The sequence below is a fragment of the Petaurus breviceps genome, unplaced genomic scaffold (genome assembly GCF_028583685.1).
Source record: "Petaurus breviceps papuanus isolate PSGF00001 unplaced genomic scaffold, PetGlider_PUasm1.0 138, whole genome shotgun sequence".
NCBI lineage: Eukaryota > Metazoa > Chordata > Mammalia > Diprotodontia > Petauridae > Petaurus > Petaurus breviceps.
Window position 1 is genome coordinate 19,754,337 of NW_027185694.1, and position 71,768 is coordinate 19,826,104.

Below are 71,768 nucleotides of genomic sequence, written 5' to 3' on the forward strand. Positions count from 1 at the left end.
CCTGCCACCATGGGAGGAAGGGGGGAGGAGAAGAAGGGGGAAGTTTGTGGAACTGAATGTTGTAAAATAAAAGTAAATAAATAAAAGACTAAACCAGTAGAAATACAAATACGTAATATGCCAATTTACTCTGATTCACTTCTAGACAGTTTCGAAAGGGATCCTTCCCAGAATCTAGATTCATTTACTGTTTCTCCCTTTTCCTCTTTCTTCCCTCCTCCCTCCCTCCAAAGGTACTTCCTCTTCTTTTAGGACTGGTCTCTCAAGAGCAGACTGGGAATGGGAGGGCATTTCCCGGGTTAACCCACTGTAACCAGCATTTCTCCTAATGGGCTATATGGAGAATACTCCCTGGTACCTTTTCCTTAGAACTCTTATTCCCCATCTTAGGAATTTCCTCCTAGGGTCCTTCTTTCAAAGGACTGGCCACCTAAAATGCAATCCCAGACCAACAAGGAAGTATTTAGATCCTGAATTTTCCCAATATATTGATTTTCATAATCTCAGCTGTTACTGGTCCCTTTTTCCCATGATCATTCACTCACTTTTCTCAGCCAAACCAAGGTTTTGGGATCATTCAGGAAATCAGGGGACAGTCAGAGGAGAAGGCAGAGACTGCTCAATTTGAGCAGGAGCTCTCTTCTCTGAGTTCCTCTCTGTTCAACCACCTTGGGATCTTCTGATACCCTACCCATGCACCAAATTGTTAGAAACGGAATTCAGTCACTCCTTGGTGGAGTCCCATCCTCCCTTATGAAATGAAACTTAAACTTAAGTGAGTGAAAGATGCATTTATTTAGGCTCTGGAGCAGATCCATGGTACCCTGTAGGGACTCATGCATACATATAGAAGACAGAATGAGCTTTTTATGGGTTAGTACTGCTTGGTCCCTCCTTTCAGTTCTGGGATTGGTCCCAGCTCTTCCAGGTTACATTCTTTGTAACTTACCCACTACACATTACTCCTTAACATGTTTTACCTCCTAAACACAGATCCCATGTTCAAAAAATAGAGATATAATCTGTGCACAGGTGTGTAAGTTAATATGCATGAAGGTTATTAGGCGTGTGCAGATGCAAGAGAACTTAGCCCCTTGTTTGAACTCTCAGGTTTTGAGGACTTGTCTCATCCCAGTCTCTAGTTCCTATTTCAGACAGAATGTGCTCTAACTATAAATTGAGTAAGGGAAAGCACAAGGTGCCAGTGTTCTCCCACCCCCAGGCCTCCCATAGTGCAAGCAGAACAATGAAATTCCTTTCTCACAATTGACTAATACCATCTTTTGTCCCCATTGTCAATTTGTGGGGTATATGGTAAAACTGCATTTATTTTCATTTCCATTTATCTTATTAATGATTTAAAGTGATCTTTCATAAAGTTATTGATTATAGTTCTCTTTAAAATTATTTGTTTGTATCTTTAGAGCACTTATCTATTTGGATAATCTGACATGGAGAAATACGGCATAAAAATTGAACATTTGCAAGAATTGCTTGGAAGAATCACAGCCATTCAGTCAATAATCCTTCGAGAAGCCTGGGCTTCAGGATTCAGTGGACAACCCTGACCTTGCAAAAGAAGCAGGGCTGAAGGCTCTGGCTGATGCCCAGATCTCTTTTTTGGAGGTGGAGCAGGCATGTGTCAGCTACATGTACGGGAATCCACCTCTGGCCAGAGGGCCATTTGCCATAGCTTGGGATTGACTGGAATTCCAGTCTTCAATGTAAATAACAATTGTTCCACTGGCTCCACGGCTTTGTATATGGTGAGACAGCTGATCCAGGGCAGCTTGGCAAACTGTGTCTTGGCACTTGGCTTTGAGAAGATGGAAAAGGGCTTCCTTGGATCAAAATACTTAGATTGGACCACTCCAATGGACAAGCACATAGAGGTGTTGGTGAACAAGTATGGCCTGTCTTCAGCTCCCCCAAAAGCTCAGCTTTTTGGATGTGCCAGCAAAGAACACAAGAACACATGGAAAATCTGAAATTCATTATCTTAAAAAAAGTAGAGCAAGATACAGAAGACTTTAAGCACAGAATTTAAGAACTAGAAGGAACATCAGAGGCCATCTAACTCTATTTATATATGACCAAACATCCCTTGTGTTGTATTCTCAATGAGCTGACATTTATTTAAAGACTTCCATAGGAACAGCCTTTCTCATATCAACTCAGCTGGGGTCATGCTGGGTTAGAGTTACGTTTGGCTTGACTACGCCATCAGTTTTAGTATAACTCAAAGGTTAATGGGCTTATGACAGCTAGTCTGGAAGCCCAATTCTGGAAACGCTTCCTGAGAATATAATCAGAGATGGGGACATCACCTTTGGGGCTTTCAGGATCTCAAAGAAGGTGGATGGTGCATGTGGACTACATAGGGAGAAGGAAAAAGCAGTAGCCTTCTAGTCAAAGGATTTCTGTTTTAGTCACAGCTCTGCCTTTAACTCTCAATGTTGGCTTTGGTCGATCTCTATAGAGCACTGCCATTAACCCTCTTCCATGAGCACCAGAGGAGTGTCTGGAGTGAATCATAATAAGGAGAATTCATTGCAGGTAGTTGGGCAGGTATTTACAGTACAACCTTGCTAACCTTCCTCCCTTGTCTACATGTCCCCAACACCATTAACCCTTTTTTTGTTTAAACAGGACAGTTTCATAGTCACTCAGATGGAATCAGTAGCCTCAGAAATGAAAATGATTTCTCTACACTGTCTTCCCTATCCCAACAGGGGCTTTGTTTGGTTCCTTCCACTTTGTCCCCAACTCTGTCATTTCTCTTCCATCATGACCTGCTCTCTCTTTCCAGAAGACCCAACTTGATCCTGGTTGGGGGTACCTAGCTATGAGATTGTGAGGTCAGAAGTTCTGAGGCAGAACTGTGTATGAGGGTGGGGGAGGGGGTAGCAAAGAAGGTTCCAAAGCAGTTAAGAAAGTTTCCCGGGTGTGTAACATAATGTCTGCTTCTCAGGGACCCCAAAAGTCCACGAACTTTGTGACAGAAAGACCAAAGTTGCAACAGTACTATCGGTAAAGGAATACATGGATCAGGGTCTGAACAAAGTGATGTACTAGCAAATGGGCATCCAGAAATTTGGAGGGACTGGGGAATTGGGATTTCTAAAAGAAGAGATTCAAGAGCTGGGTGATTATACATCTGAGTACAGGGGACATGTTCTGTTATTTCAGACTCCATGTTCCTGAGGGGGGTTGTTCTAATAGTGGGCTCAATAACAAGGTAGGGGTATCCCCCAAGTGTGTCTTTTTGGATGGATCAAACTTGTATAGTTCTGAATTAGTGACTTCAGGGCACTTAAGATAGAGGGAAGGATTTGAGATATTCTGGGTTGAGGCTGACAGGATGGCCTAGATTAGGCAATTCTTGTTTTTAGGTTTACGGATAAATTGAAAGGGATGGAAAATGTCTTGACCTGAGTTTGGGACTAGCAATTGGATTTGAACTGGATTGGGAAGGTTCCTTTATAATCCCTTATCTCCTCAAGGCCTCCGCCTGTGGTGTTGAAAAACTGGTCCATATACTCCCGATGGATCTGTCATAATGCCCCTCAGTGTTTAGTCATGCCTATTTGTACTGCATTCAGCACTTTTGCCTTCCTGGCATTGGTCATATGTACTTCTGCTACACAAAGATGGGCAGTGTTGAAATCAGCCAACCATGAATGGGAGGAGAATATTGGCATTTGGCACAATTGCTTAAGCAGAAACTGCTGGACAGATATTACTTATTGGCGTGAGTACCCCTTGTTTATTTTGAATCAACAACCCCACTAACCAAACCTATGATGGCTCTCTCCCCTATAGCCCCAACACCTTTACTAAACATATCTAACATCACCTTGCCCCCACCTTCCAATCCCATTCCTTCTGGCCCTTGCTCTCCCTGCCATTCCCACTGCTTCTCCAGCCATGGCCCATTTTGTAGCTTTGTTAAGTATCTTCTTGCTTGACCACAGCTGTGGCTTTCATAGAAATGAAATCTCCTTGTTCCCTGTTATAGAGCTGGCTTCAAAAGGCTTGTACTTCTTTTAACTAGCCTCTTTTTCTCTCTACAGCTATGTTCCAGGCTGCTCAAGGTTTCATGATCACAGCTGTCCTGTGTAGCTTCCTGCTTACCACATGGTTGTTTGGTTTTTTCTGTACTTCTCCTTCACTGAAGATGCACTGCCATCTTATCTTTATTATCCTTTCCTCCTTGACAGGTTAGAACCCCTGCCATGCAGCTACCACCTGCCCTTGAGCCAGGGAGTTAAAACTACAGAATGGGAACAACCTAGCCATGGATGGGTGGAGAAAACAATACCTTGAGTAGGTCACCTACTTATTCTGGAGCTTTTGGTTTCTTCACCTGTAAAATAAGGAGTTGGCTTAGAGGAACTTTAAGGTCCCTAAGTGTCCTAATATATGATCTTTTGACCTTCTGGTAATTCTGTCCCATTCCTGTTACTGAGTTGGGTTTTCCTTAGGGCTACTATTTCTATTTCTGGCCATAGGCACGAGTCTCTGCATTGCCCTAATGCTGGTTGTGTACATTTTGGAAAAAGTAAATGCAGCACAAAATACCTACTACATAGTCCTATGGCCTTTTTATATGCTGTGGATAGCTTTTATTCTGCTCCTGATTTCCTGTAAGTAAGCCCTGGGTTTTAGGGGAAAGAATACCTCCCTCAACCTACTGAACTTTGAAAACTAAAGTTCTCTATGTCTCCCATTCTTTAGTCCTTCTGGGCCAGATACACTACCAGAGCTTTATAGGGGAAATTAAGAAGTTTCTCTTGTCTAGCAAGAAACCATGCCTGATGGGGCAGCTAGATGGCATTGTGAATAGAGTACCAGCCCTGGAGTCAGGAGGACCTGAGTTCAAATCCAGCTTCAGACACTTAACACTTACTAGCCCTTGTGAATTTGGGCAAGTCACTTAACCCGGATTGCCCTGCCTTCCCCCCCCCCCAAAAGAAAAAACAAACAAACAAAAAAACCAAGCCTCAGCAATATGAAAAGGGCACAGAGAGTATACCTTGGCTCTCTTCCAGGCAATCATTTTCTTTTCATGTGACCTTTTCCCTCCCAGTTCTCATTTGCCTCCTTGTGACTTTTTTTTTTCAAGATTAAGGGCATAAATTGCTCTGGGATTATTGGGACAGTGGAGGTGGTGGTGGTGGTGGTGGTGGTGGTGGTAGTGGTGATGGTGATGAAAATATGAGAAAATGAGGCACCTAGGAGGATTAGTTGGGAGGGGGAGAATAATTTCCTTAGCCCAATGAATACTTCCAGATCTTCTTGTCCCTCAGGTATCCTGGGAATCATTTCTTATAAGGGACTACACCAGAAAAGTGGGAAAATTGTAACTTTAATGAATGCAAAACCTAAACCAAGAATGAACCGAGGAGCAAGTCCTATGGAACAATCAGGTATCTTGACATCTTTACTTGAAAAAGGATACCCTAGCATGTTACACCTGAGCAGATCTTCCTTCGGAGATAATTGGACAGCTGATAGGGAAGTTTATGATGCATTTAGAGATTTGTAAATATGTGAGATCAAGACCACTGGTGAGCATTCCACTCTACCTATAAAAATGTGTGCAAACATGTCTGAGTTTAATTCTATTGTGTGTGAACATACCTGTCAATTAACAACCTTGACTAAGTGAGAGTTCAGGACCAAATTGTGGGTCCTATGGAACAAACAAGCCTCTTCCCCAAAATGTGTCTTGAAATAAAACCAATGGACCACTCCATCCTGGCATCTATTTTTTACTTACTGATTCACTGTTAATAAGTTTTGTAGTTGTTGTTCAAATAGTTTTCTTTTGTTCAAATCAGTGGGACTTCAACAGAATTCCAGGCACCCACAGAACCCAAATGAAAAAGAACAGAATAACACTGTGAATGCTTTTAAAAAAAATTTTTTTAATTAAGAATTTATTTTTTTGTGAATGCTTATTCAAAACAGCAAGTATTCCACCTCTGCCACCATGTGACCATGGGTAAACTCTTCTAGCTTCAGCTTCCTCATCTGCCATCCTGATCTGTATCTTGCCACCGGACCTAGATGTCTCCAAAGGAGAACATGAGGCCGGTGACCTTGCACGGCCCTCCGGTTCACTTGCAAGTCATGGCATAACCTTCCTGATGCCACAGTCCTGTTTGAGAAGAAAGCACAAACAGCAACAACCAACTCTTCTGTAAAATGGGGACACTAGCTGATATCTCCATAGCACTTTAAAGTTTTGTAAAGAGCCTTATCTTTACATTCCTTCTTTGGCCCTCATAACAAATCAGGGAGAAAAAGTTTATTGGTATCATCTCCATTTCACAAATATGGAAAGTATGAGTTGGGAATCAACCCAGGCCTCTGGATTCTAGGTACAGCTCTGCATCCACTATCCCATGCTATTTGTAGTGTCCTCCTCATTGGGTTGTTTTAAAGTTTAAATGGGATGTGTATTCTGGCAGAATAGCTTGCTAGGCACTACTTGGCTGAGGTTACATGGGTTGGAACCAATCCTTGTCCATTATGTCACCTTAGTTTACCCAGGATTCAGCTCTGGGGAAAGCTTGGCTTCTCAATAGGGGATATAAGATTCTCAGTTCAAACATTCATTGACTCATCACCCTCATCCAGACTACTCTGGGGACAATTCTATTTTGGACTCTAGGGTTTCCCCAAAATGGGGTATTAAAAGATACAAGATAGGTAATTTTATTTCTGCCCAGAAAGCAATGATAAGTACAAGAGAATCAAAGCATGCACTAGCAATGATTTAAGCAGGATTCAGAAACTTCTAGACAGGGTACCTTCTGGTAGGAGGCTGATAGCCTCATAAAAATATAATATGGTTTGGCAATTCTATTAATTTGCTATTTTCCATTGCATGTCTACTGAGCACAATTTGATCAGCAGCCAAAAGTTTTTCCCCATGGTACCCTTTCTCTGATGTAGATCCTTCCTTTGGTGCTAGCTCACTTTTGCTGATTGTAGCAACCACAATCAATAGATTTGGTGAACACTGTAGCATCTGCCTTGATGGCCTCTCAGGATCTCATAACATTTTTGAAATTTGTAAGGTCACTTGAACACTTCCATCCCTAGGTTGCTGCTCTGTCACCTAATTAGGGAAGTAAACACAAGAAAAAAGCTGTCCCAAGGCTTGCCTAGATAGGATATCTACTCAAAGCTATGTAAAGCAGGGTAGAGATAAGGCTTCCTCCACCATTTCCCCAAATCTCCCAACTCCTTCTAGATAGACTTCTAGATAGAGTTCCACACAGCTCTGATGGGAATATTATAAAGTTGGTGCTTCCCTTTAGTATATTCACAGTTCCAGCCCAGAAATCAAAAGACTTTTCATCAAGATTGTATAGTACACTGGCTAAGACATAGAGTGGTGGATCAGTGCAATAGATTAGTTATACAAGATACAGTAGTCAATGAGTATAGTAATGTACTATTTGATAATCCTAAAATTCCAGCTTCTGGGATAAGAACTGCTGGGGAAACTGGAAAACAGCATGGCAGAAACTAGGCATAGACCAACATCTTATATCATATACGAAGATAAGGTCAAAATGGGTACACAATTTAGACATAAAGGGTGAAACTATAAGTAAATTAGGAGAACAAGAAATAGTTTACCTGTCAGATCTATGGAGAATGGAAGATTTTATGACCAAACAAGAGATAGAGAACATTGTGAAATGCAAAATGGATAATTCTGATTACATTAAATTGAAAAGTTTTTTGCACAGAGTCAATGTAACCAAGATAAAGAGGGAAGCAGAAAACTGGGAAAGAAATTTTTACAACTATTGTCTCTGATAAAAGCCCCATTTCTTTTTTTTTATTTTATGTTTCTTTTTCGTTTACAACATTCATTTCCACAAGATTTTGAGTTACAAATTTTCTCCCCGTCTTTCCCCTACCCAACACCCCAAACAGTGATCCCACTCCCCCAATTTGCTCTCTCCTAATCTTCCCCTACCCCCCCTCCGACCTTCCAGTAGGGCAAGATGGATCTCCATACCTAGTGCCTGTATATCTTATTTCCCAGTTGCATGTAAAATAATAATAATAATATTTTAAACATTTGATTTTAAAATTTTGAATTCCATATTCTTTCCCTTCTTCCCTTGTTCACCCTTACTGGGAAGATAAGCAATTCAATATAGGTTGTACATGTGTAGTTACACAAGACAATTCCATAGTGGATATATTATGAAAGACTGACTATATTTCCCTCCATTCTATCCTGCCCCCTACTTCTATTTTCTACTTTGACCCTGTCCCTTTTCAAAAGTGTGTGCTTCTAACTACCCTCCCCACCCCAATCTGCCCTCCCTTCTATCATCCCCTCTTTTATCCCCTTCCCCACTACTTTCCTGTAGGGTAAGATACCCAATTTAGTGTGTATGTTATTCCCTCCTTAAGCCAAATTCAATGAGAGTAAGGTTGACCCATTCCCTTTTGTAAAGGCCCCATTTCTAAAATATGTAGAGAACATTCCCCAATTGATAAATGGTCAAGGGATATGAACAGGCAATTTTCAGAGGAAGAAATTAAAGCTATCTATAGTCATATGAAAAAATGCTCTCACTATTGATTAGAGATGCAAATCAAAACAATTCTGAGGTACCACATCACACCAGTCAGATTGGCTAACATGGCAAAACAGGAAAATGATAAATGTTGAAGAAGATGTGGGAAAGTTGGAACATTCATTCATTGTTGGAGCTGTGAGCTGATCCAACCATTTTGGAGAACAATTTGGAACTATGGCCTTTGACACAGAAATACTGCCTCTAGGGCTAGATCCCAAAGAGATCATAAAAATGGGAAAAGGATCCACATGTACAAAAATATTTATAGCAGCTCTTTTTGTGGTGGCAAAGAATTGGAAATTGAAGAGATGTTCATCAACTAGGGAATGGCTGAACAAGTTGTGGTATATGAATGTAATGGAATACTATTGTTCCATAAGAAATGGTGAGCAGGCAATTTCAAAAAAACCTGGAAAGACTTGCATGAACTGATGCTGAGTGAAATGAACAAGCCAGAACAACACAGTGCACAGTAACAGCAACATTGTATGATGACTTTGTTAGACTTGGCTCTTCTCAGAAATTCAATGATCTAAGGCAATTCCGAGAGATTCATGATAGAAAATACTATCTACATACAAAGAATGAACTATGGATGAATAGTTCGACATGAATATGAATACAGATCAAAGCATACTATTTTCTCTTTATTTTTGTTTTGTTTTTTCTTTCTCGTGGATTGTCCCTCTAATCTATTCTTCTTTCACAACATGACATGAAGGACCCTCTCTCTCTGAGGCAGCTAGGTGGAAATGTGGATAAAGCATTGTATTTGGGAATTTGGAAGAACGGAGTTCTTTCTAATCCTGCCTCAGACACATCTTTGTGTGAACCTGGGGTAAATCACGGAATCCCTCTCATCCTTATTTTCCTCACCTGTTGAATGGGATTGGACTCCACCTCTAAAGTTCCAGCTCTAAATCCATGATCCTCTGACATTTTCCCACCTGTCCCACCTGACACTCAGGAGGAGAATTTTCACCAGAATATCATGAGTGCTGTAGGAAGTCAGAGGCCACAATCTTGAAGGCTTCCTAGAGGGTCTGGGGAAGTGAAAACTTCTCAGGCAGTTTTGGATTGTTAACTGCCCTCCTCCTCCCCACCCTTACTGCTGTCAATCAGCAGCAAGCCCTTTCAGGAGTCTTTCTGATTTCCCGCCTCTATGGGCCCCTCCTCCCGGCCGGTGGGAATCCGAGCTCACTCCCCCTCCCTTGCTTTGGGACCCTTCCCCCTTTCCCTTGCTGTCAATAAGCATCCTTGTTCTTTGTAAGACAGTTTCCCAGCCACAGAGAGATAGTGGGGGGAGGGCTTCCCTGTGACTTGCCATTGGGGAAGATTTTCCCAGGGAGACTTGAGTCGCATCTCCGCCCATGGGACAGTGGGGGAGGGGGCTTGACTGCCTTAGGGTTTAAAACCCTGTCCATTCCACATAACCTCACCTCTTCCTCACAATCAGTCATGGCGAAGACCCCCCTCTTCTGGGGAAGAGAATAAATTCCTATTCTTATCCTAAGAGATCTCCCTGTTCTTGATTAAATTTTGGTTGTTTTTCATCCCAAACATAGAGAAAGTGGGACTTGAGGAGAGTGACCTTGAAGTCAGAGAAAGATTTCAAGTACAGTTCGTTCCAGGGGTGATGGAGAATTCTCTGAAACTATAGTGGTTTTCAGATAGGTGGAGGGGTGATAGCCAACATGGAAGACCAGCTGGAATTGGGGAATGGGGGAGGGGAGGCGTGGTGTTTGGCAGATGGATCCTGGAGCAGACACCATAAAAAAAGGGGGGGGGGGGCAATTTTCTTTATAGAGGTTCTCGGTAAGCAAGGGGTGTAAAGTCTAGGGCATAGGGCAGGTAGGAGTGGAAAACAGTAAAGCCAGATGAAAACTGGTGAGAACAGATACCCTAAACAAGGTCAAAGGGCGAGCAAGTCAGAAACTTTTTTTTAAAGAGACGGAGAGACTAAATGCGCAGTCTGGACAAAGTAAACCGCGGCATCCAAGGAGACCAGCGGTTTAACCGTACCCGCTGCCCGCAGCTAGCCCCAGCCCAGTTGGGCTTCAACTGAGGATAAGGGTGGGAAGAGAAAAGGCCAGAGCCGGCTCCCCCAAGAGCTAGTTAGCCTTAGACGATCCCAACAGGAAGACCTGTCAGAACGCCTCAGCGGTTCGGGAACTACAACTCCCAGGGGGCAGTGCGATTAGGTCTCAGCCCCCGTGCCCACGGGACCAAGAGGCCCCGCCCCCAGGAGGAGGTTCCAGACATGAGTGGACCTACTGCGAGCTTCTCTCCAGTTCATCACTCACTCCTCCCAGCAGTCCTCGCGCGTTTACTCTTCTGGGCTTCAGTTCAGTCTCCACACCGCCCCCTCCCCCTCCGGCCCCGCCCCTCAGTCCCTGCAAGCCCGGAGGGAAAAGGCTCTTTTCCTCCAAGAGTGGCCCCGCTGGGCGCAGGGGTCCGGATTTGACTCGCTCTGGCCTTTCCCCGTGCCTCGGCCATAACTTCCTCCCAGTGCAGCGGCAGAGAGGAACCTGGCGTGACACCTCCCCGGCGGGAGGACCCCCAGAGGTGGATGCCTCGGGCCAGGAGGAGGTGGGCCCGGGAGGGCTTCGCTGACCCTGGGTGCTGCTTCCTCAGGGGCCGAGGCCAGAGACCCGAACGAAGGCACAGGCGGTGAAGCTGCTGGTGCTGGAGCCAAAGCGGTACCTGCCCATCCTCCCCGGGGACAGATGACGCGACCCGGCTGCAGGAGCATCCCTCGGAGCGGAGAGGGGACTTGCAGAGGGAACCCTGGCGACGGTGGCCGTGGGTGAGAGGTGAACAGACCCTGCGCTTGGGAGGAAAGACGTGCATCGGAAGCCCCCACGTCTGCTGACACCTCTATACGTTTTGCAGATACAGGCAAAGGATAATTGAAACCGATTTGTCAGTCAGTCATGGATAAGATACTCCTCTGATTCAGACTAAGCCAATTCAGTTTGTACTTAATCGGTACATACTATGGGGAAATAACGAACTGGGTTTGGAGTCAGAAAGACCTTGGTTCAAATTCTACCTCTGACACTTACTGGCCGTGTGGCCCTGGAGATGTTACTTGACCACCAGATGCTTCCAGCTGTGCTTTAGGATTTCCCTCTTAAGTTATAGATGGGTGGAGGGTGTTCTTGCACAGAGACAAAAGTCACATATCCTGAGAGTATGAGCTCAGCTTTGTTTTAAGCTTTGCAGAGATCACTGGAGAAGTGTAAAAGATAGTGCCCGACTTCCTAGGCAGAGAATGTAATGTGAGACAGCAATTGAAAGAACACTGGCTTGAGGCAAGGAGACTTGAGTTCCAGTTCATCAGCTCTGTGCCCTTAGCAAATCACTTACCTTCTGTGGATCTGTTTCCTCTACTAAAATGGAGTGGGTTGGGGGTGGCTAGGTAGGGCAGTGAATAGAGCACCAGCCCTGGAGTCAGGAGGACCTGAGTTCAAATCTGGCCTCAGGCACTTAACACAAACTTTGTTTTGTGTGTGTGTGTGTGTGTGACCTTGGGCAAGTCACTTAACCCCAATTGCCCTCCAAAAATCAAAATAAAATAAAACGAAATGGAGTGGGTTGGACTGGATGATCTGTAAAGAATCACCCCCACCTGTGAGATCATGAAACCTGTAACTTATGAGGTGTACAAACAGTGACTATAAAAACTCAGAGAAGGATAGCTGGGCCTAAATGGTGGAAGTGGGCCTTTGAGCTGGGCCTGGAAGAATGGATTCAGGTAATCAAAGAAGAGATGAGAGATTATTCTAGGTTGTGGGAATAGCTTTAGAAAAGGTAAGGGGCCCTATTCAGCTAGTTGCAGGAAAGATAAGGTTATATTACAGGGAGATTGAGCAGCAAGGAAGTGTAGTGGATAGAGTACAAAGCCTGGAGTCAGCAAGACTTATCCATCATCCTGAGTTCAAATCCTTCCTCAGACACTTACCTGGGTGACCTTAGACAAGTCACTTAACCTTGTTTGCCTCACTTTCCTCATCTGTAAAATAAGCTGGAAAAGGAAATGGCAGACCACTTCAGTATCTTAGCCAAAAAATGGGGTCATGAGTTGCACACAACTGAAACAACTCCACAAGAATGGGTGGGCCCTGAATATAGAGAGCCATGAAAGCCTGGCAGAGGACTCTGAACTATGAGCTCTTGTTTCTGAACGGAGTGCCAGTAAGAGTTCTGTTTTAAGAGTAGTCATTAGTTCACTCGCTGGGTTACTAGAAGTGATTTATAGATTTATAGCTGCTGATGTAAATTGGTAAGACTGACTGAGGAGAGGTCTTCACTGGAAGGAGTACCTTAAGCCAATGAAATCATCTGGATGAAAAAAAAAAGAAGCCAGAATATCATGGTAGCCATGCATAAAGCCTTGTATAATGCGGAGAGAATGAAGGAATGGTGCTCAGTTGCTACTGCTAAAATGGACAGAAAGAGTGAGGTACACAGAGGAGCTTCTTCTCTCAAGGTGATTTTTCCTGCATCCAGTTTTATCTTTGACTGAGCATTCCCAACTTCATTTGGACTTCATAGGGCTTGTTTTCAGGTCACAGACAGTGTACAAGGCCAGTAACTGCTTTCAGAGGAGATGACATCACTGAAAACAGGACAGGAGGCCCATTCTCCCAGTGAAGCTAAAAGTGCCTACAGAGCCCCACTCAAGATTACAAAAGCAATGCTTTCTTAGTCCTAAAGAAGAGACAAAGTCTCTGCAGATGACAGCTGAGGAGAGAGGGGAGGCAGCTAGGTAGTGCAGTGAATACAGCATCAGCTCTGGAGTCAGGAGGACCTCAGTTCAAATCTGGCTTCAAACACTTAACACTTACTAGCTGTGTGACCTTGGACAAGTCACTTAACCCCAATTGTCCTGCCTTTCCCCCTCCAAAAAGCAAAAAAAAGAGAGAGAGTAAATGGTCCCTATGTCAGTATGTCAACTGAATGGAACAAAGATGCCCGGAACAGAGTTGTGGAATTCCATGGTAAAATTAGAAATGATTCCTAGAAATTTTCTAAAGGTTAATGATGAAAAAATTTGATCTCTAATAGATAAGTGATCAAAGGGTATAAACAATTCTCAGAAGAATTGCAAGTTAATAAAAACCAACCATATGAAAGATTGCTCCAAATCATTAATAAGAGAAATGTAAATCAAAATAACTGAGGTTTCATTTCATCCCCAGCAATTCAGCAAAGTTGGGGATAGTCAGTATTAGAGGGGTTGTGGGCAGCTATCTATACTAAACATGTTGGTGGACCTGTGAATTAGTCTAACCATTCCTCTATTTTGCCAATTAAATAATTGTTCAGTTTTTCTTCTACCTCTCTAATTTGGCTTTTAAAATCCTTCTTGAGCTCTTCCAAGAATGCTTTTGGGTTTGAGACCAGTTTATATTCCCTTTTGAGATTTCAGATGTGGGTATAGTGCCAGTGCTGTTCTCTTCTGAGTGCGTATTTTTTCTTCCCTGTCTCTATAATAGGATTCTATGATCTTTGTTTTCCTGGTTTGTTTTTTGCCCATTGTGATTGCCTACTTCCTGGCTTTTAAAGTGGATCTCTGCTTCTGGGGCATAGGGGGCTCTCACCCATGTTTTCTTGTGCTGGGAGCTAGGGCTTGGTTAGTGGCTTTGTGTGCTGTTGCCTCTGGTTCTGTCAGTTAGAGGCTATATAGTGCTGAAGCTTACCTGATTCTGAGTTGGAGCTGGCTGGTGTGCCAAGGCCAGGTCTTTCTGCGTTTTCCTAGGGTTACACTGAAGCTCACAGCATGAGGTGTGGGGGAGTGGTGGTCTGACCTCTTCAGGTCTCCTCTTCCTCAGCTCTGGGCTGGAGCTCAGCTGCTGGTGGATGGTGCCGCACTGGTGTCTGCCAATTCCCCTGGCTGTGTGAAGGCAACCCTGGGGTCATCTTGTTGGCGTTTGCTTGCTCCCCCCACCCCTTCCCCCCACTGGCCTCAGGCTCTCCAGCTGGTCTGCTGAGGTGGGGCTTCCTGGGACGTCTCTCGTCCTGCATTGGTCCCCTTCAGCCACAGCAAGGAGAACCCTTCTGGTAGATCTAGCCTCCTGCTGGATTTTTCCTGGGGCAATAAATATTCTCTGGGTCTTTCAAGGTCAACAAGCTGGGGAAGATAGCACCTATGGTTTACTCTGCCATCTTGGCTGCTGGTAGTTCAAGTAGATGCCTTGGGAACATCTCGTCTATAGGCTGATGGCCCCAGGAGTAACTGCTACTGTGCTGCTGTGGGCCCTGCTCTTGTCTCTCACCCAGCTCTGACGACCCCTGTCCTGCACTGGAGGTTTGGGAATCGCCACTCTGGGGGTCATTCAGTTCACCAGGGCTTGTTCCACCTCTGCTACGTTCGGGTCTGTGCTGGTGCAGCCCACAGCACTGCACTCTGTACTCCCTCTGCCCAATGCAACAAATCCTACCCTTTGACTTTTTCTGTTGTCCTGGGCTGGAAATCTGCCATATTCTGTCTCCTAGTGGATTCTTCCACTCTGAAATTTGTTCAGATTCATTTTTTAGAGGTACAGTCACTGTCCTTCACCCAGGTCAGGGGCTCCCCAACCATTCTTCAGAGTAATTTGAAATTGTGCTCAGAGGATGATAAAACAGTTATATTCTTTGACCTGGAAAACCCATTGATGGGATCAAGGTCAGAGACAGAAGTAAAGGTCTATTACAGAACAAAATATTCATAGCAGCACTTTTTGGAGTAGAGGCGAACTGGAAACAAAGTAGATACGTATCAACTGAGGAAGACTTAAATTGTAGTATGTGAATATAATGGAATATTATTGTGTGTGAGAAATGATTATGAAGAAAACAGAGAAGCAAGGAAGGCTTTCACAACCTTCAATTTTTTTAAAAACCTAACTAAAAGTACAGCTAGATGGTGCAGTGAATGAAGCACTGGCCCTAGAGTCAGGAGGACCTGAGTTCAAATCTAGCCTCAGACACTTAACACAAAAACTAGCCGTGTGACCTTAGGCAAGTCACTTCACCCTGATTGCCCTATCTTCCCCCTCCAAAAAGCAAAAAAAATCAAATAAAAACAAAACCCCTAACTAAAGGAGACAATTACTACTCCCTTTCAGTGACCAAATATCTCTTTTAGAGAATGTAAAAGTACAGCAGATTCTAGTTTCTGGAAATTTGGGTTAGTAACTAAGCATGCCAATAAATCATTGATTTGGTTTAAATGAAAAACTTTGTGGTAGAAAGCACAGTACTGCTTATCTTTTCTAAGGACTTGGTCTTAGTGAACTTTTCTAGATGGAAAATTGTTTTTTTGTGCTTTCATGGTAAGGAAGTTATTAAATTTTAAATCAATCCCATGTATATATTGATTTAAAAGTTACAAAGCACTTAACATATATTATTTCATTTAAGCCAAACTATATCTTTGTGGAATAAGTACAGTAGGTTTTGTCATTTTCATAGATGAAAAAACTAAGTTAAATGGCCTGCCCTCAAGCTGTGATTCTGTTGCTCTTCTTTTCACAGGCAAATTCCTAGAATCATTTAAACCAGGTCAAAGCCACAGGTGGCCCTCTAGGTCTTTAAGTGCTGTCCTTTGACTGCATCCAAACTTCAAGAAATAAATTCCCTTAATACAAGGATTTGTTCTATAAAACTTGGGCTGAGCCAAAAGGCCCCACCCAAGGACCTAGAAGGCCCCATGTGCCCTTAAGGCTGCAGGTTCCCCACCCCTGAAACCATAGGTAACCAAAGTGGCCAATACTGCCCCCTGGGGGACACTGGAATGATTGAGGGGGGTGGAGGTGGCAGTAGCATCAGGTGCAACTGGGAAGGTTGAATAAAAATAAGGGGAGTGTGGAAACATAAGGAAAGAAGACATGAAAATTTTGAAGAACCATTTATACATATTTCATAGTGATTACATTATTTTCCAAATAAACACAAAAAATCCAAGTTTTAGACAATCAATGGTCAAGTCTGCAGATAGATTTTAACAAGAAAGTGTTGACAAAGGTGAATGCGTTACTCATTATTGGCAAGGCCAGTATGCGTTGGCAGGAATAGGTGCTTGTAATGACTTGTTTACAATATATTATACTGTTACATGATGCAGTATTGCATTATCAAAATTTTGTACAGGAAAAACCACAAATTTATAACAAATTATTAAATTTAAGGTGTATCATTTTTTAAAAAATTGTATAACTAAAAAAAAGTTAAAGGGTTAAAGAAAGTAGATTTCCAGGAGGGTACTCATTTCTTTTGTTTTTTGGGGGGGGACAGGGAGGTGGTAGGCCAAATAAGCTTGGGAACCCCTGGGTCTCTACTTCATTTCCCATTCATTTCTTAAAGCCTGATAATCCTGACTTCCTATACAAATACTGGTCTGAAACTGAATTTTCCAAAGTTACCCGCAGTCTAATTGCTAAATTCAGTAGCTTTTTTCTGTTCTTATCCTGTGTGTCTTCTTTACACTTTTTGATACTCTGGAAAAGCCCTTTCTCTTGGGTATTCTTTATTCCTTGGTTTTCATGACATTAATTTTTCCTGGTTTTTTCTCCTACCTTCCTGACCACTGCTCAGTGACCCTTGCTGGATCATCATATATGTTCTGCCAGTAGCTCTGTCCTGGGCCTTCTTACCTTTTCTCATTTTACTTTGATGATCTCCAGTAAGTTCAGTTAGTATTTCTATGTAGATGACTTTCAGCTCCACTAAATATCCACATGTTAAGATCCCTCTTGAATTCCAATCCAACTTGCTTCCTGGGTATCTCAGTCTTAATGTCCTATTATCTCAGATTTATCACGTTCAAAATGTAATTGATTTTCTTCCACTTGGACCCAAACCCGGCCCTGCTCCAAACCCCCTGACTTCTGTGGAGCATACCACTATCCTTTTGTCCTTCAGAGACACAATTTCAGACTCTTTCTTCTCTCCATCCCCCATATCCAATCAGTTGCCAACTGCCCTAGGTCAGGTCTCCGTTACCACTTCCTTGGCCCACTAACATTAGCTTTCTGATTGCTCTTTTGCTTTAGTCTCTCTCCCCAATCCTTACTCCAATATAGCTGACAAAAACAATCTTCCTAAAACACAGTTCAGATACTGCCATTCTTCTGGTCAAAGTATTTAATCAATTCCTTATTCCCTCTAGGATAAAATGCAAATGCACCAGCCTAACTTTTAAAGCCTTTCACAGATTGGCTCCAGACTCTTTCCACACTCACTGTTCCTCTCAGACATGCTATGTTCCAGCTGCGCTGAACTGTAGCAGTTTTCCAAACTTAACATTCACTGTCCATGCTGTGTCTTTGCCCAACCTCCCCCTTATGCCTAGAAGGTGCTCCTTCCTCACCTTTGCTTAGGTTCCTTCATGGATCAGTCCATGCCATGAACGCCTACAAAAATTCTTTCTGGGTCCTCCTAGTGGCTGTCACTGCTCTCTTCCTTCCTTACATTGCCTTTACTCATGTGTGTACATCCTGTGCCTAGTAAAACAAAAGGTAGCATAGTGTATTTTGCAAATAGTTGGTACTTACTCTTTATAGAATTGTTGAATGTTGAATGTTGTGTTACACCCTCTGGCCTCTGATAGAATATGAATTACTGGCAGTGCTGTAACCAGTGTTTGTCCTAGGCAGGTGCTTAATGTTCCCTGAATCAAATTAGAACTGCCTTCCAGACACTGCCAAAGTTCCCCCACCTTTACAGGGCCTCATTGTTTGCTTTTCTTTATTTTTATTTTTTGCAGACTCCTTGAAGCTCTAGTGGATAGTCCCTTACTTAGGATCAATCACTTCTGAGCCAGAATTCTTTTTTCTAGCAGACTTTTCCTCTACTTTCCCTTTAAGTATCCACCTGGCTGTGTCACAATGAATGAGAATGCCAAAGGGTGACAGTTAATAAGAAAAAGGTTACATTGCAGCTAGAGCAAGTGCTTTAATGTTGGCCGAGTAGTATATAAACACCAAATGGGGGGAAGCACTAACCACATGCCAGCAAGTGGTTTCATTTGGAGTACTTGGCTTAGATCTTTATCTTCATCCCCTGGGTTGTTTCAGAGGAGCCTAAATCACCTTCAAGAATCTCATTTTTGTCTTCATGCCTAACTGTTCATCAAGACAGAGGCTGAAACCTGAAAGCAACAAAGCTAAGAAAACAGAAATGTTCTGATTCACCCAGGGAGATGAGGAAGGAGAGTGAAGGGAGCAATATAGGATTGGGGAGAAGTAAATCTTAAACACAGCTTTCAGAAGGTGATATTGTGGGACAGAAAAACTCCTAGGAGGTCACAGCATCACATGACAGGTTATCCATCTTGGATAACTTTGTCCCTTTCGGATCTTGAAATGAGATTGAGTGCTAGAGGCAGGGAGGAAGGGGCATGGACCTAAGAATGCAGAAAAGGCTAAAAGTACCATGGAGAAATCATGGTTCAGAAAAGACTTTTCTACAGCCCTGGAACAGACTGATGGGAATTGGAATTAGTTCTTTCTACAAGTAGCTGTGTAGCCATGTGCTAGTTATAACCTCTAGGTTTTCTCATCTAAAATGAAGAGATTAAGCTAGCTCCTTTTGAAGGTCCTTTCAAATTCTTCAGTTCTGATTATGTGATTGTTATGCAAGGCTATGCCTAACTCAGCTCAGTCAGGAATGTACTCTGAATCGAGAATTCCCAAGAATTCTTTATTTGTATCCCCAGGACTCAGCATAGTCCCAGGGACAAAACAAGCACTTTAAAAATGCTTGTGGATTGACTCATTGATCTGCAGGTAGGTTCCTCACAACTTTACAAAACCATAAAAACTAACCAACCTACTGAACTTACTATCAGGAAACTTTTATTATGTGTACACTTGCGCGTCATGTAGAAAAAAATCAGACAGTTCCTGTCCATTAAGAGCTGATAAATGTAAGACAGTTAATACCAACATGTTGTTTTTCTGATCTTGCCACCATTTTGAACAATACCAGTTGCCAGACTATCCCCTTTGTTCACAGACGTTTCAAGTGCTCTCCACATCAGGAAGCTAAGTGATGACAAGATCCTGTCTGTAATAAATAAGTTTCCAGTTTCCCATGGAATCTTCATTAAAAGGTAACAGACTTGGAGCTGATGCTTTTTCTTTTGGGCCCTCGGCAAGTGCTCTTTTGCAAGGCTACTCTAGCCTCTTGTTCACTTTTCCAGGTAAGGACATTCCATACCTTCCCTTGTGAACTACTTCCAAAACCTGGCTCTATATTTACTGGAAAATTACTCCTGACATCTAATTGCAGTTCTTCCTGAGGTAAATTCCATCATTTTGTTTCATTTGAGATGGGGAATAGGTTGCTATCCATCATCCTCCATAAATTATCAGTTAAGAGACATAAGAGTTGACTTTTTTTGGTTACTTATCAACTTTTTCAGCAGGCTAAATAAGCAAAAAATGAATTGACAAGATTAGACTACTAAAGGTTAACAGGCTAAGGTAAGAAGTTAGAGTAGTCAGTCTTGTGAATGGTGTTTATAAGTAAGAAGCCCAGGAGAAAATCTTGTTGAAATGCTTGGAAAAATCATAATTTAGGATATTCCTGCTGCACAGAATTTAGAATAGGAATATTGAAATGAGAACTTCTTGTACTTGCAACAGTGAAGATGATTGCAAGTTTGTGCGTGCACGTGTGTGTGTGTGTGTGTGTGTGTACATGCACACCCTTTATTTTAGGAAATGCTATTTCTGAAAGTAATTATAACTTTTGTTTTTGAAAGTGGCAGGAAAGATTAAGACGCCATCAGCCTTCCTTTCCCCACTGTATGTGTACGAAGATTATTCTTTGGTTTCAGATAGCTTCTGCTATTTGAAGAGTTGGTTTTTGTATTTGGTATACTTATTTTGTCAGATACAATCCTAGTATAGCTGTCCTATAAAGAATTTTCTTGTCATAAAGAAGTCATTATGTACTAGAGAAATATTGCCATTCCCTCTTGCATAGTCTGTTTAAATTCTTTTTAGAGAAAAATGGGGTTTAAACTTTAACATTTTAAAAATATTGATAAATTCATATAAATCTAGGTTCTTTTAAGGTTTCAACTCCACTTGGAACTATCCTTCAGAACAAGGACACTGACTGTTTCCTTTTCTCTGTGGAGTTTCTGGTGTCTTAGAAGGCTTGAACGCCTACTGAAATTCCTCCCACACATGCTACACTTATAGGGCTGCTCACCTGTATGGGTTCTTTGGTGCTTAATGAGATGGGAGTTCTGACTGAATCTTTTTCCACATTCATGACACTTAAAGGGTTTCTCTCCTGTGTGTGTTCTTTGGTGAGTAAGAAGGTTTGTGTTTTGACTGAAGCTTTTCCCACACCAAGAGCATCTATGTGGCTTAATTCCTCTATGTGTCATCAAGTGTTTATTAAGATCTGAGCTCCATCGGAATCTTTTATCACATTCTTGACATTTATAGGGTCTTTCTTCAGTGTGGACTCTCTGGTGCTTAATTAGGTCAGAGCTAACTTTGAAGCTTTTCCCACATATATTACATTTGAAAGGTTTTTCTCCTGTACAAGCTTTCTTGTGGACATCCATGAGTTTTCGTAGACTTTTTTTCCAGGAAGCAAATTTCTTCCATCTTCCTACAGGTAAATTTTGCTGTGGCTTTCCTTCCCCATGCAGCTTTTCATGAACTTCTTTCAATTCTGCCCTCTGGAGAACTTTCTCATCAGTCTTTTTAGATATAGATAAAGTACTATCTGGTACTTGTACTTCTAAGGGAATATGATGTACTGCCTTGGGTTTTTCATTCTCATTGGCAGCCTTAACCTCATTAGGATAAATAGAAGAATCAGTCATTTCTATTTTGGGGAAAAAGGAAATCACAGAAAGAAAATAAATTACTGATAGGTGGTAAAAATAAATTAAAAAATAGAATTTCTTAAACTACTAAGACCCTGAAAACACTGAATAACAGAATATTTATTTCTGGGTTACTTTGATCCATTCTCATTCATTGCTCACCTGCATTAGAATCTTTTGGGATCTCTGTGGATTCCTTAGAATTTGTGATACATGGCTCTTCCTCTTGCTCCAAACAGGATATCAGTTCAGGTTTGGGAATCAGAAACAGAGCTGAGGAGAAGAAACAAGTAACAGTCACCTTGACAATGATCTGTTACAAACTTAGGAGCATATTTCAGGTGTGACTCAGTAATTCTTAGAAAATGTTATATGTTTCTAAGGAAGTGTGATAAACTAGCTGAGTTTCTTCAGCCTCACAACAGACCGCAATTTTGAATGTGCAAGATCTCAACTGCAATATCTCTTATAGGTTGCATGTGAAATAAAGGGACTGAGAAACAAATTATGTGGTAATAATAACTCACAATTCTATGGAACTTAACAATTCACAAACCACTTTCGTCACAATAATCCTGTGAAGTAGTTAGTTTTTATCTCCGTCTTACAAACAAAAAAAAGGAACGTATATTTTTAGATATCACATAGCTACTGAGTGTCAGAGACAGCATTTGATCCCTGTCTTCTGACCAAGGCAGGCACTATTTAACATTGCCTTTGAAGGATGGGCTATAGCATACTTTCCCCCGAATGCTCTATGTGACTCAGTGTATTTGTGGAGGAGGAAGAGGAGTAGCGACTAACCCCTAGAGAGTATCAGACGTCCCTATCTCTCAGATCAACTGGTTTGTAATAATATGCTTCAGCCTCTCAACTATGAAGGTAGATTGGATTCCATAAAAACGGGGACATTAAGAGGAAAGTTTAGAGGTCTATGACTTCCGTACTTGAGCTGGCTTAGGTAGAAGTATAGAAAGAACATATCCAGAGATATCAGTGTGGAAATAAAGTAAATGCTCAAAAAGAATTATTGTCCAATTTGTTCCATCCTCAAAATCGGTTTCATGAAATGGCGACCTGAAACTTAAATGTTTGGGGGATCAGAAATTGCCCAGCGCTGGCCCCACATGAAAAGGCTTACATGAATCAGCTTTTTTTATTTTTCTCTTTGTCATCAGGATCACTAGCATAAGGGAATGATGTAGAGATGAGGACTTTTATTTTTTGAGGAAGTGCTCTCTTGGAAAACATGTGATCCAGAAGAGACAATGCAAAATTCTAAATGTAAGACAGGTGAAATGCCCCAAATCCTCTATTTCAAGTTTGAAAAAGGGAATAATTAGAATTTGAAGCTTTGTGTATTAGAAGAAGAGTTCTGTGGTAGGCAAGTTTTTCCAAAAGGTGTGTGTATACATTTTTTTGTTTACAAATTTATTTAAATTTATTTCAAAATTATTTCTCTTCCACTTACCTCCCCCTGACATTAAAAAACAAAAGCAAACTTCTTGTAAAAATATGCAAAGTCAAGTGAAACATTATTGCATTGGCCATGTTCAAAAGATATGTTCCAGTTCTTCACATTTATTCTAAGAAAGGTGAGCATGGAAGCATAGCCAAGATGGCTGAGTGATGGGAAGCAGTGCAGTCAGCTTCCCTACATAAATTCTAATACACAGATCTGGAAAAGGCACACCACCAATGAGGAAATCCAGAAAATGGCAAAGTAAATCTTTGTCTGGCCGGGGTCAGCATAGGAAGACAGATAGAGAGGTGTGTTAACACTGGGGATGAGGTGAGACTAGGACTAGGAACCTGCCAGAGAATTTGACATTCTCAGGTAAAGAGGCCCTGGGCTATGTATGGAGAAATTTCAGAAGCCAGTAGCAGCAGCCATATATCTCAGGGCCAGGTCTCACTTTCAGCCTCTTGTCAAGCATGCAGAAGAATACACTCAGGAGGAATCCCAGACCAAAGGAGAGCCTATATTTAAACCAAAAAAAAAAAAAAAAACAACTTTCCAGCTGGCTGATGAGAGGCAGAGTCCAGAAGTGGTCTACTTCTCCACTGACCCAAAGTTAGGGTGGCAACTTGCAAACCTCAGACCAGGAAGGTCAGCAATCAGACATTGCCCTGGATCAGACCACTTTGGAAGCAGTGAAAGCCTACAGGTCCCCAGACTTTTCCTGAGATTCTAGAATAACATAACACTACATACCCTAAGAAATAAGCAACAAAACCAGCCAAGATAGACTTTCCCTCCAGAACTGTGGCAAAACTCAGCCCTAATATCTAGTATGAAGTCTGAATTCTAGAAGTAGGCTGGAAGAATTGGTGGGGAGGAGGGCAGAAAAACTACACCATAATGAACTATTATGATGGCAGGGTCTCTCAAGACACAAACACAAAAGAAGAGAATTATTCCAAAATATCTGTAACCTATGCCTCAGAGAAAAACACAATTTAGTTTAAACTCAAGAATCATTGAACTATCTAAACACCAGAACCAAAACAAAACAAAGAAAAGATCCTGTCGTACTATTTCAAGAAAACTGCCCAAATGTCTTAGAACCAGAGAGTAAAGTGGAAATCAAAAAATCCACTAGTCACTCACCTCCTGAGAGAAACCCCCCAGATTAAAACTCCCAGGAACATTATACCTAAAAATCTAGAACTTCTATGTCAAAGAAAAAAATACTATTAGCAACTAGAAAGAAGGAATTCAAGTACAAAAGAGTCAAGATCACATATGACTTAGCAGCTGGAAAACTTGGAATATAATATTCCTGAAAGCAAAGGATCTAGAATAACTTACCAAGCAAAACTGAGTATAATGCTGTGCAGGGGAAGGGGAAAGGAAGAAATTTTTATTAAAATAGAGTAATTCCAAGGATTCCTGTTGAAAAATCCTGAGCTGCAGAAAATCTCTGGTCAAACATAGGAATGAAGAGAAATGTAAAAAGGTAAACATTAATGAACAATGAGAAAGAACTAAGAAAAGATAAACTTTGTACATTGAAAAATGGGAACATAATACAAGTGGATCATCTGGTCTCTATTGTTATCAGTGTTCATAGAGGGAGCAATTAGACAAGGCCTGAAAGTGATTCTGTTATGTTTTGATGATCTTTAAACTATCTGACATAAATAGGCTGTACAAGTAGACATCTATATGAATAACAAGGGGTTGGGGTGAGCAGATGACACCTGAATCTCACTCTCATCTGAACTGGTCAGAAGAAGGAAGAATACATACACAGAGTTGGGTACAGAAATACATTTCACTCAACAGGGAAACAGGAGATAGAAAGAAGGAATGAGGAAAAATTAAAGGAGGGCAGATTAAGGGAGAGATTAGTTCCAAATAAAACAGATTCTAAGGATGTACAAAAATATTAATAACTTTTTGAGGTAGGAAAGAATAGGAATCTGAGAGGGTAGGGTACACATAAACTGGGGAATGGGTGAACAAGTTCTGGTATATAAATGAGATGGAAACTATTCTGTGGGACTCTGATCAGTATGATTTACAAACCAAGATCCCAGAGGACTAATGATGAAACATCCTACCCATCTCCTAATAATGAGAAAAGTGAAGGATTCAGAAGGCAGAATGAGACAAATATTTTTTAGGCCATAGCCAATGTAGAAATTTGATTTGACTGGCTATACATGTTTGTAATGGGTTTTTTGTTGTGTACTCAGATGGGGGGTGAGAGGTAGAGGAGGTGAGGCTTTGCTGATTAAAACAAATAAAATACATTCTATTAAAAGGTGAGCATATCAGAGAACCTCCCACACTTCAGCTTTAATATGAAGGAGTTCTTACCTACTGAAATCATATTGTTGTAAGTCTCTTGCATGACATCCTTATAGAGGTCCTTCTGAATGGAGCCCAATAACTGCCATTCTTCCTGAGAGAAATACATGGCCACATCCTCAAATGTCACAGGACCCTGAAATGAGAACAGGCCCCTGCTCACAACCTGTCACCAACCTGACCATTTAGTCCTTGGATAATGAATAAGACCCAAGGACATTAAATGTGTAAAAGAAATTCTGGAAGATGATGATGACGATATTGGTGCCTTATATGTAACCTCTGGGTAAATGGCAGGGAGAGGGCAGAAAGGAAGAAGTATGGAGGAGGCAGCCTAAATAAGCAACCTATGAGTTTCCCAGCTGCTCTGCATGACAAGGCCATTTATCCAGAAGATAAAATGAAATTTCCTAGAGGAACTATTCATGGGAAGTAAAGAAAGATGCTGACAAGGTCATGTTCAGTTAGGAAAAATGTGACTTGAGAAGGGACCTTGAGAACTGCAGCTCACCTGAGACTCAGGTATGAAGAATATAGATGCGACCTCCCAGTCTCTGGTAGATCTCTCTTCAGGAAGAACAGGAACCTTGTGAGCAGGCAGAACTGAAGAGGGAGAGAAAAGTCAGGGAGTAATGGTTCTATCTTTTGTGTTAGGGGACACCTTAGGTGTATTTCTGAAATATAAGAGATCCCTTGATTACTTCAGTAGGGCATGGGAAGAGGTGGCCTTCACACTGAAAATGAGAACAAATATTCCATCAGTCCAAAAGGAAAATGAAAAATAAAGTAGAAAATTTACAAATGGAGGCAATACTCCTTACCCCAATTCTGGCATACACTGTCATTTTCCCTCAATAAATGGCCATTTGCAAAACAATTAAATGGGTTTTTAATTGAAATTCACAGATTGATAGAATATTTCAGTTAGCTAGATACCCCTGTTATTTGACATGAAATTTAGGAGTTTGGCTTCTGTGTTTTTTTCTGGCAGTTCTAATACACATTGCCTTATGACTGTCTCGCTCCCCTAGAAAACTAAGACTTACCTACCAGGACCATGCAGTATCCTTCTTCCTTGCTCAACTTCCTCCCCTTTTTGATCTTTTCTGAAAGCAGAATCTGCAACACTGATCATTTCTACTTCCTACCCTGCCCTTAAGCACTTTGCTTCTCCTTCTTCACCCCAACAAACAGCCTTCCACTGTGGCTATGGGTGAGACCTGCACATCCTTCACTGCAGACTCCCTCTTCCCTGATGAACTGTGGTCTCCTCCAGGGTAAAGTTTTTGTTTTCTGCTTTTGTATCCACTCCAGTGTCTAGCACAGCTCTGGGCACCAAGGAAGTGTTCAATAAATGCTTGTTGACTGAATCTCACCACCCCTAAGAGGAGGAAATTATTGATGAAGCTCCTCACCCCTCTCCTGCACAGGCTGGAGCTCTTTTTCAGGGTCACAGCTCAGTGGTTCCTGCAGTTGTGGGTGGGCACTCCACAATTCCTCTTCCTGGAACACCCCCATACGCTGGGGCTTTGCTGGCTCCAGATGGAAGCTTAGTGCTTCCGATGCTCTTCCCAAGGGTGCTGCCTTCTCCGAGAGTGCCTCCTGTCCCTGCTCATGGACTGTAACCTGGAAATTAATCCCCATCCTCTATTACCACAGGGCTTGGGCTAGAGCAACACTTACTTTGGGGAGAGAGTAGTAGTTAGAGTTCAGTCCTTCAAAAAGAGATTCTGGGAAAAGTTAGGAGACAATTGCCTCAACATGATGTAGGGCCCTCCAAAAGAATTACCAGCGGAGTGCAACTTCTGACAGGTCCTACCAAAATAGAAAAGTTTGGGTATTAGCCTGGTGACAGGCATATAATCCAGTGTCTCAAGAGGAGCCTAGCCAAGTTTGGAGAACCTTGTCACCAGGACACTATTAACATTTATCACTAGGCGACAACATTTTTTTATGCAGTAACATATAGTTCCTTTACTGAGACTGAGTGTTTGTGACATACTGGCAAAAGTTACAGTAGCACCTATACATGATGAAGTCACAGATCTTTTGAAATGCTAGTCAGTTTTCTTACTATTCTTTTTTTTTCTCTTGGTTTCCCCATGAAGCCAGATCCTTCATTCTGGCTCCTGCTCCCTACATATACAACCATCAAATTTCCATTTGGGAGTGGGGGTGAGGGTGTTGGAAGGAGTGAGGGAACTGGTTCCTTTCCCATGTGGTCCTGTTGAAGCATTCATGGTGCAAAGCATGGATCTAGACCTGAGCACACAAGACCCAAAGATTGTGCCCGATGTGTTCCAGGATGGGGCCCAGAGGGAATGGGGGGGATTCTGCTGTCTGCCATTATCTTCCTAAGGGCAATGGCTCATTTTTCTATGCAGGCTACTAGAGGAAGAAAATTACTTTTTATGCTCCCAGGAAATGAGTTGCCTGGTGTAGAGTAGAGATGAACTTAGTATATATATTTTCTTTCCCTTCATTGGATTTTTCCGGTTTTCTTATCTTTCCAGTACCCTTTTTTTTCTTTCTCCTTTTGTCTGATGCTTTTCTGAAGTTGTTTGCTTTTTCCTTTCCTTTTTTTTTTCTTTAACATTGTTTCTTCTCCCCTTATTTTTATTCCTTCCTTGGTTATTTTTATTTTCTCTACTGGACCTAAGGGAATTCAAGTCTTGCCTTCTTGATCGACCTAGATTGTGCATTAGCTCATCCTCAATCTACCTAGGTCCAATCAACTCCTATATATCATCAGAATTCCCTCAGTGTCACTACTATCCACATTACTAGTTCATACCACCAATTTTTTATTTTTGTATTCCACCTGGCCATACAAACTCCTATGGAAACAATCCCAGTGTCTTATCTTCTTGTGATACTACAAACATAGATGAATTGAATAAAATGAAATACTACTTTTTTAAACAGAAAATAAGTAACCCTAAGTATCAGAGGGCCTAAGTTGGAAGACCAAGTATGTGACAGACAGGTCACTGGACAACAGCCCTTACAAACATCCCTCTGTTCCACCACCTCCTAGTAAACTTGCTAGTCCCATATTGGGCTGATCTCGGTTAAAGACTCCAATAATCCAGGACTTGGAATTTCTGATAGGAAATAAAGTGAAAAGACACTGCAAAAAATAAAACACTTGATATTAGGACCAACATATAGTTAAGGCCATGGCTGTGGCCCTAAAATAGGATAGATGAAGTTCCCTTTACTTCTCTAGAGGAAAAGGAAACTTCTGAGATTTCAGTAGCATGGACAGATGTCCTGAGCACTGACTCTCACTAATGAGAAAGTCTTTTGCCATAAGAACATGAATTTGGAAAGTTTGGGGGAATAAGAGTGATATTTTCTATCTCACCCTCCATTTTTCAACTTTTCTCATACCTCATTGTCCAATTCAGGAATGTTCTTTCTGTCTCCTTTGCTCTGTTTTATAAGTGTACTCTGCAAATCTTCTACCAATGTCACTGCCTCCTTGATGTTCCTTGGGGAATGCTTTTGAACCCTGGTCTTTGTCTCCTCAGGCAGAATATTCATAAACTGTTCCAGCAGCAACAGCTCTAAGATTTGCTCCTTTGTGTGGATCTCTGGCTGCAGCCACTGGTGGCAGAGCTCCCTAAGTTGGCTAAGGGTCTCCTGGGGGCCAGCTGACTCCTGGTACTGGAAGCTCCTAAAGCGCTGTCGGCAGCTCTCAGAAGCAGCTTTATCATTCTGTAGGGCAGATTCCTGATTCTGGATTGAATTCTCTTCTAGGTTTTTTTCTTTCTCCCATAAAGCCTGGATCTGAGGGTTCAGATCTGCAGCCACCATTAGCTCTATGGCCATCATCCTGTTCAAAAAGTTTTACTCTTGCTTTCAGTGGCCCTGCTGTGGTGCTCACACTTCCAGTGCTAGGTGAGTATCTCTTTTCTGGTATAAGACTAGGACAATCTTCTTCCTAGGGGCAGATTGAAAAATATGAGAGTCAGCAAGGAAGCCTCAAGAAGCATTATTCATTTGGAGCTCTCTGGGAGCCCTAAGCAGTCTCCACTCTGACATTCTATAAGAATGGTGATAGTTTGTACCTTGTTTTCTGTTGTTTTCTTCCTGCCTGACTTCCAAACATCACCCTTCTCATTATATTTCTATTCACCTAAACTTCCAACATCTAGAAAGTCAGAAGATCATTTACCTTACAGTATTCAACAGATTACTACAAGAAAAATAGCTTTGGGATTAGCCAAAGAGTTCATTTATCCTTTTGCCTACTAGCAATGATCCCAGAAAGACAGAAATATCAAACGTTGATGCTTGTAAATATGAAGTTTTCACAAAAAATCGTTCACAAAAAAATAATCCCAGGGGGGAACCTTGATGCTCTCACCTTGATCTTCTCACTGTTGTAAAGATGAGATTCAGCTTACTCATTGCTATCTGGAGAGGCTATCAGCTACAGCAATAGACTGTGGATTTAAAATTAGGAAACTTGGGTTTGAGTCCCAGGTTCAAGACATACTAGGTATAAGAGTATAATCTTTCTGGGTCTCTGGTCCTTTATCTGTAAAATTGGGGATAATGATACTTATACTTGGTATTTCAAAGAATTGTTGTGGAGAAAGTTTCATAAAATCTAAAGTATCATGTAAATATGGATTATTTTGCTATTAATATTTTCACTAGATTGAGGATATCTCATGTGAAAAAATAAAGCCAAGAGCAGAATATGAAGAACTAGGGAAGAAAATTGGCCTTGAAAGCAGACATTCCCCTGCTAGTCATTCTGGCTGGATACAGTGCCTGGAAAGTACCCCACAGCCTGTTCCACATGGGGCCCAGCTCTACTAAGCTCTCAAAGAGCTGGTATCTGTGATCACAAAACTTTTGTCAAATTGGCTGTATGTACACCCCTTTAGTCACAGCCTGCATACATACAAGCAGCAGCAGCATTCAATGAGATACCACCTTTCAAGGTCTGTGGGCTACCTGCCACCAAAAGTTTATCCAACAACCTAGGCCACACCACTGTGTCCCCAGTTCCCAAAACCAGTAGAGAAGACACCTGTGGTGCAGAAGAATTTGCTGCTACTGGAGAGCTAATGACCCTGCTCTGTCTACCTGTGTGCCCCTGGAAGTGACTGTCTGGAAGGGGAATGAGAATGTGTGAGTGGCCTCTCACAGAAGCTTCTCGTCAGTTTCTGGTCACTCGCATGCTCCGCACAGGAATCTCTGCTGTACCACTTGCTGTGGGACACTTTACCGCCCTGAAATTGCAGGCTTATTCAATTCCACATATTTATTAAAGATCGGTTCCATCCTTGGTAGGCACTGAGCTAGAGGAATATGAGGGATCAAATAAGGTTTTGTGTGTACGTGTCTGTGTGTAGACACACGTATAGAGAATACGGCCAAGTCCCTGAGCCTGTTTTCTCATCTGTAAAAGAGAGAGTGCGGGGACCACACATCGCTAGGGAAAAGTGGGCAGCTATTATTCCCAGTGAGCTAGCCCCGGCCCCCACGGGTCCGCGGGCAGACAAATCCCTCCGTGGGCAGCCTGGACCTTCCGGTTCTCAGTCCAGAGACAGTTCAAAGGGCGGCGTGTGAAGTACGCCAGGGCCCAGCAGGGAATCAGCAGCTCAGCCCCTAGATCCCCTCCCTCCATAGCCAGCCCCCCGGACCCCGCGAGACGTCACCGCAGGTGGTCACGTCAGTTTGCGTCACGTCCCTTCGGGGGAGGGTCGTATGAAACCAGGGCCGCATGCAGCCAGAGGCGAAAGAGAAACTCCGCGGTAACCTCCGTCCTGCCTGGCCACCCCAAGCCCCGCCCGGCGCCGGGGCTGTAAGGAGGGGCTGCTGACTCTCCAAATTCATTACTCCCGCCCACCCTGGCCGGCGCCGCTCCCGCGGGTCTCCCCGCCGCCGTCTCTTACCCCTTCCTAAGGCAGCGTCCTGTTGACTAGGCCCTGACCGGACCCGGAAGTGACGCTCTGCCGACGCCTGCCCGCTTAACCCGGCCGGTCCCCTGGTTCCCTTCCGTACCTGTGTGCGGGGCCTCCAGGGTGTTAAGATTCAGAGGTCGGAGGGTGGGGGAAGGTGTAAATGTCACTGATTACCGGGTCCCGCCCGGATCCTAGAGAGGTCCCGGAAGTGTCTCGTCATGTGGTGCCGTGTGTAGAGGACTGCTTCCGGGTTTTAGGGCTCTCTGTGTCCCGTTTTGACGGCGCTCCGCACTCGGCTTCCCCGATTCCTCTGCTTTGGGAGGGAGGTTGAGGGGGCCTGGCAGCCGATCGGAAGGATTTCTGCGGCGGCCGCGGAGCCTCTCCTGGTAAGGGCCCGTGTCTCGTCCTCAAGGTCTACCATCCTTATCCTCTCAGGCCCCGCCACGGCCTTGTTCTTCTTGGGGCCCAGGCTTGCCGGCGGTTAGTGAGTTAGTGAGACTCCGACGCCCCAGGGTCAGCAGGGCCCGCCCTTGATTTAAGCAGACAAACCTCTCGTTTCTGTGATGCCATATGGCGAAAAGCTGCTGCTTTTCACCTTCGCTCGATCTCCACGTAAAAGCCCCGACTTGGGGGGTGCAGAGCGTGTTCCTTTTACGGAGGAGAACGCGGGTCCAGGGAGGTTGAGGAACTTCCACAACCTCGGAGGAAGTGAAAAAGGGTAGAGCCGCGGCGCGGGGGTGGGGGGTGGCTTGTCCCGCCCTCCTCCCTGCTCTGTAGCCACCTGTTTGGGAGGTGGAATTGACGTAAGGCAGCCGAGAAACGCCTGTGGGGAAATTGATGCTCGGCCAGTTTGCTGCAGGCTGGAGAACACCGTGGGGCGTGACTTAAGCCCTTAGGTTTTTTGCCTGCCTTGGGGAGACTGGAGGTGTTGTTTGGCACTAAGAGGCCTTCAAAGGGAGCACTTTACTGCACCCTCCTGAACAACAGCCTGCGAAGCTCTGACTTCTTTAGCTCAAGGAAGATAAAAAAAACAAAACTGGGCACTGTTAGTAAGTGTTGAATTAAGGGTATTGGGAGAGGCCCTTTAAATGATGATTGAGGCTGTCTCTTGGCAAACAAGTTTTAGCTAAAGGAGAGAGAGAGAAGGGAGGGAAAGAATGTGGAAAAGAGAGAAATACGCTCTCACTTTCTCAGAGTTCTTTGTTATTTTTGCCTCCTTGTGCTCTCAACTTCCAAAGTTTGCCATTGAAGTTTCTCCTGTTGGGAATCTGGGGGTCATCCCAGTTCATGCCGTGTCTTTGGGTCTCAATTCTCTATAAAATGAGAGAATTGGCTTGTCATGGATCCCTTTGGCAATATACTGAAATCTGTGGGCCTCTTGTCACAATATTGCTTTTAAATGCTTAAACAAAATACATGGGATTACCAGGGAAACCAATTATATTGAAACACAGTTGTCAAAATACTAAACAAGTTCACAGACCTCAGGTTAAACACTTCTGTGGGAGAATAACTATTTTAGCATCCCTTCTGCCCTGAAGTCAGGACCCGAGTTCAAATTCTGCCTCAGATACCTGACACTTAACTAGCTTTGTGACCTTGGGCACAGATCCCTTCTAGCTCTGAAGTCCTATGAATTTTTGAATTGCTGTGATGTAATCAAGACAAGTGCATTCAATGTGTAGTTTCACTGCTGTGCTTTTATCTTTATGTTTTATAGCATTCATGTGGTAGTTTGCTAAGTAGAGTGAATGAATTGAGTGAATATAGAAAATATGGAATATATATAGAAAAAATATAGAATATATAAAAAAAATAGAAAAATAGAGTGAATCCTTGACTGAGGAGCAGAATTATTTTTACTTCTTTCTATTCAATGCTAAATTATGCTTGATTGTCAAACCTATGTGATTGGCTTTGCAAAAACTCCTGTATGTTGGTCAGTGAGTTAAGCTATTATCAGAGACTTTCATGTCCTATGTGATCTTCTCCATTCATTAGAACCTAAGGTAATCTCTTAAGGCTAAAGTGAGGAATCAATCATAAATCTTTAGTATAGATTTCCTACATGAGAGACTTAAGAGAAATCTACACAGCTGGAAAATGAATTTGAATCAGTTATCCTTAAGGGAAATAAAATAACTGAATTGTCAATCTTTAAGTCATTTCCTGACACACTTTTCTTTCTTCCCAGTCCATCAAATAGAAGACAGCTACAATTTCTGTACCCTCTTATGTCTTTGTGGATCAGGAGTGAGAACAAGCAGAAGATTTATGAAAACTGAAATTACAGTTACCAAAAAGACCTGAAGAGATTGTGCTAAAATGGAGGAAAGACAGTGAGAATGAAAGAGTTGTGGAAAAATCCCCTAGTTGAGAGACTGTATGAACTCACTCCCAAAGAGAAGGATTTACAAAAAAGAATAGACCAAAAATTTCAAATTAAATCCTTAAAAGTGCCTTCTATCTGATAAAAATTGTTATGATCTTTACTCCAACTCACCAGAGTCTACACTGAAGAGAAATAATAAGTGTCCCAAATATGAGAAGAGTTTTTCTTAGAACTCTACAGAGATTCACCTCAAGGAAATCAAGTCAGAGAAGAAATCTTTCAAATGTTCTAAGTTTGGGGAAGCCTTTTAAAGCTTTCAGACTTGGGCACCCCAATACTACCATACTCTGAAACATTATAAACATCCAAAGTCTGGGGAAGATCCTTACTGAAAGCTATACTTCGGAGTAATTCATTAGAGACCCCACATTAAGATAAGAAAAAAGAAGCCCAGACCATGGTATAATGGAAAGAGCACTGTACTTAGGTCAGGTCATTCTGACCATTACTATTTATGTGATTTTAGGCAAGTAAATATCTGTGGAACTCATTTTCCTCATTTGTAAAGTGGGAGGTTGGACTAGGTGATCTCTAAAATCTTTTCAACCTCTAAATCCAGTGACCCGAGTGTGGGAAAAGCTTCACTCAGAGCAGAAATGTCATTACCAACAATGAAATTAATAATCAAGAAATACAATAAACATAAGAGATTTATCAAGACATGTTACTGAATATGGTAAAGTTGTATTTACTTTGATACCAGGCTGCTTTATTGACTGCACTCTTCAGCAAAATGTCCTCTATCTCAAGTTCTGAGAACAACAAAATAGCACATATGGCAGGTCATGGAAGACTAAAGACCTGTTTCAGGTTATTAAACAGTTGCCTCATTAGCTGTATTTATTGAATTGTACTAATTTTTTTTTTTCTTTTAGCAGTGAGGTGAAGCCATAGCATCAGGAAAGAAAGAGAAAGATTTGATCTTAGTCTACCAACTGGTGCCCTCTCTTACCCTCCTTTCAACTCCCTTTTAGAGACTCTTGTCATCCTTCGGTTTTTCTTTGCTTATACCTCCTTCCTCTTCTATGCTCTCTCTTGTCCTATACAACTTCTTCCATGTGGGGTTAGATAGAGGGTTCCAGGGTGAATTAGGAGCTTCTTTTCTTCCTGGTTGTCTATACTTGAGAAGGACAAGAAGTGAGAGCATACTGAAATGGTCCTGAAAGTTCACTAGTATAATACTATAATAATAGTAGGGAGGAGGAGGATCCCCAATAGTGGCAGTTTTTAAAAGCCATGACAGGGGGCACTTCTGATGCTCATTGTTAGGTCATTATCTTTCCACATATCTTTACCACCTGAAGTTGCCATTCTGTCAGTATTTGAGTACCAGTATCTGTGTCTTTTTTTTTTCAACTTTTTACATTTTGTCATCCAATATTGCTGTTTCTCTCCCAGCTTCTCTTGTTTCTCTATATTAAAGTAATATTCATTATGAATAAGAGAGGAAAATATACAACATTGAATTTAGAGGAAAAAATGAAGGTCTTGAGTAGAATTGAATCTGGGCACTCTCTTAAAAGCGTAATGGATGAATTTGGAATCAGTAAATCAACATTTTATGACATTAAAAAAAATAAAAAATTAATTTTGGACTTTGTGTTAAAGCAAGATATGCCATTAGTCGGAGCAGAGAAAAGAAAAAGAACAACGGGTGCGAAATATGGTGATGTTGATGATGCAGTGTACATGTGGTACCAACAAAAGCGTTCTGCTGGTGTTCCTGTTAGAGGGGTGGAACTCCAGGCTGCTGCTGAGAGATTTGCACAGTGTTTTGGTCGAACAGATTTCAAAGCCAGCACTGGTTGGCTTTTCAGATTTCGAAATAGGCATGCAATAGGGAACCGAAAAGCGTGTGGGGAACAGATTCTGAGTTCAGTTTCAGAAAATGTTGAACCATTCAGACAAAAGATAGCCATGTTTATCAAAGAGGAGAGATTAAGTCTGGCTCAGGTGTACAATGGGGATGAGACAGATCTCTTTTGGAAATCAATGCCAGAAAATATTCAGACAAACAAAAAAGATATATGTATGCCAGGACGGAAAATAAACAAAGAACGATTGTCAGCTCTTTTGTGTGCAAATGCAGATGGGACCCACAAGTTGAAGTCAGTTATTATTGGAAAATCAAAGCAGCCTAGGTCTGTTAAGGATGATGTGAATGCTTTATCAGTGATATACAAATCCAGTAAAGATGTCTGGTTCACCAGAGAATCATTTTCAGAATGGTTCTTTCAAAATTTCATTCCCGAAGTTAGAGACTTTCAGCTTAATGTCCTGAGGTTGGATGAAAAGGACATAAAAGCAGTGTTACTTCTAGACAATTCTCCAGCCCATCCTTCAGCTGAGTCTCTAATTAGTAATGATGGGAGAATCAAATGTATCTTCTTCCCCCCAAATACTACATCATTGATTCAGCCAATGAATCAAGGTGTGATCTTGAGCTGCAAACGACTTTATAGATGGAAGCAGCTTGAAGAGAGTCTGGTAATCTTTGAAGAGAGTGATGAAGAACAGGAAACAAAAGGAGAAAAAACAGTCACAAAAATCAAAGCTTATAACATAAAAAGTGCGATTTCTAACTGGGCAAAGAGTTGGGATGAAGTAAAGCAAATAACAATAGCAAATGCATGGGAAAATCTACTTTACAAAAAAGAACCAGAATATAATATTCAAGGCTTAGAAGATGGTGATTATAGAGAAATTCTTGAACGATGTGGTGACCTGGAGACCAATTTAGATGATGTCAGGGTGTGGTTAACTGGAGATAATGAAGCACATTGCCCCCCCAAAATGGAAGGTGTTACTAGGAAAGTTACCCAGGAAAAAGGGGCTGTTGAAGAGGAGGTAGAACAACATTCAGCTAAGTTTAAATTATCCAGTGTTCAAGAGAATTTGGACTGTCTTCTTGACTTTGTTGATGCTACTCCAGAGTTTCAAAGATTCTATTACACACTGAAAGAGATGCAACAAGAACTAATTAAAAAACAATCCCAGAGAAGAGCCTACTCTAAACTTGGTAACTTTTTGAAACCAAGGGTTTGTAATATTAAAGATTCCTTTAATTTGCCTTCAACTTCTGGGTCCAGTAATTGAATCTTCCATGTAAAAAGACTTGTATTTGTTATCAGGCTTGGTGTGAATTGTAATTTTTTTCAATAACTTACCTCACAGATGAGTGCCCATTTATATCTTTAATTTATATTGTGTATATTACTTGAAAGTAATAAATTTCCATTTCTTTAAAAATGTTCTTCACTTTGAACATTTGCTGCTTCAGACAGTGGAGGTTTCATAGTGCTAAAAGAAAATGCATTGAGCATGATGTGATAAAATTTTTCATCCAAATCCTAATATTTCCTATCAGGATAATACACAAAGAGCAAGAGGTAGAATTGTTACCAAGTAAATGTGATAGAAAGATATGGTGGTGAATATTTTTTCATTTGAGACTTTTTAAAGTATATATCACATGTATATCACTGTGCTGGGCACTGGGAGAAGTACAAAATTAATGTAAGACAATGTTTCTGCACTCCTGGAGCAGTCAGGTAAGGAAATAAGATACACAATTACCTAATATAAAATCACAAATGTGCAAGAAACATGCAAACAAATGAAACTCAAAGGGGGAAAGGTCATTATTTGGAGGAAAGGCTCCATGGAAGAGATGCCATTTTAAGGTAGACTTTGAAGAATGGGTAGCAATTCAGTAGGTACAAGGCACATATAGATAGCAGAGGTAGTTCCCTCAGACATTGGAATAGTATGAGAAAATAAAGGTATGTTGGTGAGAAGGCATAGTTCATGTGTGAGGACAGCAAGTAGCCCTGCTTGACTGTATTTATATAGAGTTCTGGGAGGGAAAAAATGTGAGCTAGGACTGGAAAGATAAGTTTGTGGAGTGCCCTAAAGCTGATCACCAGGATTGAAGAGTTTGGTCCTCTTAGACAGTAGAATAGCAATGAAGAGATTTGAGCAGAAGAGTGATATGACTGGATCTTTGTATAATGAAGATATGTCTAGCATCAGTATCAAGTCAATAAACATTAAGCACTTACTGCATGCCAGACACTTAAATGCTGGGGATAGAAAGGCAAAAAACAGTTCATGCTCTCAAGGAGCTTACAGTCTAATGGGGGAGACAGGCAAACTATGTTCAAAAAGGGTAAAAAGATAAATTGGAGATAGAAGGCATGAACATCAAGGGAGATGGGTTGATGCTTATGGAGAGGAAGGATTTTAATTAAGCTACACATACCATGTATAATTTGCTATTGCTGCTCCTGTTTGGGAAGTAAAGGAGAGAAATTCCCTTCCCCTATTATTTGTTTCAGGGTACAAGGGAAATATTAAAAAAGCAAGTCCTCAAGAGCTGACAGTCCCAAAGTATATCCAGCTTGCTTTTTTAAGGAGGGAAGCTACTCCTTAACCAAATCCCTCATAACTCTTGTGCCTTCCCTCTGTTAATTATTTTCTATTATCTGTGTAGCTTGTTTGTATATATTTGTTTGCATGTTGTTTCCCACATTCGATTGTAAGCTCTTTGAGGCTAGGAATTGTCTTTTTGTGTCCCTAGTGATTAGCACTGCCTAGCATGCAGGCAACTAATAAATATTGATTGAAAATTCCTATGTCCAGTCACCTTGATTGGGGACCCTTCATCAACCATTAATATTTTATCTCCTATTAAGAACTTTTTGATTTAAGAAGTCAGACAGGAGTGCTATAGAACACATTGGCCCATAGCCCCAGTTCTGGACAACTCTAATTTCCTCTCCCACTGCTGTGTACTGACTGGGTCTCAATAATGCACTTGATGCATGGTCCTTAGACACTCCTAAATTTTATGAAATGGCAAACCTCTTCACTACTTTTGCCAAGAAAACCCCAAATGAAGTCACAAAAAGTCAGACATAACTGAAATGATTTAACAACAAAATTTAATAGTGTTTTGGTTTTTTTGTGAGCACCTAGATTTCCCATACTTGGGTATACCTGTTGCTTTGGTCCCTTACAAATATACAATTATAAATATTCAACAAAGCTGTATGATATTCCAGTGGCCCTCTTTGTCATTTAAAAAAAAAGGGCTAGAAAATAAAAAAAAAATTTTTTTAAGTCTGAAGGTTAGATATAGGATAGAAGATATGGAGACAGGAAGACCCAATATAAACTCATAGTTCAGGTAAATTTTGATGAAGGTCTATATTAGGACAATGGCCATGGGATTAGAGAGGAGGATACCAATGGGATAAATATTGTGGCACAAGCAACAAGACTTGTCACAACTCAGGGAAAGAGGAGCAAAAAAAATAACATTAAATGTTTGAACACAGATTGTTTTTGGTAATAATAGTGAAGTCTGAAGAAGAAGCAGGCTTGAGTGAAAACAAGGTTTTGTGAGGTAGTGGTTCTGTACCTTTGGTCAAAGTGTCTGTGTCTGTATGTCTATACATGTATACACCCACATATATAGTCAGTAATGCTAATCAAGTATTAAGCATTGACTATATATCATAGAGTATGTTAAACATTGGGGATACAAAAAAAAAATTCTGTGCCTTCAGGCAGCTTACACTCAGGGAGACTATAGTTACATAAATAATAGAAATAAAAGCTCTGGGGGAAAATTGGGAAGAAAAATAATCTTAGAAAAAGTGGTAAACCTTACCTAAGAAATGTATTACCTGAAAAGCAGAATTAACCAAAACAGAAACCAATGACTGAGACAACAAGAACAAAAAAGCAAAATATAGAAAAAAAATAGAATAAAATAAGATCTGATGTAAAAAAACTACCTAGACTATAAACAGGGAAAGATTATTGAAGAATCATCAGACTCGTTAAAAATCATGATTAAAAAAAAGCTTAAACCCTATATTTAAAGAAATCACAAATTAAAACTCATACCTATTAATACTAGAGAATAAAATGAAGATATCAAGAATTTACTAATCTCTTACCAAATTTCTCTGATAAAGGTTTGGTTTCCAAGAGCCATTTTCCAGTAGTCAAAGGATATGAATAAACAGTTCTCAAAAAAACTGCAAAGTATTTATAACCACATGATAATATATAATGGTAAAAATAACTAATAAGGAGAAATTACCAAAACAACTTAGGTTTCACCTTGTAGCAGCAAGCACCCCAAGAGTCCTCAGTGTTTACTGCCAACATAGGTTCTTGGATCTGCTTTGATAAAGGAAAGCAACTCAAAATGGGTTAACAAGCTTACTTTAATCAGTCAGACATATATCGTTTACCTAGTTCAGGGGAAAAAGGTCAGCACCCCAAACTTCAGATATACAGACAGAATTATCAAGACAGAAACAGATCAAGTAGACAGATTTCCAAACTGACCAACCATTACATCCATACCAAACAACATCTGGGTTTCAAAGCTGGGGGTGCTCTGGACAACGGCTTCCCAGAATTCAGATCAAATCACAGAACTTCTCACTTCTTAAAGTGAGCCCCCAAACAAAGCTACACATCAGGGTTTATATAGCCTTCTCCTGGCTCAGAGAATGTAACAACCCTATTGACTCACTGGCCAATCAAGAAGTATCTACTGAAAAACAAGCCTCCCACCCCAGGCTCCAGGTGCACTTTAGCCTAGGGGCAGGGAAGATCTTCAAATTTACATTACCATTACACACCTCACCCTGAAAATGGGCAAAAATGCAAATAGTCAATGTTCAAGGGCTTCTGGGAAAACCGACATACTAATATATGGTTGCTGGAGCTGTGAAATGGTACAACCATTTTGGAAAGCAGTTTGGAATTTGCAAATTAAGTGATTAAAATGTCAGTATCCTTTGCACCAGAGATGCTGTTACTGGGCTTATACCCCCAGCAAGCTGTTGTTAAGGAAAAAGCCCATATACTCCAGAATATTTATGGCAGCACTTTTTGTGATAGCTAAGAATTGGAAACAAGTAGATGTTCATCATTTGGGGAGTGGCTAAACCAATTGTGGTACATGAATGTAATAGAATGCTACTGTAAGAAATGATGAGTATGATGAATACAGAGAATCTTAGATCTTGTGAATTGATGCAAAGTGAAGTAGAGACAAGAAAACAACATCAAATATGTAAATTGAACAACTACACATCAAAAAATATGAAAGTTAGTGTAACAAAATTATAAAGATCAAACAGCACTCAAATGAAGACAAATGAGAAAATACCTCCAACTTTCCCCTTTGTGAAGACAAGAAGTCCACAGGTGTTTTTATGCTTTATACATTTTTTAATTTTCCAGTGTATCAATCATTTGTAGTGACTTTTTTTCCCCTCTCTAAATAGTATCATTTGTCATATGTGATGTCTCTCAGGAAGGGGAAAGGAAGGGACAGGTGGGATACTGTGGTGACATAAGAAACAGAAAATATCAATTAAAAACAAAAATATTTAAGAATATAGACCAACTCCTGAAAGAAAACCACAAAGGAAAAGTCCCAGGAATGTCATAGCCAAAAATAGCTCCCATGTCAAAGAAAAATTACTTCAGATAACCAGAGAGTTTAAATACAGAGTAGCCACGGTCAAGATCACACCCAAAATGGCACCTTTCACTATAAATGAAAGATTTTCTGTCCCTGAATTAAGCACAGAAATGCAGCTCTTCCTCTGAGTTAATTTAAAGTTAAAAGTTAATTTGTTATCATCCCCAAAAAGTATATTGTCTAACTTTACCTGTCCTTGTACAATCAAGGAGGGTCTTATCTCTTTTTTTTAAAATCAAATGCTTTATTAACTTCTGTTTACATCATTCATTTCCACAAGATTTTGAGTTACAAATTTTCTCCGTGTTTTTCCCCTACCCACCCTCTCAAAATAGTGATCCCACTGGATATCCCCTCCTCCAATCTGCTCTCTCCCATATCTTCTCCCATACCCCCTCTGACTTTCCAGTAGGGCATAGTGGATCTCTATGCCCCAGTGGCTGTATATCTTATTGTAGCAGCAAGCACCCCAAGCATCCTCAGCGTTTGCTGCCACCACAGGTTCTTGGATCTGCTTTGATAAAGGAAAGCAACTCAGAATGGGTTAACAAGCTTACTTTAATCAGTCAGACATATATCGTTTACCTTGTTCAGGGGAAAAGGTCAGCACCCCGAACTTCAAAGTACAGAGAATAGATCTAGTAGACAGATTTCAAACTGTCCAACCATTACATCCATACCCAGTCAACATCTGGGTTTTTTCAAAGCCGGGGGGCTCAGGAAAACGGCTTCCCAGAATCCATATTAAATCACAGAACACTTCTCAAAGTGAGCCCCCAAAACAAAGCCTCACATCAGGGCTTATATAGCCTTCTCCTGGCTCAGAGAATGTAACAACCTTTTGGACCCACTGGCCAATCAAAAAGTATCTACTGAAAAACAAGCCTTTCACCCCAGGCTCCAGGTGCACTTTAGCCTAGGGGCAGGGAAGATCTTTAAATTTGCATTTCCATTACATTCAGCCCCAAGATCTTTCATGCCCATAGCATAGACAATTTACTTTTGAATTAGCATTAAACATCTCTTAGGTCACATTTTCAAAGTACAGAACTAAAGTTACCAAAGTGCCCACTGGGCCTTAAACACAAAGTACATAGCATTATCACTTCAGTTCAAAACAAAAGCTCAAATAAAGTTCTGGGGGGGGGGGTGTCCTTCCCCTCACACAGCTCCAGCCCCTGCTTCCAAGTACAGAGAGGGGGCTGGGCAACAAAACCAACAAGGTGGGGTCCCTGGGGATCCAAGGCACTTCATCCCACCCACCATAGTCACAAGTCCATCCTCCCCCTGGGTCCCAAACTGTGGGATGCAGCAAGGAAACACATTCAGTGCCCCTGCTTTGCTGCTCAGTTCTTATCTTTTCCTGTGGCTGAATTCTGAACTCCTGGGTTCCTTCTCCTCCCACAGGTGGCAGCCACTCCTGGTTTCCACCCAGGTCCCGATGCAGGCAGCTCACTATTCCTGCTCTCAGCTCAGCGAAGTCCGCATGCAGGCCATTCTTCTCTCCTGGTCCATGGCTCCACAGAGTCACAGCTACCACAACTGGGAAACAAACAATTATCCCAGCCCCCATACTTTCCTTTTACTCTGCAAATCCTGTTCGTGATGCCATTTTGTAGCAGCAAGCACCCCAAGCGTCCTCAGCGTTTGCTGCCACCACAGGTTCTTGGATCTGCTTTGATAAAGGAAAGCAACTCAAAATGGGTTAACAAGCTTACTTTAATCAGTCAGACATATATCGTTTACCTTGTTCAGGGGAAAAGGTCAGCACCCCGAACTTCAAAGTACACAGACAGAATTATCAGGACAGAAACAGATCTAGTAGACAGATTTCAAACTGTCCAACCCTTACATCCATACCCAGTCAACATCTGGGTTTCAACATCTGGGTTTTTTCAAAGCCAGGGGGCTCAGGACAATGGCTTCCCAGAATCCATATTAAATCACAGAACACTTCTCAAAGTGAGCCCCAAAACAAAGCTACACATCAGGGCTTATATAGCCTTCTCTTGGCTCAGAGAATGTAACAACCTTATTGATCCACTGGCCAATCAAGAAGTATCTACTGAAAAACAAGCCTCCCAACCCAGGCTCCAGGTGCACTTTAGCCTAGGGGCAGGGAAGGTCTTTAAATTTGCATTTCCATTACACTTATTTCCCAGTTACATGTAAAATAATATTAATAATACTAAATATATGTATATTAGACATTAAAATTATATTAAAACTTTGAATTCCAGATTCATTCCCTTCCTCCCTTGTCACCCACCCTTACTAGGAAGATATGCAATTCAGTATAGGTTATACATGTGTAGCTATGCAAAACATTTCCATAGTGGATATATTGTAAAAGACTGACTATATTTCCCTCCATCCTATCCCACCTCCCACTTGTTTTATTCTCTACTTTAATCCTGTCCCTTTTCAAAAGTGGGTGCTTCCAACTTCCCTGCCCCCCAGCCTACCCTTCCTTCCATCATCCTCCCTCTCATCCCCTTCCCCCCTACTCTCCTGTAGGGTGAGATAAGCTATTTAGTGTGTATGTCATTTCCTCCCTAAGCCAAATTCAATGAGAATAAGGTTGACCCATTCCCTTTTGCCTTCCTGTTCTTCCCCTCCATTGTGACCATTTTCCCTTGCCTCTTCTATATGAGATAATTTACCCCCGTTCTGTCTCTCCCCATATCCTCTCATTATATTCCTCTCTCACCTCTTAATTTCACCTTTTAAGTATCATTCCTTCCTATTAAATTGGTCCTGTGCCCTCTATCTATGTATACCTGTACACATATATACATACATTCACATATGTATTCATATGCCCATATACCCTCTTATATAGATATATGTGTGTATACATATTTCTATTCCCTTCAACTATTCTCATACTGAGAAAAGTTTCATTTTTCCATGTAGGAATATAAATAGTTCAACTGTGATAAGTTCCTTATTATTTCTTTTCCCTGTTTATCTTCTCGTGCTTCTCTTGCTTCTTGTATCTGAATGTCAAATTTTCTATTCCACTCTGGTTTTTTCATCAAGAATGCTTGAAAGTTGGTGTGGCCAGGTGGCTCAGCAAGTAATAACACTGGCCCCAGTGTTGGGATGACCTGGGGATCAAATCCGGGCTCAGATACTTAGCACTACACCCAGAAATAACTGTCCATGTAACCTTGAGCAAGTTACTTAACCCCAATTGCTTAAAAAAAAAGAATGATTGAAAGTCCTCTATTCTACTGAATCACCATATTTTCCGCTGAAACATAATACTCAGTTTTGCTGGGTAGGTGATTCTTGGTTTTAATCCTTACTCCTTTGACTTCTGGAATATCATATTCCAAACCCTTCAATCCCTCAGTGTAGAAGCTGTCAGATCCTGTGTTATCCTGATTGTGTTTCCACAAAATTCAAATTGTTTTTTCCTGGCTGCTTGTAATATTCTCCCCTTGATCTGGGAATTCCAGAACCTGGCTATAATATTCCTAGGAGTTTTCTTTTTGGGATCTTTTTCAGGAGGTGATCAGTGGATTCTTTCAATCTATTTTGCCCTCTAGTTCTAAAACATGAGGGCAATTTTCCTTGAGAATTTCTTGAAGGATTATTTCTAGGTTCTTTTTTTGATCATGGATTTCAGGTAGTCCAATAATTTTTAAATTATCTCTCCTGGATCTATTTTCCAGGTCAGTGGTTTTCCCAATGAGATATTTCACATTGCCTTCTATTTTTTTATTTGTTTGAACCTGTTTAATAGTATCTTGATTTCTCATAAAGCCACTAGCTTCCATTTGCTCCAGTGTAATTCTGAAGGAATGATTCTCTTCAGTGAGCTTTTGAGAGTCTTTATCTATCTGGCATATTTTCCATCTGGCAAGAAGAGAAAGTATAAATAGAATCTGCCTGTTACCTCTAAATAAAAATACCCAAACTTAAAACTTTCAGGAATGTAACAGCCAAAATTGAGAGCTTCCAGGTCAAAGAAAAAATATGACATGCAGCCAAAAAGAAATAATTCGGGTACCATGGAGCCACGGTAAGACCCAACAATAAGTTAATTAATATTATAATAAACATTTATTTAGCACCTACTATGTGCCAGGAGCTGTGGTAAGTGTAGGGGATACAAATAAGCTCACATATGATTTAGCATCCATGGTAATAAAGGAGTGGAGAAATTGGAATATGATATTCCAGAAGACAAAGTATATTTTTGTGCATATGCAGGTATATGTATGTGTGTGTATGTATATATATATATATGTCTGTATATACATATATATACATACACACAGGTGAATGTATGTTTATATATATACACATACAGGCATACATATATATATAGATAGATAGATAATCATTAAATATCATATTTTGGCCAAAGTCTGAATTAATCCAACAGACTGCTTTGCTTTGCTTTAAAAAGGCCTTTTCCTGTGTCAGCAACTGCAGAGCATCCTGAGATTGTAAATTCCAAACAGACCCTGCTTTGTCTTTGCTCTCTGAGTGAGCTCAGAGAATAACTCTTCTTATGTCAACAAAGCCAGACAAGGCTGACTTTATGGCTCTTAAAGATGAGACCGTTAACTTGAGGCATTAACTTGAGTAATGGGACTTTTTCTTATCTTAATATTTTTGGGCATATACTATATTATGGAATGGTAGTGGTAAAGAAAACACAGATATCCTGGATCGTAATTTCAATTGACACTTTGTCAACTCTCTTGTTTAATTGTATTTACATTCAATTAAGAAAATTCCTTTCTCATACAAGGATTAAACATTAATGGGTATCATAAATTTGTGTGACAGCTACCTTGAATTGGGATGGTTCTAAAATGTATTTAAGGTTTTTCATTTCTTTTTTCAGTACTCAGACTTACTTAGTCTGGCTCCTTGTACAAGTCTGCTAGTTTTAAGGGAATAAAATGAAATAGCCATATATCATTATTTGTCTCCTTTAACCAAACTTTTAAAAGGTTGACCATACATACACACACACACACACACACACACACACACACACACACATATATCAGTATCCTTTTTTCTTTGATCTCCTTTGGCTATAGAGGCAGCTAGGTGGTGCAGTGGTAGATTGAAGGGCTTCGAATCAGGAAAACCTGAGTTTAAATCTAACCTTGATGGGATATGGCAGCTGGACCCCTAAATGAAAAAGACCATGTCTTTGGGATCTGGACCCCAAAAAGGAAAAGCACCTGGACTTTCCCATATGGCTCAGTGTCTGACATTTGCCTGAGGCCCTTCTCACTCAATAATCCTTTCAACTATCCCTTCATTGTGGCTCTGACCTAGTCCCAACTTTCAGTTCTCTATTACCCAGCCTAGCCCTTTATTGTTTGTTACCTTGGGACCACCCCAGGCTATTTCCCACCCTTACTCCTATCTAGACCCCTTCTCTGTTCCTCCTGGTCACCTCAGGCAATCTTCCCATAATCTTTTTCACCATAAAAAAAGATTAGTTTTATCTACCAAATTTTAAAATCCCACTTGCTTCTATTGGTGACACAATTAACTTTGTCTGTGACTGAAAGAAGGCTTGAGTTAAATTCTTTTGAGGCAAACCCACACCTTTTGCCCTTGAATTTCAGGGTTCCCAGTACCTCTAGACCACAACAGTTTGTGCTCTAGAGTGGGAATCGAACCTGGAGTACTGCGGTGAAAGTGCCAAATCCTAACCACAAGACCACCAGGGATCCAGAGTCTGAAACATCTAGCCATGTCTAGAAAAGTTCGAAATTGTTTCTTAGTGGCTGGAACAAGGATAGACAGGATTTCTCTTTTCCTCTCTGATGTTAAGGAGTAAGAAGTGGTTGCTCATTTGTGGCCCAGATACCTTACAGTCTGGCATTCTAGCTGTGTTGAGGTTTAGGTTTAGAGACCCCAAACTACTGACATGCTGGGTCCAGCCAAATGAATTTGACTCAACCAAAGTAAAACAAAGTTTATTAAAGATTCACCATAATAGATAGACTCTTAAGGAGCCTAAGCATTTGTGACACTTTTATTAACAAGAGGGCTGGAACAATATGACACAGACTGAGGAAAATTAAAGGAGGCAAGATGGATCTTATATACAGAAAGATTATGGGAGGGATCTAGAAGTGGTCTAGAAGAGGGTTTTAGGGAGGGTCTTGAGGAGGAGTCTAAGGAAAATCTTGATGGGACTGAGATCAGACTCCAGGAACCAAGAGAATGGGATTTTGATTGTATCAGGGGTGGGAAATAGCCATAGACAATCTGAAGTTAACAGACAATGGAGGGCTAGGCTAGTTTAAGGGTAACAGATTTGGTCACAGATATTTTGATAGAATCAAGAGGGTAAGATAGCTGAAGGCTACCTAGAGATAAACAGTGGAGGGCTAGGCTAGGTTAAGGGTACCAAAGATTCACTCACTAATAATGGAAGGCTTGGAGTGGCTAGGTTGTGCAGTGAATAGAGCACCAGCCCTGGAGTCAGGAGGACCTGAGTTCAAATCTGATCTCAGACACTTTACACAAAACTAGCTGTGTGACCTTGGGCAAGTCACAACCCCCAATTGCCCTCCAAAACAAAAAGGCCAAGAAAAAAGGGAAGGCTTTTGGCCTCTGGGGAATGCTAGATCAAGTGGGAAGATTCAAGGGGTTCCCAGAGCCTATACCCTATCAGCTGGACTTTGTTCAAAGAGATCCTATAGCCTTGAGTGCCCAAGAAATTAAGAGTGCCTGCAACAGTAGCCAAAAAAGCCTCTCAAGTGGGGCCACAAATGAGAATATCATCCACTTATGTAATTAAGCTACTATCTAATGGTTCCAGGTCCTTTCAATCTTCCAAAAGCCTGCCCAAATACATGGAGGCTATACTAGAAACATTGGGGCAAGACTATCGGAGTTAACTGATGTAGGCTTGGTTTCCTAGGGGGTGTCCATTCAAATGCAAAAATAAACTATGAGTCTGTATGAGGAGGTGTACAGAAAAAGGCACCTTGGAGATTCAGGGTGGAGAACAAATGGGGATCTCCAGGGATCTGAGTGAATATAGTATATGGGTTAGGGACTATGGGGAGTGTCAGAATAACAGCTTTGTTAACATCCCTGATTATGAGGTATAGGCTCTGGGAACCCCCTTCAACTTGGATTGAATTTTACCATTTGATGAGGCATTTGCCATAAGCTTTTCATTGTGGCTGAGCCCAAACCTCTGTTACTAGCCTGGCCCTCCATTATCCAGCTAGCTCCCACCCTTGATCCTCCCAAAATATCTATACCCAGATCAATTCTTCCACCCTTGCACCATTGTCTTTAGGCTCCAGGTAGCCTCAAGAAACTTCACACCCTTAATCACCCATTTACTGGAGTCTGACCTCATTAACTCCTCCTTTAGACCACCCCTAGATTCCTCCCACAACCTTTCTGTATATAAGACCCCATCTTGTCTCCATGTGGTGTGAGAACATCATAGAATTTTCCAATATAAGCCTCAGAGATACCAAGGCTCCTTAAGAGTCTACCCATTATGGCAAACTTTTAATAAATTTTACCTTTTTTTGGCTGAGAGACTTGAGTCAAATTCATTCAGCAGGATCTGGCTTGTTGGTATTTTGGGGTCTTGAGCACCCCTAACCTTGAACCTTATTATTTTATGATGACCCTCTTCACTGAGATCTTGAACCATTTGGTATTCTCCATCAGGCTTTTTTATGGGAAGGATAAGGGTGTTGGGAACCCCAAAATTCAAGAGCAAAACGCATGGATCTGCCTCAAAAGAATTCCACTCAAGACTTCTTTCAGTCAGAGACAAGGTTTACTGTGTCTCCAATAGAAATGGGCAGGATTTCAAGAATCTGCACATTTGGTAGACAAGATTGACCTTTTTTTTTTTTTTAAAGCAATTGGGGTTAAGTAACTTGCTCAAGGTTACACGGCTGCCCCAAGATTGACCTTTTTTATTGTGAAAAAGGCTGTTGGAAGATTTGGATGGAATCAAGGAGTGGCCAATAACCTGGGGTGCCAGGAGGTAACAGAAGGGCTCTAGATAGGATTAAGGGTGGGAAATAGCCTGGGGGTTGTCTGAAGGCAACAGACAATGAAGGGCTAAATTGGGTCAGAGGTAACAAAACTGAAGGTTGGGACTAGGTCAGAGCCAATGAAGGGACAGTTGAAATGATTATTGAGTGGGAAGGGCCAGGTGCCACAAGCAAATGCCAGGGACCGGGGTGTATGGGAAAGTCCAGGAGCTTTTCCTTTTTGGGGTCCAGATCCCAAAGACATGGTCTTTTTGTTTTGGAGGTTCTGGTCCTATACCCTATCAACTTCAGATACTTAAGTAGTTGTGTGACCCTGGGCAAGTCGTTTAACTTCTGTATGATTCAGTGTCCTCAACTGTAAAAGATAATAATAAAATGTGTGGGTTGAAAAACCCCATTAAAAATTTAATCAAGAACACAGAGGTTTCTCAGGATAAAAACAGGAAATTGATATTCTCTTCTCCAGTGGGAAGAGGGCAGTCCTCTCCATGATGGATCAGGGAGAGGAGGCAAGCAATATGGGGTGAATGGAGTTTTTAAACCCTAATACAACAGGGTCATAGTTCCCCCATTTTCCCACACTCCTATTGGTTGGGGGGGGGGGGTGAGCTCAGGCTATCCCTGATTCCCACTGGTCAGGAGGTAGGGCCCACAGAGGCAGGAAAGGACGAGACTAGGTGGGGGGGGAAAGACTCCCAAAAGGGCTCAGTGTTGATTGACAGAAGCAATGTAGCTGGGGAAGTGTGAAACCAACACTCAAACCTGCCACTAAATTCCAGGACACGTTCTGAGAAGTTTTCACATCCCACACATAAAAGCATCCAGTTCACAGAATTGCTGTAAGGATCAAATAGTAGATCCTTAATAAATGCTTGTTTCCTTTCTGTTGTTTCATTCCCTTTTCTACAAATACATTTTTAAGATCAATAAGGGGGCCGGCTTATGGAGCCTGAGAAGGCTCAGGCATAGCAGCCACAGCGGAGGGCGTTCCTGCAGCCCAACAGGAGGGTCTGGGTCGAGATGATGCCGTGGTGGAGGAGGCCATGGAGCCCGCCCAGGCAGACATCATGGGGCTGTGCCAGGACATGTTCTCCAAAATGGCCATGTACCTGAGGGGCGAGCTGACAGCCACCAGTGAAGAGTATAAACTTATGGAAAATATGAACAAACTGACTAGCTTGAAGTATCTAGAAATGAAAGATATTGGAGTAAACATAAGTAGAAACCTAAAGGACTTAAGCCAGAAATATACCACCCTTCAACCTTATCTGGATCAGATCACTTTAGTTGAGGAGCAAGTAGCCGCTCTCCAGCAGGCAGCTTACAAGTTGGATGCATATTCAATGAAACTAGAAGCAAAGTACAAGAAGCTAGAAAGGCGATGCAAGAATTCTTTAGCACAAAGACTTAAACTAAAAGAATGTTTTATGAGAAATATGTGGGATGGGACTTTATCGATAGGCTTCAGTTCCCAAAAGGAAGCGGTGCTGCTGACCCAAGGAGAATCCCAGCCCTGCCTCTGGCTGGATGTGTAACTCTGGCCACCCCACGCTGTTTTCCTCAACCTGTACCCCTGGAACCTCATCTTAGCATGTGCTTCCTTGTGTTCCCTGGACCAAGGCTCAGAAATCAGGATCAACCCCACCTAGAGCAGACACAGATGAGAGGCGCTGGGCTCCCTGGCTCCTCCCTTGCCCCACCCCCCTCATAACCTGTTCTTCAGCTTAAATAATAAATGCCAACATATGAAAAAAAAAAGATCAATAAGGGCTTACTTTTATAGAGATCATGTGTTCTTCCTTCAACATTATTGCTTTTTGCTTCTTTTACATTGTTCTTAATGTTAGCATATTTATATTCCCATTTTCTCACTTTCTTGGAGAGATTTGCTACTTTGTATTTGAGTTTTTCTATTTTGCTAATTATGTCTGATATACAGCTCATAAACTACCCCATTTATACCCTTCTAACTTTTTTCTCTCAAGGTTCTGATTTCCAACTTCTTCTGTCATGGAACATCCTACAATGGTTTCCATGCTTTCTTGGGAATCCGCAGGGATCTGTAGTTCATTAAGTATTGGTTCAATTTTCTTCATCTTGGCAATGTTTATTTAGAGGTTTGTTATCTCTTAAATATTTTGGTAGTCATTTTCCCTTCTAATTTTAGTCTCTTCTCTATTAATATTTTTTTGTTTGTGAGCTGGGATTTTACTGAAAAAAAAAAAAAGATCATTGATGGCCTTAGCCTTTTGAAATTTCCATTATATTCCCCTGTTGCTCATTTTATTCTTCCCCTTTAATAGTGGGTTTATCTATGGAGTTGTTCTCAAAGTTGTCTCAGCCTTTTACGATTGTGTAATTTACCGTTAATTAACCTTGGTACTTGCAGGAGTAGTTTGGGGAGAGGGAGGGACAGGACTGGTCCCAGATGGATTCCCTTTTTCTTCAGACCCAGTGCAGCTGACTTCTGCCCCAGTTCCTTAGTTCTGTGACTAGGCTCTGCTCCATTTTTCAGGAATGGGAGAGGATGGGGTGGGTGTTCCCAGAAGACCCTTTGCAGCCTTGGGGTTCCCTAACCTAGGGGCTGCTCCAGGTGAAAGCATAGTTGTCCCTCCTTCTCATTGTCCCTCCCTTACACCTTAGAGTTGAGGTCTGCTGTTTTTTGAAGCAGCACACTGAAGGAAGGGCAGTATTGAGGTCTACCTAAAGAGTCTGGTTCCCAAATCATCAGCCTGTGGGTTCATTTGTGTGCCCTACCACAGTATGAAGGCTGGTGAGGAGGCATGTTGAGTGTGGTAGGGATTAATGTTTTCCACTATTAATTCACAAAGTTGTTAGTCTTGAGTTTTCTTGGGCTTCTTATTTTCTTGTCCTCTGGAAATATCAATAATTACTTCTGGCATATGATTCTTCTTTTGAAATGTTTTTGAGAGCTAGTAGGGACTGAAGAAAATGTCTAGTCCTTAATTGGTTGGTGCATTGACTTGGAAGAACTAGACATTTTCTCTATTCCTCATAACTTTTCAGATCTCTACAAAATAGTAATTGTGCACAAAAGATAAAGTAATTTTACATATCTCCATGGTCTAAGACACCAAGAACCCTAGAGGTAACAAGTTAGTGAACTAACAGGAGGGAAAGCTAATCTCTAACTTCGAACATTGTCACTCAGCATGGCTGCTCCCACTGGACACCACACTGGCAGCAAGTCTGCACAAGGAGACCCATAATCTTGCAACAGAATTCAACTTTCCCCCTCCTCCCTGCTCCCCCAGTACTAGGAAAAACCATGAAGCAGAAGCTTGCTCAGGCTGGGATGTCAGCATGGTCTTGCTCTGTGTTGCAACAAGACCCAGCAAGAGAAATGAAGAATAGAAGGAACTGAGGTAGAGTGTGTGTGTGTGTGTGTGTGTGTGTGTGTGTGTGAGCAACCTGAAGGAAGGAGGCCAGCATCCAGCTGAGGTCAATTCTGTTCTCCCAGAACTCACTTGGGAAAGTGACTAAGGTTGGTGAAAAGTCAATTGTTCATCATGGGAGTAAATAGAGATGGCTGTCTGTCAGTCAGTCAGTAAACATTTATGAAATGTCTGCTATGTGCTAGGTGCTGTGGTCTTTCTCATCTCCCTACCAGCAACCCCCTGGAAAACTCCATCAATAGTGAGGGACTCAGAAAGTCTCGAATAGGAGAATATAAAGGGAGAAAAAAAGGTCGAAAATTAGTAAAGATCTCAGGAAGATGAAAAGTCAAAGACCTTGTACATAAAGAGATAAAACAACGGGGAAGATAATAATAAGAGAAGGGAATATAACCTTCAGATGAGGTAAATGAGTCCAAACATCCCTGAACAAATATTGCTAGACAAAGGAAAGTGAATCAACAAGTGATGAGGCAAAGGACCCTGTGGATTCCTAATGTTGTGAAGAGAATAAGAGCGAGCTGAGGCCTGGGTGCAGGGTAAATTTGGGTGTGGATTTATTGATCAAGCACTCAACTGCCTGGAATATACACTCAAATCAGGCAGCCCTGAGTTGGGATACAGACAAGACTTATAAAGGCAAAAACCACAATTGGGGAGGGGAGCTAGCTTAAGCAATGACATACAGAAGCCAAGAACAGTCATTGGTTGGATCCATAGCTCAGGGCTAATTTGGGAAACAATGTGACATGACCGGGATCCTTCCTAGAACATGGTGAAGGGCACAGGGGCAGTGGAATTTCCCAGAACAAGCTGGGGTCATGGAACAGGCCAGGGACATGTTCTGGGTGAAGGGTGTGGGGGACCCTGCTTGGTCAACATCCTGGGTGGAGGACCTTGCTTGGTCAGCATCCTGGAACAGGGTGGTCTCTTGCATGGGATAGATTTGCCCCATGATCTCTAGAGAGGCTTGCACCATGATCCTTATACATGCTGCTGTTTCAAGGTTTACTGATTTAGGAAAATTCTAACATAAGGAAAGATAAGGGAACAGGGGACTATGCCTTGGGTGACTCTTACCCAGGACTATGCCTTTAAGCTATTACAAGCAGTTACAGAATTTAGGATAAAGACAAAGACAAATATAAAGGGGCTTAATGGTGGGCTCCAAATCAGGTGGCATGTGATTTGGGTTACCTTATAATACTACAAGGGCATGGAACCTCAGAAGGATGTTCCTAAACAGTTTAAAAATGAAATAAGAGGGGTGGCTAGGTGGCGCAGTGAATAGAGTGCCAGCCCTGGAATCAGGAGGCCTGAGTTCAAAATTGGGCCTCAGACACTTAGCACAAAACTAGCTGTGTGACCTTGAGCAAGTCACTTAACCCCTATTGCCCTACTTTCCCCCTCCAAAAAAAAAAAAGAGATAAGAATTGTGAAAGTAAGATATATGATCTGCACTGAAGAAATAATTGGCAGAATATAAAACTTGAATCTATCATGGTGTGAGAAATATATTACTTAGTCTAGGAATAAACAAACTCATTGGAAAACCAGGAAGTTTTTCATTTCCTTTATTTTACATTTATTCTTCCTGAATAAATGGATAGCCTCTTTCAAAAGACTACAGAGATTTAGACAAATTCTAGTCTTTTTATGCTACTAGTCCTGCCTGGTCCCTCCCTTCAGAATTGAGATTGGTTCCAGCTCTTCTGGGTTACAGTCTTTCTGACCTGTCCACTACACATTACTCCTTCACATGTCCCCTCCTTCCAAACATGGGCTAACATGGGTTGCAAGTTGGGATAATGAGACTCTAATTCTATGTGGGGTGTGTCAGTCAATATGCATGAGGATAATCAAGCATGCCTGTTAATAAAAAGTCGGTGACCATCCCTTGACTCTGGCCAGTTTTAGACAGGTTAGCCTGGGCCTCCTTCAAGAGGAACTTACAGATTTCTTCCAGCTACCGTGTTTCCCCGATAATAAGACACTGTCTTATTATTTTTTTGGACAGAAAAACACCAGAGGCTTATTTTCAGGGGAGGGCTTATTTTAATGAACATTGACAGCAATTTTAATAAACAGGTAAATGTGAACAAAAAAAATGTACCTTTATTCAATAAGCAAATCACTGGGGAAGAACAGGATGACGCGCTCACTGCTGCAGCTCTGATTCGATGCAGCTGGGAGTGTGGCGTGCATTTCACCCGGGGGGGGGACGGTGCATACAGAGGGTACCGTAATGTAGCGTGTAGCGCAGGGGATCACCTTCACTACAGTAGCAATCTCAATAGGGCTTATTTTCGGGGGAGGGCTTATTTTAGAGGAATCTTACACAGTAAGGGGAGGGCTTATTTTCGGGATAGGTCTTATTATCGGGGAAACACAGTATATGATTGGATAGGGTCCCTCTGCCCTTTCTCCCCTCATCCTGATTTACACCTTCCTGCATGTCCTGTGTAACATCTATCTTTGCAGTATCCACTATTCCCATAGAATATGTGGAAGCCAAACTGTTAGCACTTCTCAGTCATACATCTTTGCAAAGAAATAAAAAAGAGAGTAATTGATTGGGAATGCAAATACATAGAAGTGAAGAACAGTCTGAAGAAGAGAAGCAAAAAGCAATAATGTTAAAAGAAAACATCATCTCCATACCAGAAAATATATTGATATCAAAGGCAGGATGTGTAGAGACAACTTAAGAAAATGACTAATCAAAAGACATGAACATGTAAGGCAAAAAATAATACAAGAAAACAAAGTGCCAATTGAAACCCACAGGTTATGAATAGGAAGAAAAAAAAAATAAGCTCCATGCTCCAAATACTATGATGGAGTTGTTCAATTTTGCAGTTCTATTGACAAAAAAAAAAATTCTAAAAGGGACTAGAGAAAAAGACCTCAGAGGGAAGACATTAGCTTGGGATTTAAGCTGAGTTTTTAAGGAGGTAAGGAGGGAGAACATTCCAGGGATGGGGGACAGTCAATGAAATGGCAGTTTGTTAGGGTGTCCTATGCAAGAAGCAGCAAGTAGATCAGTGTAGCTACATCATAAAACAGGTGAAGGGGAGTAAGGTGTAACACTGGAAAAGTAGGAACGCCTTGATACAGATTTGTCAGGAATATCAGCATCTGTAAAAGACAGTATTTTTTAATAAGTAAATCATAAGATTGATTTAAGTAACTTAAATGGATTTTGAGAATGCAAGAGAGGTGCCCATACTAATTGTAGTCTGTGGTTGGTTCCTTTTTTCCTAAAACCATTTGCTGTGTCTTCTTGGGGAGCTTTTCCCCAGTTCTCACATTAATCCTGCTGCCCAGCCCAGGTCCTGTGGTGATTGAGAATGGGGGATGGGAGGTGCTCTTAGAGGAGTTGGCACCCATGGCAACAGGACATGAGAGGTGAGTTTCTACTTGGATCTGGTACCAGAGACCACAAGGACTGTTGAATTTTTATTCTAAAATGGAGCTTCTGCTCCAACAAGAGAGAGGTGAGGAAGTAGGCAGAAGTTTCCTCTTGGCACTGGAGACTGGAGAGACATAGGTCAATGGAGACATGTGAGTGATAGAAAGAAGTCACGAGGACTCAGACTATCGGGGTTAAGTATCCATGGTTCAATACCCTTCTACTACTGCTTCATCTACACATTATATAGTTGTTAACTCTACCTACCCCCAGGTTCTTCCTGGTCACAACTATTTACCATCTCAGATACTGCATTTAACTGACCTGATCCAATAATATTTTGTTGACTATGATCAGCATTTCACCTTTTTTTTTTTTACCACTAACTACTGACCCAGACAGTAGTAACATAGCAGAGTGTACAGAGAGCTGTCTTCAAAGCCAGGAAGACAGAGGGTCATGTCCCACCTCTTATATGATCCTGGATAAGTCACTTTGCTTCTCAATGCTCTGGGAAACTTTCCAAGACTAAGAGATGTGGACCTGAATTGGTAAAGGGAGTTTCTCCATCCCTAAGTTCCTCATACCAGTGAAAGCTAGATCTGCTGTCTATCCCTACTGATGTCAAAGCAGCTCTGAAAGGATCATGAAAATAGGAGGAATGAAAAAGGATCATTGAAAGTCTACCTTGACAGTACTCTATAGAAGGAATGGGAAATGCTGATATAGCACGTCCACATTATTACTTACTGGTTCCCCTATAGAGCAACAGTTCTGCATATGCGTTTATCATTTATAGCCAAGGAGAGAGCTTGAGTTTCTTGGGCAGTTCAGATCTAGAGAATATTTATTTCCTGTTCTACCTAGCACTTGTAGATGAATTAGCCCCATTACCCATCTCCACTTCCCAACAACTCACCAGTTTTTTCCCCCTATAACACCAGGGAGAATAAGTGGCCTCATTTTGTCTTTTTCTTCCTAGGAGTTGAAGTTGAGATCAAGGAGCAGAAACCTCAGAAGGAAGGTTCAGTGGAAATGAATTCTTGGGGCAGCTAGGTGGTGCAGTGAATAGAGCACCGGCCCTGGAGTCAGGAGGACCTGAGTTCAAATGTGGCCTCAGATGCTTAATATTTACTAGCCATGTGACCTTGAGCAAGTCACTTAACCCCAATTGCCCTGCCTTCCTCCCTCCAAAAAAAAGAGATATTTTTGAGGAAGATTCAAGGGCAGAATTCCCAGGACCAAAGCTAGGGTATGCCTGGGGAAACCATGAACCTAGAGACTCTAAAGAAAAAAAAAACATCCATCACAATATCCTTCACAGAAACAATTTGATGGATTCTTCAGATAAGCTGGTGTCCCAAGTATATAAAAAACTGCAATCAGAAATCAGGACTTATTACCTATCTGAGAGCACACATATTGTTTAAAGTCAATGCTTTCATTGCCCATCAACCTGTCCACCTGTGACTGACACCCTATAGTTCTACTTTTTATGAACAAAGTTTCAGACACAGTTCAACCCTTGAGAAACATGAAGTAGTCAGTTTGTACTAGAGAGAGACCTTATGAGTGTGGGACCTGTGGGAGAAACTCCAATTGAAAGTCAGACCTCCTGAAGTCTAAGTCACCCACACAAGTGAAAAGCCCTATCACTATGAGTAACTTTAGTTACTGCTTAGCACTGAACATGCACAGGAAGGTCCACTCAGGGCACCAAATATGAACAGAGATTCCATTGGAGATATACATCATCTTGTGCCAAAAGTCTCACACTAGAGAGTGAAGTGCCCACCAGAAATTACACACCAATGCCCCTTAAACCTGCCAGAGGGGACCCCTACTAGGTTCCTTGGAAACCACCTAATAGGCCCCAATAGTAAAGAAATGTTTCACCTGTGTTGTTAGAAACATGCCACAGTTCCCACTCAGGTCTGTTTATGTTTGTATCCAAGGCTTTGCTAAGGGATCATGGCTTCGCTTGGCTTCACTAGGAACAATACTAAGGCTTCGCTTCAATAGGAACAATCCTAATGGCACTGCACCCCCTTAGAAACACACTGTTTGTTAGCAACACCTAGGTCTATAAAAATGCATCTTACAGAAGACTCGATGCTGTCTTCCTTATTGGGGAGGCAGTCACCAGCTGGTTAATAAACGCTCCTATTAAATTTCAATTGGCATTGCTGTTATGTCCATTTCATTTGTCCACTACAAGAGAAGTCTTACAAGGGTAAGAAGTATAGGGAATGTGAGTCATAGCTGAGGCCTGATTAAACATCAGAGGACCCACACAGGGAAGGAACTTTCTAAATGTCCTGATTGTGGGACATTTGTTTGGATGTTAGCTCTTTGCTCACACCATGGAATTCACATAGATGAGAAGCCCTAGAAATGTGCTTAGTATGGGAAACTTGCAGCTTCAGCTCTAGTCTTTACCACCTTACAGTTGACAGCACATGTAAGGTGAGTTTCCATGGAAACTCAGATATGTACCAGCATTAAAGATCCCAAATTGAGAAAGAGAAATCATGTAAGTGTAGTGAGAATGGGAAGCTTTTCTTTAAGGAAATACTATACCCCAGCAGTCCCACGGATAACCTGCAAATATATTGGCTGTTTAATTTTTTAACTCCAGAATTGGATCTCAGCATATTTCTTTTTGGAGGGCAATTGGGGTTAAGTGACTTGCCCAAGGTTATACGGCTAGTTTTTGTGTTAAGTGTCTGAGGTTGCATTTGAACCCAGGTCCTCCTGACTCCAGGGCCAGTGCTCTATTCACTGTGCCACCTTGTAATGGGAATGTAAATTTTAAAGATCTTCCCTGCCCCTAGGCTAAAGTGTCCCTGGAGCCTGGGGTGGGAGGCTTGTTTTTCAGTAGATACTTCTTGATTGGCCAGTGAGACAATAAGGTTGTTACATTATCTGAGCCAGGAGAAGGCTATATAAGCCCTGATGTGAGGCTTTGTTTTGGGGCTTACTTTGAGAAATGTTCTGCGATTTGATCTGGATTATGGGAAGCCGTTGTCCAGAGCCCCCCGGCTTTGAAAAACCCAGATGTTGATTGGGTATGGATGTAATGGTTGGACAGTTTGAAATCTGTCTATTTGATCTGTTTCTCTGACTTGATAATTCTGTCTGTGTATTCTGAAGTTCGGGGTGCTGACCTTTTTCCCCTGAACTAGGTAAGCGATACATGTTTGACTGATTAAAGTAAGATTGTTAACCCATTTTGAGTTGCTTTCCTTTATCAAAGCAGATCCAAGAACCTGTGGTGGCAGCGACCCTGGGGAGGCTTGGGATGCTTGCTGCTACACACCTAGCCACCCCAAAGCATATTTCTGAAAGAGGAGAGGGTATGACTTCCTCTGCATCCCAAAGTGCCAATTTAAGATGGCATCTTCACCCAGGATGGAGACCAGACTTGGCATAACCCACTGGGGACCGGTCTGCTGTTGATCCCAGTACAAAATGAGTTTCAACCATGTTGTTGCTCCCAAGCCTCAGGAAGAACCAACTTCTCTTTAGTTCTGTGTAGATCCCTAGCAAGATTTGAAGATCCTCTCAGTGGCCCACGTGGATAGGACTGAGAAAACAACCTCAGGCCTATCTTGTTGTATTAAATGTGCCTAAACTGCACACTGATGGGGAGCTTTTCATAGGACCAGCTCTACTTTCTTCCTTTTTGAAGTAATGTAGAAACTTGAGAATTCATAATCTCATGTCCTACATGGGTAACTGGATCCTGGATATTTGGCACTAAGGAGGGAGAACTGATCACTATTTTCTACCATTCTAAAGAGATTCCCATGTCCATTTCTTCCCCCCAAACCTAGGGATATGGAATTTGCCCCTCTTTCTGTCATTACTTCTCTCCTAATTCTATTCCTTATCCCCGAAACCCGTGCGTATGTTCTGCCTTGCCAGTGTCCTAATCTCTGAGAAGGAGGTGATCAGATAAACTGTGAAAGTGTATCCTTCTTGACTTAATGCTTTAGCGCAGGCAGTGATTCCCAGAGAGGTTCTGCTGTCCCACCTCTTAATATCTGTTCATCTCCTCTGCCTGGGAAAATGCTACTGAAATCACCCTTTGCAGTTTCCCTGAAGGCAGATACTGATATGGGGAATTCTTGATATGCAGACTAGCCATTCATCTTGATCTTTCAAACTATTTCTTTATAGCTTTGTGTTCAAGTGGAAGTCGATAAGCCACCCTTAAACACCACTTCCTTTAATCCCTCAATTCTTCAAAATATTAATATATTTTCCAGTCTGTTCTTTTCTTTTGGCTAGATGTTATTCTGACCACTAGGTGGTAAAGTGGCTACAGTGCAAGGTCTGGCATCAGAAAGATCTGAGTTCAAATATGATCTTAGACACTTACTAGCTGTGTGACCCTGGGCAAGTCACTTCTGTTTGCCTCAGTTTTCTCAAATGCAAAACAGGCATAATAAAAGAGGAGAACCTACTTGCAGAGTTGTTGTGAGGATCAAACAAGATAATATTTGTAAAGCATCTTACATAGTGCCTGAAACATAGTAAGCACTATATAAATGCTAGTTATTATTAGCTATTATTACTTAATTTAGTGCTTTGAAAAAATACATATGTCCTGCAGTGTGGGGTTTTTGCCTTTGCCAAAACAGATTTCAAGTTGTCTACGTCTTAGCAGACAGACTTCATGAACTAATGCTGCCAAAAAAAAAAAATACTGGTGGTCACCCTTGATGACGAGCCTCTTCACAAGACTTAGCTGTTCATTGTGACCTGCTATCAGTCTTCTAGAACCCACGGTCACCTTTATCAAATGTAGAATTCAGTGGAGGGTTATTTCTAGCCAAAGATTTACTTGATCATGCTATTTCAGCTTTTAACCCTTTTTGTCTGCTTTGGCCATGCCACACATGCATGTTGTTTTATGTGGTATGATTCTCAATAAAGGTTCCTTTGCACATGCTTCACATGGATAGAAGATTATAGTCAAAACCTCAACACATCAACATTATATGCAGTGATCCACACCTCTGCAAAGAAAGCAGGGAGGTTCATTCTCATAGCTCTTCTTTGGGCAGCATTCAGTTTTTATTTTGTTGTTTTTCTTTCCATTTACATTGTTATAGTGATTATGATTAATTTTTCTATTTCATTTTGAATCAGTTCATATTAATTTGGAACAATCTTTCAAATAGCTACTAATAGTTTGAGATTGCTTAAACTTCTTTGATGTTCACCTCATCCAGACATATAACTCTTTCTAGGTCCTAGTTGCAGTCATCTACCAGCTTCCAGGTCGTTCTCCTTTCTTCCCTAAGAATTCTGTGCCTGGCTCTCAGTCTGTCCTTCCATGCCAATCTCTGGCCTTAAAATTAGAGACCTAAGTATACATGTTGATTTCTTCTCTAACAAACTGCCAGTTCATGAATTTTCTCAATTCCTGTCATTTACACCTTTGTTCCACTACAGGTACACACAAGAATGGTCATACCCTTCCTGTCCTATTACTCATAAATACTCTGCCTGCATAATCTTAGGCATTTAATGGTCCAGTGTACAGAGTGTTAGATCTGGCATCAGGAAGATCTGAGTTCAAATATGATCTTAGATACTTACTAGCTGTGTGATCCTGGACAAGTCACTTAATCTTTGTCTCAGATTCTGCATCTAAAAAGTGGGGATAATAATAGCATCTACTTCTCAGGGTTGTTGTGAGGATAAAATAAGATAATCTTCATAAAGCATTTTGTAAACCTTAAAGATCTCTATAAATGCTAGCTATTATTATTAATAACAACCCTGAAATTCCTCAATCTGACTACAATTTCCTATTCTTCCTTTGCCTTAACTCCTCCTAACATACACAGTGACTTTCATTCACCCCATTCTTCCCTCCTCTCCCAGTTTTTTTTTACCCCAATGCTGTCTTTAATGTCTTCTGTTCCTAATTTTGACTGCATAGTTTTGAGGTCTTAAATTATTTTTTTTATCATTTTTATGTCCCTATCTAAAAAACATTTTTGAACACACACCTCTAAACACACATATATTTATACTGATAATCATTTAATATCATTTAAACCTCAATAAGGGACAAAGCCTGATAAAAAGATAAAAGTAGATATCCCTTCTTTGTTCTCTGAGTAAACTCAGAGAATGTCTCCTATGTCAACAAGGCCAGAAGGAGGTGACCATAGCATTCTTCTGTTAATGACTACCAAGGACAGGGTACCTTAAGCAGATACTACCTTGAATAATGGAACTTTTTCTTATCTTAATATTATTATGTTATGGCATGTGAATGGTAAATTAAACACAGATATTCTGGGTTGTAATTTCAAATGACACTTTGTCAACTCTCTTATCTTATTGTATTTACAACCTATTCAATTAAAAAAATTCCTTTCTCGTGGTATGGTTAAATACATATGGAGACCATAAATCTTAGGGATACAAACATCCTGAGATTCAGATTGTTCTAAAACATATTTAAGGCTGATTATCCTTTTATCAGACAGTCAGAGTTCACATTCAGGCTCCTTGTACCTATGTGTTAGCTAGCTTTGGCTAGCTTTAAGGGAATAAACAATATGAATTTACATATCACCTAGCCTGTTTGCCTCTTTTAACCAAACTTTCAGGTTGACAATATCTAAGGTTTATACATGTACCCCTGTATTAATATGTGCATTATAAAGCATATATAATAAGAAAGATGAGATAAAGATGAAATCTATTTTTAAATAATTTTGAATCTTAAACCCTTTTTGTTCTCACTAAATTATTACTTAGTATTTTTAATGTTAGTAATGTGATTAAATGTGCCTTGGTATTTTAGAGAATTTTCGTTTAACTTCTTGTGATACAGAGATTCAAAGCCATGGTTCTAAATTCAGTTTATTTTAATACCTGATTTTAATGGCCATAAGAACTGAAAAAGATACTTACAAAGATATGTGGATTCAGATGCAACAAGTGCATCATTGACTGTTATTCCAAAATCATGATACTTATTTTTTAATACCAGTCATATAAAGATTTTAGTTTAATTCCAACTAGTAAATTTCCGTCCTTTCTGATGATAATTAGTTTTTCTTACAAATTAATTGGAAGGTGCATCTGTATGTAAGGAGGATTTCGTTATCCTTCTTAGAGTTAGTTTCTCAGGATCTCTGGCCATGGGAATGTCTGGTTTCCAGGTGTTAGATAATAACTCCAAGAATATCCCCAAGGATTCTAGATAGTAGTTATCAGAATACATAGTCCTACTGAGGCTACTAACGTAATATTTATTATGCTTGCGCAAAATGACGATATTGCTAAAGTTAACCTGTAAACATAATATTGGCAAGATGCCTTCTTTGTCTGTTGCCCTATAGAGCAGGTGGACACTGGTCATTGAGTGCTGAAAAACCATGGGGAACCCATAGGGGAATCTGTGTTATGCTTCAACCATCCCCCATTGAGGATTGAAGGGATTTAGGGAAGTGCACAAGTGTGCAGGTCTCTATTGACCTCATAGAAATGTAGGGATAGTTGTCCTCCCTTCTCATTGGTGCCTGAGATAATGGTGATTAGGAAATACTGTAGGAGCTAGTTCTCCTACAACCCTCTGAGAAGACTAGACTAGAATAAAGCTGATTATTAACCCCTCCAAAGCTGTCTGTCTGTCTGACAAGATCAAGAGTGAACCTATTAGAGGCTGAAGACAGAGAACCCCAGTGCATCTGTGTGCTATCTGTGAAAACAGTATCATTTTTTTTTTTTAAAGCAATCGGGGTTAAGTAACTTGCTCAAGGTTACACGGCCAGTTATTTCTGGGTGTGGTGCTGAGTATCTGAGCCCAGATTTGATCCCCCAGGTCATCCCGACACTGGAGCTGGTGCTCTTACTCGCTGTTCTACCTGGCTGCCCTGAAACAGTATCATTTTGATATTTTAAACAAATAGATCTAAAACCTTCTAAAATATTTAATTCATAAAAATTTAAAGCAAGTTGGAATATTCTTTTTACATTTTTTTACATGTGCAGATATGAGACACATATTTTGGCAGTACAAATCACATAGCAATGAAAATTTCCAAACATTCATTTTTCAATGGATCCTCATAAGTTTCTTTCAAATAACAAATCTTTCTTATTGTTAAACCATTACCTTTACTTTGAAGGGACAGAACAAATGTGTGGTTTAAAAAAAAATCTGCTAGGTAACATATTACCAGCAACTGCTCATCATCACAGAAAAGGGAGGCAAATGTGGAACACTTGTCTTTTTGTAAAAGAGTAATGGGTAATGCAATTGATGTCTGATGTGGACTCTGCAGAGTTAGCCTGGAGGTGTTTTCACTTCACTCAGGCCAAACCTCTACCTCTGGAGGTCTTTTCTGGGGTCCTCTCAACAACTTTACCCCATGTTTATTTTTGCTGCTCTGAAGTGACGTTCTGTCTTTTTTTGGGAAGGAACCTTGGAAAGCCAAAAATGTCCTGACCTGCTCCACCATCTTCCCAGAATCCTCTCTCAAGGGATCACTTTGAAGACCGTGGCTCTAGTTCAACTGCTCTTCTACTCTTAAATCCATTGCCCTATTGTCCTATTGCTGTTCATGCCTTTTTAGATTAACCCCACCATCCACCCTTATACAAGGGCAAGTTCTTAAACATGTATAACTCTCATTTGTTCTTACTGTGAAATAATATTTGAGGAAGTTATGTAACTGGTTTGAATCCATTAAAAATTTATCTAAACTGGGTGCTCAGGGCTGCATGGCAATCCTTTTATTTTCCTAACTAACTCTAGTCCTAAAGTGTCTATTCTGTGATCTTCAATATTGCTAGAGGAAAACTGATATTAAAAATATATGGTTTTCTCTTAGGGAGATGCTTGGGGACCTTAAAGGCATGGCACATTTTCCAAAATGCAGTCCAGTTCACTGAATTCCTCTTCTTCAATTATGTATCCAAGGCACTACAGTCCTACAGTGGCTGTCCAATGGATATGTACTGATGGGCCAGTTACATGCAACTGCATATCCTGATATAGATAATCAGCATTTGTCATTCCCTTGTTTTTTTCTTGGATAGTTGAGTGAACTCTCTTGAGAGATTGGGAATCTCATTGAGGAGATTAAACATTGTTAACTGGCTTGATGCAGTCAGTAAAATGTCACCCACAAATGGGAGTATTAGAAGACCTCACTATCTATAGCAAGGGTTCTTAACATGGGGCCCATGAACTTGTTTTAAAAAATATTTTGATAACTTCATTTCAATATTATTTGTTTCCTTTGTAATTCTAAGTATTTAATTTTATGCATTTAAAAGTATTATTCAGAGAAGGGGCCCTTAGGCTTCACTAGACTGCAAAAGATCCATGACAGAAAAAAAAAGGTAAGAGCACTTAATACATGTTGAATTTTTTTCCACTTAGATTCTGTACTGAATGTTTTGTACAATAGTGGGGACACTTCTGGCAAGCAGGGATCTCTGTTTTGTGTACTGCTGAGGACTGTACCACACAGAGGACTGTGGAACAAAGTTTCTTCTGTTGTTGCATCTATTTCAAACAAACAAACAACAAAACTTTTTACAGCCTTAAGAGATGCATGTGATGGGGGGGAGGGGGGTGCAGAGCCAAGATGGTTGAGTAGAAATAGGACTTCCTCAGGGCCCCCACTTTCACCTCCTCCAATACATGTAAAAAATAACTCTAAACAAACTTAAGAGCTATAGAAACCACAAAGTGACGGAGAAAAACTAACCTCCCCCTGAAGACAGCCCAGCAGGCTGGCAGGAAGGGGCCATCACAGCACTCTGGGAGCAAAGCCCGGCCCTGCATGAGCCTGAGGTTTTAGCCTCAGGGTGGCCACAACCAGCAGCCAGGAAGAAATAATTTGAATATTGTGGAAACACTATTAGGATAACACAGGATCTGGCAGCTTCTACATTGAGGGATTGAAGGGCTTGGAATATGGTATTCCAGAGGTCAAAGGAGCTGGGATTAAAACCAAGAATCACCTACCCAGCAAAACTGAGTATCATGTTTCAGGGGAAAATACGGTCATTCAGTGGAATAGAGGACTTTCAAGTATTCTTGATGAAAATAAACAGAGTTGAATAGAAAATTTGACATTCAGATACAAGAAGCAAGAGAAGCATGAGAAGGTAAACAGGGAAAAGAAATCGTAAGGAATTTATCAAAGTTGAACTATTTACATTCCTACATGGAAAAATGATAATTGTAACTTTGAAACTTTTCTCAGTATGAGAAGAGTTGAAGGGAATATAAATGTGTATATATATATATATATATATGTATACATGCATATATATGTCTATATAGGAGGGTTTATGGGTAGATGAATACATATGTGAGTGAGTGTATATATGTGTACAGGTATACATAGACAGAGGGTACAGGACCAATTGAATAGGTAGGGATGATGATTAAAAGGTGTAATTGAGAGGTGAGAGAGGAATATAATGAGAGGAGATGGTGAGAGACAGAATGGGGGTAAATTATCTCATATAGAAGAGGCAAGGGAAAACTGTTACAATGGAGGGGAAGAACAAGAAGGCAAAAGGACCTTACTCTCATTGAATTTGGCTTAGGGAAGGAATGACATACACACTAAATAGGGTATCTCACCCTGCAGGAGAGTAGGGGGGAAGGGGATGAGAGGGGGAATGATGAAGGGGAGAGCAGGTTGAGTGGGGAGGGAAGTTGGAAGCACACACTTTTGAAAAGGGACAGGGTCAAAGTAATAAATAGAACAAGTGGGGGGGGGTGGGATAGGATGGAGGGAAATATAGTCAGTCTCTCACAACATATTGTAATGCCATGCATCAGCAGCTTTCCAGAAGAATGCTACTGTGAACAGCTTTTAAGGTTCTGATTACACAGTATAATGATCACTCTATTCCATTAACAAATCAAAGCAAAACATCCGCAGAAAATCAAGGTACAGCATTCAAATTATTACAATTTATATTCACAAACAGCTTATCATTAAAATGGCCACATAGTTTTCACCAAAGTGGTCACAATATTTAGAACAAAGAATAATAATCTCAAAATACAATAGTCAAAGTCTTCCACTCATGGGGCACACTTAAGTTAACTCCATCAGTCACTTATTCAGCAATTACTAAGTATCATACACAAACCCTCCACCCCTAGATCACTAGTAAACTACAATTTCATCATTAATCAGTACCCAGGGAGAGGTCTTTTCATCTTAACTTGGGACCAGTTCTCAGATTCCCTGGATCCCCTTCCATGGTCCCAGATTCTACCTGGATTCACCAGACTGTCACCTGGGTTCAATGGCAGACAGCTCCCAGTTCCTTGTCCAGCTCTCTGGGTAGGTCCTGCTCCACGCTGAGGTTCACAGGGTCCAGTCCATCTCAACTCCTTCATAATTTCTGCTCCTGGGAATTTAAGGCTCAACCAAGCCACAAACAGACAAAGTCTCAGCATCCCAATCATGCTTCCTATTTTCTTCTTCCGCAGTCTCCTCCTGGGCTCCTGGTTCCTAGTTCCTGGGCTCCTCTGTCACCTGGGCTTCTGTTCAGAAGAAGCTCTACCACCACAAGTTCTCAGGAAATCCTGGCTCAGCTTTCCATTCTCTCTTCTGTAGCTGCTCTGCCACCAGATGCTGGTTCCAAGAAATTCTGACTGTGCCTCTCTGGGGCTTTTCTTATATACATAGCATTATATAAATCCTGTTTCAGCAAACCCCTTACTGTTATGTCAGCAATAGGAGACAGGAGTTCATACCTTCTGTTTCCCCAACAGAGGCTTGATCAGTTACTAAGTGCTAAGTACCTGCTACCTTTGCCAACACAAAGGGATCTTCAAATTCAAATTACATTACCATTACATATATCCACTATAAAAATGTTTTGCATAGCTACATATGTACAACCTATATTGAATTGCTTATCTTCCCAGTAAGGGTGGGTAAGGACAGAGGAAAGGAAAGAATCAGGAATTCAAAGTTTTATAATCAAATGCTTAAAATATATATATATATAATTTTTTTTTTTTACCTGCAACTGGGAAATAAGATATACAGGCACTGGGGCATAGAGATCCATCTTGCCCTACTGGAAAGTTGGAGCAAGGAAGGGGAGGATATGAGAGAGAGCAGATTGGGGGAGACGGTATTCAGTAGGATTGCTGTTTTGGGGTGATGGGTAGGGGAAAGATGGGGAGAAAATTTGTAACTCTAAATCTTGTGGAAATGAATGATGTAAACTAAAAAAAAACATAAAATTTAATAAAAACAAAAAACAGATGCATGTGATATGCCTTATTGGACCAGAGAGTTTAAGGCTTTGTTTTGCCCTACCAAATTAAATTCTTTGTCAACAAAGAATTAATACAATGGCATCTTGTGTGCCCTACATTTTTCATTCAATGCCTTGTAATGTTTGACTCTAAAGATGTGTTCTTATGAGAATTAATTTCTGAAAGCCTGATTATTCCCTTCTAGTATACTTCAAAGATGTTACATGTTTGGTCCCAGACCACCCCAATAAAGTGAATATCCAAAAAAGTGAGTCACATGAATTTTTAAGTTTCCCAGTACATATAAAAGTTATGTTTACACTATACTGTAGTCTGTTAAGTGTATAATAGTATCATTTCTAAAAATCTGTACATGCTTTAATTAAACAATTCTTTACTGATAAAAAATACTAACCATCATCTGAGCCTTCAACAAGTTATAACAATTTTGTTGGTGGAAGATCTTGCCTTGATGTTGATGGCTGCTGACTTATCAGGGTGTGGCTGCTGAGGGTTGGTTATGGTAATTTCTTACAATAAGATAACAATGAAGTTTGCCTCATTGATCAACTCTTCCTTTCACTAGAATACTTAGAGGCCATTGTAACTGATCTAACTTCAATATTTTTTGCATTTCAGGGAACATAACATATTATATCATGTTATATCATCATAATGTAATGTTATATTATAATACATAGTATACAATACAATGTGTCATATAACAGCCACAAGAATTCTGGTTAACTCCTCTCATCCCAGATCAGATTAAGAGAAGAGAATTACCCTTCCCCACCTAATAGGAGGAGGGGAGGGACAGTACTTGCAGACTGGCAGTGCCCCTAACTGCCCTGTGCCCCCGGCACCTTGTAGTTCACCCTCTTAGGCAAAGCTTGGAAATGTCAGCCAGGTCCTATACATTTTGCCCACCCTGCCCCAGCAGCTGCAAACTGCCCCAGGCTTAGTAAATTCTGCAGTTGTGGGGGAAGGGACAGGTGAATGAATCTGGCCTGTGGTAGGCTTTGTGGAAGTGGGATTTGAGGAGGACCTTGAAGTCAGAGTAAGATTTCAAGTACAATTCATTCCAGGGGTTGATGGGGTGCTTGAGATCTATGTTTGTAAAATCAATTTGTTAACTCAATTTGTAACATCAGTAATGATGGAGTGCTTGGGATCTATATTTGTAACATCAATTTGTAAAATCACACTCCATTCCCCCCCCCCAACACCCCACGTCCCAGCTTCAATGCAATAACTCTGACCAGCAACAATTATCTCAGTTTGGAACAATAACAAAGTATTACTAAGAATCCTTCACAAAAGTATCTATAAACATTCCAGCTTAGGCAACTATTATCTCCCCCTTGTACAGTGCCTCGTTGCCCCCATGAATCTTTCAATACCCCCTTTCTAGGTTAACTCCTTAAGGAATTATCTTTCCCTAACCTTGGTTCCCAGACATCATCAATCCTGTCAAGCATGACACTGATGGGTGGCAGACTGGGCACTTCTCCATCAGCCCTTGACCACTAGCTTACTTAGTGATGCTTTCAAGCCTAAAATCACACCTCTAGGTAGCCCGGCCTTGGGCTTTTTCCCAGTGAATCATGGTCAATACACCTGCACAGTTACATTACACTGTCCCCACCTTAACTCCTCCCTAATCCCATCCTTAATCACCTATATAATTGGCACGGGTTCTACTATAGATGATTCCATATAAATCTTAATTCTATCCCTTTAAGGTTGCAGGTCCCCTAAGGATCCTTACCTGCTGTAAGGTCTATAATAAACTTTTTCAACTCTGACTCCAAGTCAGCCTGAGCTGAATTCTTTCCAGACTGAATCACAGGTTCTGCTCTTAGATAAGATCACAGTTCCTGCTGAGCCTATTGGGAGCCATCCCTCCACAGGGTGATGGAGAACGCTCTGCAAGGATAGTGGTTTTCAGATAGGTGGAGGGGTGAGGGCCAAGATGAAAGACCAGCTGGAATTGGGGAATGGGGGAGGGGAGGCGTGGTGTTTGGCAGATGGATCCTGGAGCAGACACCATAAAAAAAGGGGGGGGGGGGCAATTTTCTTTATAGAGGTTCTCGGTAAGCAAGGGGTGTAAAGTCTAGGGCATAGGGCTGGTAGGAGTGGAAAACAGTAAAGCCAGATGAAAACTGGTGAGAACAGATACCCTAAACAAGGTCAAAGGGCGAGCAAGTCAGAAACTTTTTTTTAAAGAGACTGAGAGACTAAATGCGCAGTCTGGACAAAGTAAACCGCGGCATCCAAGGAGACCAGCGGTTTAACCGTACCCGCTGCCCGCAGCTAGCCCCAGCCCAGTTGGGCTTCAACTGAGGATAAGGGTGGGAAGAGAAAAGGCCAGAGCCGGCTCCCCCAAGAGCTAGTTAGCTTTAGACGATCCCAACAGGAAGACCAGTCAGAACGCCTCAGCGGTTCGGGAACTACAACTCCCAGGGGGCAGTGCGATTAGGTCTCAGCCCCCGTGCCCACGGGACCAAGAGGCCCCGCCCCCAGGAGGAGGTTCCAGACATGAGTGGACCTACTGCGAGCTTCTCTCCAGTTCATCACTCACTCCTCCCAGCAGTCCTCGCGCGTTTACTCTTCTGGGCTTCAGTTCAGTCTCCACACCGCCCCCTCCCCCTCCGGCCCCGCCCCTCAGTCCCTGCAAGCCCGGAGGGAAAAGGCTCTTTTCCTCCAAGAGTGGCCCCGCTGGGCGCAGGGGGCCGGATTTGACTCGCTCTGGCCTTTCCCCGTGCCTCGGCCATAACTTCCTCCCAGTGCAGCGGCAGAGAGGAACCTGGCGTGACACCTCCCCGGCGGGAGGACCCCCAGAGGTGGATGCCTCGGGCCAGGAGGAGGTGGGCCCGGGAGGGCTCCGCTGACCCTGGGTGCTGCTTCCTCAGGGGCCGAGGCCAGAGACCCGAACGAAGGCACAGGTGGTGAAGCTGCTGGTGCTGGAGCCAAAGCGGTACCTGCCCATCCTCCCCGGGGACAGACGACGCGACCCGGCTGCAGGAGCATCCCTCGGAGCGGAGAGGGGACTTGCAGAGGGAACCCTGGCGACGGTGGCCGTGGGTGAGAGGTGAACGGACCCTGCGCTTGGGAGGAAAGACGTGCATCGGAAGCCCCCACGTCTGCTGACACCTCTATACGTTTTGCAGATACAGGCAAAGGATAATTGAAACCGATTTGTCAGTCAGTCATGGATAAGATACTCCTCTGATTCAGACTAAGCCAATTCAGTTTGTACTTAATCGGTACATACTATGGGGAAATAACGAACTGGGTTTGGAGTCAGAAAGACCTTGGTTCAAATTCTACCTCTGACACTTACTGGCCGTGTGGCCCTGGAGATGTTACTTGACCACCAGATGCTTCCAGCTGTGCTTTAGGATTTCCCTCTTAAGTTATAGATGGGTGGAGGGTGTTCTTGCACAGAGACAAAAGTCACATATCCTGAGAGTATGAGCTCAGCCTTGTTTTAAGCTTTGCAGAGATCACTGGAGAAGTGTAAAAGAT

General features: G+C 41.5%; 3 protein-coding genes across 5 annotated transcripts; 2 read left to right on the forward strand and 1 right to left on the reverse strand.

Moving 5' to 3' along the window:
- Positions 1 to 18,274: 18,274 nt before the first annotated feature.
- Positions 18,275 to 31,437, reverse strand: ZNF75A (zinc finger protein 75A). 3 transcript variants are annotated; one of them, XM_069106848.1, is made up of 7 exons: positions 31,301 to 31,437; positions 28,670 to 29,222; positions 26,692 to 26,902; positions 25,788 to 25,879; positions 25,286 to 25,412; positions 21,622 to 21,732; positions 18,275 to 21,458 (listed from the first exon to the last, which is right to left on the reverse strand). In XM_069106848.1, the coding sequence occupies exons 2-7, from the start codon at positions 29,111 to 29,113 to the stop codon at positions 20,692 to 20,694; spliced, it is 1,752 nt and encodes a 583-aa protein (XP_068962949.1). In that variant the 5' UTR covers positions 29,114 to 29,222; positions 31,301 to 31,437; the 3' UTR covers positions 18,275 to 20,691. The 3 variants fall into 3 exon arrangements, with proteins under 3 accessions (XP_068962949.1, XP_068962939.1, XP_068962955.1); XM_069106838.1 differs by having other exon boundaries at positions 31,192 to 31,329; XM_069106854.1 differs by lacking the exons at positions 26,692 to 26,902; positions 31,301 to 31,437 and having other exon boundaries at positions 28,670 to 28,715.
- Positions 31,438 to 31,448: 11 nt separating this feature from the next.
- Positions 31,449 to 36,841, forward strand: TIGD7 (tigger transposable element derived 7). The gene is made up of 2 exons (XM_069106880.1): positions 31,449 to 31,586; positions 33,395 to 36,841. The coding sequence occupies exon 2, from the start codon at positions 35,027 to 35,029 to the stop codon at positions 36,686 to 36,688; it is 1,662 nt and encodes a 553-aa protein (XP_068962981.1). The 5' UTR covers positions 31,449 to 31,586; positions 33,395 to 35,026; the 3' UTR covers positions 36,689 to 36,841.
- A 13,313-nt stretch (positions 36,842 to 50,154) lies between these two features.
- LOC138144115 (biogenesis of lysosome-related organelles complex 1 subunit 2-like) lies at positions 50,155 to 50,661 on the forward strand. The gene has a single exon (XM_069065419.1). The coding sequence runs from the start codon at positions 50,170 to 50,172 to the stop codon at positions 50,659 to 50,661; it is 492 nt and encodes a 163-aa protein (XP_068921520.1). The 5' UTR covers positions 50,155 to 50,169.
- Positions 50,662 to 71,768: the final 21,107 nt, after the last annotated feature.

What these genes read in the sequence shown, in the direction of transcription:
- ZNF75A (XM_069106848.1), bottom strand. Translation starts at nt 29,113, where the DNA reads ATGATGGCCATAGAGCTAATGGTGGCTGCAGATCTGAACCCTCAGATC. An exon ending in TTCCTGAATTGGACAATGAG is followed by an intron (nt 26,903 to 28,669) that starts GTATGAGAAAAG and finishes ATTAATTTCCAG; the next exon opens with GTTACAGTCCATGAGCAGGG. An exon ending in CCCAAAAGATTCTAATGCAG is followed by an intron (nt 21,459 to 21,621) that starts GTGAGCAATGAA and finishes TCCCCAAAATAG; the next exon opens with AAATGACTGATTCTTCTATT.
- TIGD7 (XM_069106880.1), top strand. Translation starts at nt 35,027, where the DNA reads ATGAATAAGAGAGGAAAATATACAACATTGAATTTAGAGGAAAAAATG.
- LOC138144115 (XM_069065419.1), top strand. Translation starts at nt 50,170, where the DNA reads ATGGAGCCCGCCCAGGCAGACATCATGGGGCTGTGCCAGGACATGTTC.